This window comes from Bos taurus, chromosome 8 (assembly GCF_002263795.3).
Source record: "Bos taurus isolate L1 Dominette 01449 registration number 42190680 breed Hereford chromosome 8, ARS-UCD2.0, whole genome shotgun sequence".
In the NCBI taxonomy this organism is placed as follows: domain Eukaryota; kingdom Metazoa; phylum Chordata; class Mammalia; order Artiodactyla; family Bovidae; genus Bos; species Bos taurus.
This window is the reverse complement of record NC_037335.1, coordinates 97310464-97375487: the sequence shown is the minus strand read 5'-3', so window position 1 is coordinate 97375487 and position 65024 is coordinate 97310464. Positions and strand designations below refer to the sequence as shown.

General features: G+C 45.4%; 1 long non-coding RNA gene across 1 annotated transcript; it reads right to left on the bottom strand.

The window, feature by feature from the left end:
- Positions 1-20769: 20769 nt before the first annotated feature.
- On the bottom strand, positions 20770-64569 carry LOC132346002 (uncharacterized). The gene is made up of 3 exons (XR_009495674.1): positions 57473-64569; positions 23714-23926; positions 20770-20908 (listed from the first exon to the last, which is right to left on the bottom strand). It is a non-coding gene; the product is annotated as an uncharacterized lncRNA (long non-coding RNA).
- Positions 64570-65024: the final 455 nt, after the last annotated feature.

The following is a 65024-nucleotide window of genomic DNA, read 5'->3' as shown; positions in this document are numbered from 1 at the left end:
AACCTGCAAGTGGACAATGTCTGGCATTGTACTAGGTACTCGGGGAGAACGTGCAGACCAATCAACTGAAGGAATGATGAGATGTGGTCTAAAAACTCGGGAGTACAGTGCTCTGGTCTCCCTCAGGAAGGGTCATTCTTACTACATCTTATTGGGATCAACAGTCTTAACAAGTTCTAGTGTCTCCAGGAGGTGTAGTCACCATAGCTCCAAGAACTAATTTAACTTGTTGATATTCTTCTAAGCAAGAGAAGCTGGTGTTCAAAAACATGGCAGTTTTAACTGTTTCTGATTGGTCTTAAACAAGTAAGATCAAGTTCTTTTGCAATGAGACTATTAGAAAATTCAATTTACTGATATTCAATGGGCTATCAATTCCCATTCGTTTTAATGGCATAGAACTAAGTTGAATTCTATAGAGTCACGGTGGTATAACAGAAAGAGCACTGGATTAAACATTAGGAGATAGGGGTTCAAATCTTGGTCCTTATGAGCTCTAGACAAGTATCTTAGCCTCCTTTCCGGTTTCCTCGTCTATAAAATGGGAAGATAATACTTGCCTCTCTCCACTATAACAGTGAAGACTAAATGGGGATCATGTATGTTAAAGTGTTTGTTTTGGTGCTTAGCACATGTGTGTGCTTTGCATTCTAAGTTGCTTCAGTCATGTGCAACTCTTTATGATCCAATGGAATTATAGTCCAAGGGCTCCTCTCTCTGTAGGATTCTCCCGGCAAGAATACTGGAATGGGTTGCCATGCCCTTCTTCAGGGAATCTTCCCAACTCAGGGACTGAACCCACATCTCTTAAGTCTAGTGCATTGATAAGGCGGTTCTTTACCACTAGAGCCATCTGGGAAGCCCCCCTAGCACATAGAAAAAGCTTAATAAATATTTATCCATCCAATGCAATGCACATGAGGTATCTGTCACATTATATACTCATAATAAGAGGCTATCCAACCAGTTCAATCTTACCATTTAGACCAGAGTCCCTAAAAGGCACTTGTGTGCGTGTGTGCTCCGTCGCTCAAACATGTCTGACTCTTTGTGACGCCATGGACCATAACCTGCCAGGTTCCTCTGTCCGTGGGTTTTCTAGGCAAGAATACTGAAGTGGGTTGCCATTTCCTCCTCCAGGGGATCTTCCCAGTTGAGATTGAACCCGCGTCTCCTGTGTCTCCTGCATTGGCAGGCAGATTCTTTACCACTGAGCCACCTGAGGCCCAAAAGGCACTTAATAAATGCTTATTCACTCAGTGGAATACTTGTTCAGTGACAGGCATAGTAGTTGCTTAATGAATGTTCATTTAATCTGTGGAATCCCAGCACAGTGCCTAGCACTCAGTCGACACTCCATAAATGTTAGTCAAATTCAAGTAAGGACAATGTAGGTTCATTCATTTAATGAGATTTTCCAGTCTTATAAATATTGTATATTGTTGCCAGTACTTTACAAAGCAAATCAACCATTCCTGAAATGTTCTCAGCTTTTGCTGGTTAACAAACTGTTGTAAACTATTTTCCAAACAAGCAGCATTCCGTGAATGCTCCGTAATAACACTGGAAATGCTAAACACCCCCCAGATCCTACACAAGCGATGGGAGAGTGCAGCATACGAATTAACTCAGAAGTCAACAAAGGATCCCTCTCACAGAAACAAATGAAACTACACAATCTTTCCTAAGCTTGCCCAGAGATCAGCTTGACAACTGTTCTGGCAGATCCTAGAGACACTGAACTCCAAGAAAAAATTCCCAAGTGTAGGCAGAGTCTGTCAGGAATTAGAAATGCACATATGCAAATGTGTGTATTTGGCAGAGTGTGTGTATAGAGAAAATCTTGTAAAGGATTAGTCACTGAAAGTTTTGCTGTATTTAGGTACACTGCAACATTCAAGCATTTTTTTTCCTTGGGAAAAAGGGGAGTGGCTTTTAATCATGTAATTTCTCCTTTTAGTGGCCACTTTCTCTAGAATGACCATCCAGGAAAGACTTTCAAGAAAGGAGGGGCGCTTGGTTTTCCCAGTCAATCAGAAGTTCAAGAGGGAGGGACTTCCCTGGTTCCCCAACCCATACACCTCAGCTCTGAGCCTATGCACTCTGGATCCTTTGCTCCACCAGAGAAGTCCATCTGCTGCAACCAGAGAAAGCTGGAGCCACAACAGAGACCCAGGGCAGTCAAAAGTAAGAAAATAAATTTAAAAAAAATTTTTAAAAGAAGTTCAAGTTCAGTTCAGTTCAGTTCAGTCACTCAGCTGTGTCCGACTCTTTGCAACCCCATGAGTTGCAGCACGCCAGGCCTCCCTGTCCATCACCAACTCCCGGAGTTCACCCAAACTCACGTCCATTGAGTCGGTAATGCCATCTAGCCATCTCACCCTCTGTCGTCCCCTTCTCCTCCTGCCCCCAATCCCTCCCAGCATCAGAGTCTTTTCCAATGAGTCAACTCTTTGCATTTGGTGGCCAAAGTATTGGAGTTTCAGCTTTAGCATCAGTCCTTCCAATGAACACCCAGGGCTGATCTCCTTTAGAATGGACTGGTTGGATCTCCTTGCAGTCCAAGGGACTCTCAAGAGTCTTCTCCAACACCACAATTCAAAAGCATCAATTCTTTGGCATTCAGCTTTTCTTCACAGTCCAACTTTCACATCCATACATGACCATTGGAAAAACCATAGCCTTGACTAGACGGACCTTTGTTGGCAAAGTAATGTCTCTGGTTTTTAATATGCTGTCTAGGTTGGTCATAACTTTCCTTCCAAGGAGTAAGAGTCTTTTAATTTCATGGCTGCAGTCACCATCTGGAGCCCAAAAAAATAAAGTCCGACACTGTTTCCACTGTTTCCCCATCTATTTCCCATGAAATGATGGGACCAGATGCCATGATCTTAGTTTTCTGAATGTTGAGCTTTAAGCCCACTTTTTCACTCTCCTCTTTCACTTTCATCAAGAGGCTTTTTAGCTCCTCTTCACTTTCTGCATAAGGGTGGTGTCATCTGCATATCTGAGGTTATTGATATTTCTCCCCGCAATCTTGATTCCAGCTTGTGCTTCCAGCCCAGCATTTCTCATGATGTACTCTGCATATAAGTTAAATAAGCAGGGTGACAATATACAGCCTTGATGTACTCCTTTTCCTATTTGGAACCAGTCTGTTGTTCCATGTCCAGTTCTAACTGTTGCTTGCTGACCTGCATATAGGTTTCTCAAGAGGCAGGTCAGGTGGTCTGGTATCCCCATATCTTTCAGAATTTTCCACAGTTTATTGTGATCCACACAGTCAAAGGCTTTGGCATAGTCAAGAGGGAGAGACAAATTCAATATGATACCTGTGCAGAGTAAGTGAGTGACACCAAAGTTTAGTTCTAAAGAATGAGCATGGATTCTTTCAGCAGGAAAGGCAGAGCAAGAACATTCCAGGTCTGAAAGGGAAAGTGACATTTAAGGTATGGCAATGAGTTTGATGTGGCTGAGGATCAGGTGGAGCCCATTGCATAGTAGCAGCAAATGAAAGGTGGGTCAGACTGGGAGATCTTTAAGCCATGGTCCATGACCACTGAGGAATGCTGTGCTTGCCTCTCTTCCATAACACTCATCTCCATCTGTCTTATTTTGAACTTGGGTTTTTCCCCTCTACTTCCTTCTTCCAGTCTGGAACTCCTTGAGACCAAGATTGCATGCTTGTTACCTTCATATCTGCAAGTCTAGTTTAGCATACTGCCCCTAAGAAGTTCAAAACAAGTTTCGAAGTAAATAAAAATCAATAACACCCTTCCAGAAGTTAATAGCTGTTGCCTACTATCTTATCCTCCTTTGTATACAAGGCCAGCGTGTCAGTTAGGAGTTAATACAGAGAAAAGAAGTCTCTCCAGGTATTTTAAACAGAGGGCATTTAATACAGGAATGAGGTGCTTCTGTAACTATTTACTATAATTTTTTAAATTAATTTGAAGGATCATTGCTTTACAGAGTTGTGTTGGTTTCTGCCGAACATCAACATGCAACAGCCATAGGTATACATCCCCTCCATTTTGAACCTCTTGGAGGGCTAAAGGAGCCACTCTGAGGCAAGTGGCTCAAGTTCACAGCTCCAAAGCTGAGATTCAGAGGTCAGTGCTATTACTGCTGCTTCTGACTTCAACTGCCAACACCTCTCATTCTCAGAAAGCCAGTGACTGCATTACATGCCTTAACCCTGAGTCAGTCCACAGACACACATGTGAGTCAATGACCTCACTGGCCAGTAGCAATGACAACAAGGCTAGGGCTTCCAACTCTCTTTAAACTCCCAGGTCTCCTGGAATTTCATCCCATTGGTGAAATCTAATTTGCTGCCAGAACCCCCACAGCAAGGGAGTCAGGAAAATGTAGTTTCTAGCCCCCTGTGATAAAGAAAGATCCCTAAGAAGCAGAAGGGAATAGTTACCTGCTTCTAATCAAAGATATCCAGCACAGTCAAGAATAATTATAATAATTGCCTGCTGAATACATGAAGTATGGGCTCTTTAAAAAACAAACAAGCAAAAACCTTTTTCTAGCCTGGATAAAGTTTTCTCAGAAATGAACATTTTTTCTAGCAGTCTTATTTTTTAACTAAAATCAAAAGCACCTGAAGCCAGATTAAAGGACCCCCACTGGCCAAATCTGGGACCCTTTGAACATCAAAATAAATAATAACAGCAAAGGATGATAAGTCATTGAATAAAATAGGAAGCAACTGAGAAACAACTTTGTAAGGTGAACATCTGACCAAAAACAGGATATTAAAAAAATATTTAGTTTCAAAGTACATGCCCATAAAACTGCAGAGGGAAAAATGAGTGTCACGTAACAGCGAGAATTTCGCATAGCGTATCGGGATGCAACGAGCAGAACGGCATCGTTTGTGGAATCGTCCTGCCAGAGCGGCACATCTAAAATAATGTTGGAAGACATTATCAGAAAAATGCAATTGAACTGATGTTCTATGAAATAACTGGCCTGTAAGCTTCCAAAGGGTCAAGGTCATGAAAATAATGAAAGACTGAGAAACTGTCTCAAGCTGAAAGAGACAAAAGGGCATTAACAACTGAGGACAACGAGAAAAGTTGAGTCTTCCAGCAGCTCTAACAGGAAATTGTTAGTGGGTGAAATGTGCATGGGGTCAGAGAATTAGAGAATAGTATTGGCTAGATGTTAATTTCTTGAATTTGATGATTGCGTTGTGATTATATGGCTTCCCAGGTGGCTCAGTGGTAAAGAATCCATCTGCCAAGTGGGTTCAATATCTGGGTCAGGAAGATCCCCTAGAGAAGGAAATGGCAACCCACTCCAGTATTCTTGTCTGGGAAATCCCATGGACAGAGGACCCTGGCTGGCTACAGTCTATAGGGTCACAAAAGAATTGCACATGACTGAGCAACTAAAACAACAGCAGCAAAACTGTGGTTATATCAGAGAATCTCCTTATTTGAAGGAAATACCCACTTCACTATCTGAATGTTATAGAACATCAGATTGGTAACCCCTCAAACAATTCAGGAGATAAAATTCTTCACATAGTACTTATCACTCTTCTGTAAGTTTGTGCATATTTCCAAATAAAATTTATTTGTAAAAAATGAGAAATACCCATGCTCCAGGAGAAGGCATTTTTATGAAATCAAAAACCAAAAACCTCACCTGACTTACAGCTTCAAAAGAACTCCATTTCACCTTTCCAAACAAACCAGAGTCCTTCTTCTTTTCATATTAGATCTGGGAAATAGAAAATGAAATTGTATGAGGTGTAATAGAAAATGGAAATAGAAATTGAAATTGTATGAGGTGTCTGGAATAGGCAGTCTTCCTGGAGGCTCTGCTGGATATATGGCCACCTCCAGCTTTCCACTGGAGAAGGCAATGGCACCCCACTCCAGTACTCTTGCCTGGAAAATCCCATGGATGGAGGAGCCTGGTGGGCTATAGTCCATGGGGTCGCTAAGAGTCAGACAGGACTGAGTGACTTCACTTTCACTTTCCACTTTCATGCATTGGAGAAGGCAATGGCAACCCACTCCAGTGTTCTTACCTGGAGAATCTCAGGGACAGGGGAGCCTAGTGGACTGCCGTCTATGGGGTTGCACAGAGTCGGACACGACTGAAGCGACTTAGCAGCAGCAGCAGCCTTCCAGTGTCGATCACATACGGAAAGAAAACTTGGTGAGGAATAAGGAGATCCAGGGTCTGAATGTCTGAAAGTCTAAATATGCTACTTTGGGCAATTGCTTTATCCTCCCTAAGCCTGGGTTTCCTTAACTATAAAATGGCGATAATAATGACTCCATAATTACTTCACAGTATTGTTGGAAGAGTTCAATACAATAATGGGCGTGAACCTGCATAATGATTGGCATAGGAGCACAAGGGTTTTGTTTTTAATTGCACAACAACTTAATCTTATATAACCTAACAAGTTCCTTTGACCCTGACATATTTGCCACTTATTCACTCATTCTCACTCATTTATGCACTTAATGTCTGACAAATACTTACTGAGAATCTATTCTACAGAGTTCTATGGTACAAGTTGGAAACAATGAACTGCAAGTTATCCTTTTCATTTTCTTTTTCCTACAAAAGAAGATACAATGGAAAATAATGCTTTACATCCAGCTGTGAATTATGAATTTAAATCAGTTTAACAATCCAACTACGGGTGTGTTTGCATTTCATTCCCTCTCTCTTGTTGTAGCTGTTGAATCCACCCACGTCTCCATCACATACATATTTATTTTCCAATGAGTTCTGAAAGATTTCCAAGGTAGAGCAAGACACAGGGAATGCAGCTGACGTCTGCTTCCCCCTGGGAATTATGTCACTCCTTCATTTAATTCCTCCTGACATTTTCCCCATTGTACTTTCTGCTCTTCATCAAAATACATCCCTCTCAGAAAACAAATGTACTTACTTATTGACTACCCAAGACAATCTTGGAAACAGTTGCAATTCATCGTGTGTAGAGTTTAAAAAAAAAAAAAAAAAAATGGGAAAACCAAACGCACAAACATAAGATCTCCAGAGCAGTAACCAGTTGGTTGATTCCGACATCCAGAGTCAGGGATTTCTCAGTAAACCCCACTTAGGCGAGGCAGACAGATTTTTTTTCCATTTTTAGGCCATTGGCAATTTCGTTTGCTTAGGCTTAATTGTTCCCGGATATTGAGAGGGTACAGAAGGTATGTTTGATTTTAATGACTCTTTTGGCCTCGATTTAACATCCTTGCTGACAAAATTACCAACGAACCCACATGCACACAGGGTTTTCTGTTTGTTTTTCAGTTTTCTTCCTCAAGAAATTCGCCTGGGGGTGACATGCAAATAAAATCCAGCTCGGCAGCCTATTCTGAGTGGATGGTTTTCAGCTGCTCAGAGCGGACATCACAAGCACAGTCTAGAAAGGGCCCCCTTTCTGGGTCAGAACCAGGGAGACAGTAGCTGTGTCCTCAGCCAGCCAGGGGAGCCCACCCCACCCCCACTCTGGCATTTCCCCTTAGCCCGTAGGCACCCCGCTTCCTGCAATCCCAACTTCTAAAATTTCTCTGGCCAAGTGGCACCATTTTGGGGACACCCACCTCCCTGACTGCCCAAAGATGGAACCATTTTAACTGCCAGAAATGTGACAGAACTTTCAGAAGTGCATGAAATCAGCTTCCTAAATTGTGAAATAGCTGCTGTGCGACAGCATCAGAGCACACAGTCAAGGTCCCCTTGCTAAGAGGAGGTGACCTGACCACCATCCTCCTGGGCATTGCCTTGCCATCAGCCTAAGTGCCACATGCACCCAGAGCCAGCCATGCACGGGGCAGGCCTCACCCTGGTCCTCTGCAGTACCTGGCACCAGTGACCGCACCCTAGAAACCCCTCCTCCCTGCCTTTTCCCTCTAGTCCCCACCTCCCTTCCCCTTCTTCCTGTTTTTCTTTCAATCATCTTTCCCAGTCCTCTCTTTAAAAATTGGCATAACCCAGGCCTCGGGAGGATGAGGGAGAGCAAAATGCCAGCTGTATATGTCAGAATTGCTAAGATACGATAAATACATTTTGAAAAAGCATATTTAATAGTTAATATTTAATAAAGGAAAGAGATGTCTCAGTTTTTTTTTTTTAATGTATGGGTTTATATAACAGTTTAAGGTTCACATGGACAGGATTGCTTCAACTTCTGTGTACCCAACAGCAGTGTTGCTATTTAATCACTAAGTTGGGTATGACTCTGAGAGCCTATGGACTGTAGCCTGCCAGGATCCTCTGTCCATGGGATCTTCCAGGCAAGAACACTGGAGTGGGTTGCCATTTCCTTCTCCAGGGCATCTTCCCCACCCAGGGATTGAATTTGCATCTCTTGCATTGGCAGGTGGATTCTTTCCCACTGAGCAGTCTGGGAAGCCCATGTGACGGCATGCTCACCACCAAAAAGTGTGGTTTCCACCCCTCGCCCTATAGTTGACCCCCTTTCCCCGTTTCACCCCCACCCCACCCTTTCCCCTCAGGTAACCACTACTCTGTTCTCTGTATCCACCCGTTTGTTTTGAGACATCTGTTTTTTAATACAAACTTCTGAAACTTATACTCTGCAAAATCTCCTTGGTGATGAAAGATGCAGTGACTCAGCTGTACTCATGGAGTTCTATCAGTTTGTTTTTCAGGGTTTTTTTGGGAGCAGGGGGCTTATGTTTACCAAAACAGTACATGCCCTGCGTGTGAAGTTGAGAAACACTGCTCTCAGTAACCTCATCCACTCCCACAGCTTCGATTATACCTCGAAGCCGACAACTCCCAGCGCTCTATCTCTAGCCCAGATCTCTGCTTAGGATCCCACGGGGACTCCTTACTGGATGTTTCCAGTTGTGAGGCTCAAACCTAACAGGTCTGAAGGTGAGCTCACCGTCTGCCCCATGACCCAGGCCAGGCCCTGGGGATGCCTCCTCGCCCCGGCTCTTCCCATGTTAGAGTCAGCTCTAAACTATCTCATACACCCATCTTTTCCTCTCCTGCACTGAAGGCCGGCCTCTGCTCAGCCCTCCCTTCAGGGTCCCTTCAGAGATAACAGCCTCCAAACTACGTTCCTTGGCTTTGACTTCCCCTCCCTCCACGCTCTTGGGAAATAGTCCATCTAAAATACTCTAGTGCCTCCTTGTTGCTTGTAGAATAAATTTTAATGTTCTCAGATAGGATGCCATTCCATATTTCCTGTTTCTTTTCTTTCCAATATTCCTTTCAATTCTACTTCAGCCACCGGACTCCCCCAACCCTACAAACTCCTTCCTGCAGACTTTGATGCACAAGGTTTCTTCTGCCTAGAATTCCAGCTCCCTGCCTGACTACATAGAAAACTCCTATTCTTCCTGCAGAACCCAACCAAGAGTCGCCTTCTGTGTAGAGCCGTTCTGTTGCAGGAAGAGGGACTTCTTCCCGGGCCTGGGAGTGGACTCTTGTCTGACACTCAGAGAAGAATTGTCCGAGGAGACACACATGCTGACAAAGGAAGAGACTTTATTGGGAAGGGGCACCCGGGCAGAGAGCAGCAGGGTAAAGAAACCCAGGAGAATTGCTCTTCCCCCTGGTTCAGAATCTCAGGTTTTATGGTGAAGGGATTAGTTTCTGGGTTGTCTTTGGCTAATTGTTCTGACTCAGGGTCTTTCCTGGTGGTGCATGCATTGCTCAGCCAAGATAGATGCCAGCGAGAAGGATTCTGGGAGGTGGAAGGAGGCATGGCATCTCCTTGTGACCTTTCCTGAACTCTTCCGGTTGGTAGTGGCTTACCAGGACCTCCTGTCATAAAATAACACAGAGATAGTTACTGTAGTGCCTGGCCAGAGCAGGCAGTTTCAGTCCGTATGCTTCCCCTATCATTTCCACATTTCTCCAGGTAAAAACAATGGTTCTCTTCCTTGTTTCCTGCTGCTCTTCCTACAGTCTCTTTAAAGGCCTTATTAGTTTGCAAATTTAGTTATTGGATTAGAGTCTATCTTCTCCTGTATATGATGACTTATTCGAGTGTAGAAGCTGAAGTGACATCTACATCTATGTTTCCCTAGAATCTTACATGGAGCCTAGAAGAGAGTAGGTACTGAATGAATGAATGAATGAATGACGGTGCCCACCGCCTTTCCCCAACATTATCGTCCTTTCAAGTCCTCAGTGATGTAATAGGACCATCAGGGCAGTAAAGAATTGCTATATCTTTACATTAGTTCACTAATGCTGCATAATAAATTACCCCAAACTCAGCAGCTTAAAAAAAAAAAAAATCGGTCATCACTTATGATCTCTCTCTGGACAGGGCATTTGAAGGGGCCACTAATCCCTCCCTTGTGATGTCTGAGACCTCAGCTGGAAGACTCAACGGCCGGGGCCCAGAACTATCTGAAAGCTCATTTACCCACATGTTGACATTGACTATCAGCTGGGGTTTAGCTAAACTGTCACCAAAGCACTTCCACGTGGCTTCTCCGTGTATCCTGAGCTCCCTTACAACAGGGTGTATGGGTTTCAAGGACAAGGGTCCAAGGAGTGAGAAGAAAACCAGGTGGAAACCATACTGACTTTGATGAACTCCCCTTGGGGGTCGTACAGCCTCACTTCTGCCACATTCTATTGACCAGGCAGTCACAAAGCTCTTTCCAGTCAGGTCCAAAGGGAGGGAACATAAAGTCCACGTATTGGTGGAAAAGTGTCAATATCACATTGTCATAAGAACATGTGGGAAGGCATATACATTGGCGTGGCTGTATTTGGAAAATATCTGCTTTGATCTCAAGGAACACCACCCTCTGCTATTGTGTGGGCGCTAACCTTAATCCCATGAAGTATTGGGAGCACATTAGACAAATAACCCTACATGGCTTTCTAACTTGGTCATGAACAGTTGCTATGAATCTCAAATGGAAGCTTTCCATCTAAGTAGCAAAAGTCTCAAAATCTGAGGGATATACAACTGTGTAAAGAGAATTACACAGGGAATTATTTAAGATTTATTGAATTCTCTCACCAAAGACTGACTACCCTGTACCAGCTCTATAGATAAGCCAGACATATCCCTGGCCTTCCAGAAACAAATATACTCAAAATCACTTTTTCTTGTTACATTAATAAACATCCTTGTGCCAAGCTGGTACACTTTTACATTCCCTTGATACAGAACCTTGATTCCATGGGTAAAATGGACTCCAAGGATGTGCCCTGGGATACCTGGGTCCAGAGACAAACACAATTTAGGCTTCCAAGCTGAGGCTCTCTATTGCACAAGGAAGAATTAAATATCTACCATAAAAGTAAAACAGATAAAATATTCTTAGTGGCTAGAATATGTAGCTATTACAGGACTCAGTCTCTTTGTGTGGGAAAGCTACAAACCAAGAGCCAAATTCCACCAGCAGACTCTCTTTACAAATAAAGTTTTATTGGAACACAGCTCTGTTCATTGATTTAAGAATGGTCTCCGGCCACTTTCATATGGCAGAATTCATTCATTACAATAGTGACTAGTCCCACAAAACCTAATATTTAACACACAAAACCCAATATTTTAAATATTTATCATCTGGCCCTTTACAAAGTTTGCTGCATTTGCTCTAGGCTAAATTTGTTTACTTGCTTGCATCAACCATAGTGACTGCCTTCTGTCATGCCTCACCTACATGCCAGGCTCCGTGCTAGGAATCGCTGGAGGCATTATTTTCAAAGTTACATGGAACCGCCATCTTGCAGATGGAGAAAATCAAGATTTTTAAGAAGTAAAAGATTTGCACAAAGGCACAAACCCAGGTGGGTATAATTCGAAAGCCATGCTCTTTTCTTCATGTGCTAAGTCGCTTCAGTCGTGTCCGACTCTTTGAAACCCTATGGACTGTAGCCTGTCCATGGGGATTCTCCAGGAAAGAATACTGGAGTGGGCTGCCTTGCCCTCCTCCAGGGGATCTTCCTGACCCAGGGATCGAACCTGCACCTGCTGCGTCTCCTGCATTGGCAGGCAGGCTCTTTACCACTAGAGCCATCTGAGAAGCCCTTTTCTTCACACCGTTCAGTAAAAACATGGGGTATGGATACCTCTGCTGTCTGGCTAAGAAACAAATGAACTCCAGGAGCCACTGGACATGATTATTAGCACAAGGAATCTGTACTGAAGCAGAACCACTAACCCCAAATGACTGTAATGGAGATGATTCATCATCCAGAGAAGCCAGGATCATGGAGTTTGCCCCTTGAAGTGGCAGAAAGAACAGAGAGGAATAGGTCACCAAAACCCAGAGCACACACAGCAGAGACAGGGGACTTGGAGCTACAGATCAGAACCATGAAGTGAATTCATCACTTCCCGGAAATCTCCTCAATATGGAGGGTTGCACAGGCCATCTGGGGATTAGAAAGAGTTCAGCAGTGACAAGGAGCACTTATCTGGACAGCAGCCACTGCTACAGTGAAACTTAGCACTTGCCAGATTCTGTGCATCTCCATTGCAGCTGGAAGCTAGTACCCCTCAGTGTAAGTCTGCATTCGCTGGCTCCAGACCATTAGCTTCCTTAAGTGATGGGAGGCAGAGATGTTTGGGGGCACAGGGCACCCAGGACCACAAGGAATCTTCCCAGATGTTCCCTGAGAACTCACACGTCACACACATATTTGTTGGCACTGGAACCCAAGTTGAAGCTCTGCTAACAAAAAGGAAGACATTGCCTGAGTATACTAAGGTATTTTATGGTTGTTGTTTGGTTTTTAAATTCTCTCTCTTTCATTACATGTTTTTATTGAGCATCACCATGCTTGATAAATAAATGAAAGAAAATTCCCTACCATCAATAACAACTATTGAGTGCTTACTCTATACCAGACATTTTTCTAAAAGCTGTGCATGCAGAAAGACATTTAAAGCTCACAGAAACACTATGAGGTACTTAGCCTTGTCTCATTTCACAAAAGAAGAAACTGAGGCACAAGAATGATCATTCATTCAACAAATTCATCACACACACACATAGAACAAACTTTCTATGGTAATATTCCCAGTAACTAGCATGCATACTACTCAAGACCTGAAGTTAAAAAAAAAAAAAAAAAAATCCCTAATCCTACACATTTACATACATTTCTGTGATTGGACCATCCTTGCTAAAAAAGCCGTTTCACAAATGGGAAAATCTCAGAGAGGTTTAAGGACTTGCATGAGGTCACACAGCCAGGCACAGCCTGCCTATCAGGGCAATGCTTTTCACAGAAGGACCAGACTAAGAGATCCTCGAGGTACCTTTCAGCTTTAGAACCCAAGGGATCAACTGCAGGGGGCTTTTCTCTCCTACTCCACCCACGTCCCCTCACTGGGAGTCTCCCATCACTTGCAGATCCCTTCCAACAAAAATCAAGTGTTTCCAACAGTGTGAAGTAGATTTAGAAACCCCTTACCTCCAGGAGGTAAAGAGGCTGAGAACTAGCCACCTGCCTTCAGGGTCCCATAACCTGGCCTTAACCATCAGTGCAGAACTTCCTTGTGCAAAACAACCCAGTGGGGAGGCTGAGTGCTCCCCGGGGAGGGTCACAAAGGAAAAGCCACCACTAGAGCACATTTCCCTCCTCTGATGAGAGGCTAAGGGCATTTGACTGAGAACTACAGTGAGAGCAAGTCATCCCTTGCAGAGAGGAAGGAAAATGGCCTTCCAAGGAGCAGAAAGCCATTGGGAGTGAAGATGAACAGGGCAGGGAACTAGGGACATGACAGCTGCTGTTTACTCACTAAGTCTGACTCTCTGTGACCCATGGACTGTGGCCCACCAGGCTGCTCCATCCATGGGATTTCCAAGGCAAGGATACTGGTGTGTATGTTAATTGCGTGGTAGTGTCCGACTCTCTGCGATACCATGGACTATAACCCACCAGGCTCCTCTGTCCATGGGATTTCCTAGAAAGAACACTGGAATGGGTTTCCATTTCTTTCTCCAGGGGATCTTCCCAAACCAGGGATCGAACCCAGGTCTTCCACATTGCGGATGGATTCTTTACCAGCTGAACCCCCAGGGAAGCCCCTAGGGACAGGTTACTTGGTCCCAAAGCACCTGTGCCTGAGACCTGCAGGGCTGGCTTCTGATACTGCTTGGAAGTGCATTCTGGAAACTTCTGAGAAGTTCTCAGCATTGGTGAGGTCAGCTTTCCAGAGTGCCCAAGGACTGGCTGCCAATCCCAGACCCTCCAAGGGATTTTACTGTCCTGGGTTAAACAGTGGTGATCATTTTAGGGCAAAAAGAACATATGAATGCCAGGTACTGGCTGAGAGGATGTTCCAAGAGTTGAGTGAGGTATCCTGGTGTGAGACTCGACACACCCACCATGCTGAAACCGAATGGATTCAGCTTAAGATCTTCAGGAGGAGTTTGTTTCAGTTCAGTTCAGTCACTCAGTTGTGTTCGGCTCTTTGCGACCCCAAGGACTGCAACATGGCAGGCTTCCCTGTCCATTACCAATCCTGGAGCTTGTTCAAACTCATGTCCACTGAGTCAGTGATGCCATTCAACCATCTCATCCTCTGTCATCCCTTTCTCCTCCTGCCTTCAATTTTTCCCACCATCAAGGTCTTTTCACATGAGACAGTTCTTCACTTCAGGTGGCCAGAGTGTTGGAGCTTCAGCTTCAGCATCAGTCCTTCCAATGAATATTCAGGACAGATTTCCTTTAGGATGGACTGGTTTATCTCCTTGCTGTCCAAGGGACTGTCAAGAGTCTTCTCCAACACCACAGTTCAAAACATCAATTCTTCAGCACTCAACTTTCTTTATGGTCCAACTCTCACATCCACACCTGACTACTCAGGAAAAATTTCCTGAGTATCTACCAAGTGTCAAGCATCGTTCCTTGTTGCTGGGGTTACAAAGGGGAAAACGGCAGATCCCTGCTCAGACCTGTGGACGGATCAACAAGTGCACAGTGAACCACAGCACCAGGTGAGGGCTGGGGCCTAGCATGAGCAGGAGAAACACTGACTCTGTGGGACCAGGACTGGGATAAGAAGACTATCCTCACTACCAAAGCCTTGCTTGAGCCATGTGACCTTCAGGCAGTTACTTAAACTCTTTTTGCCCCAGCTCCTTGTCTGTAAAATGGAAAGAAAAGCCACGCTTTCATTGAAAGTGTATTGCAGGATTAAATGTTAATCTATGTAAAGTATTTAGAGTAGCCCCAGTCACATCCTGAGTTGTCATTATTGGAGAGCTGTCATTATTAACTGTTCACTATGAACTAGGTCCTGTTCTAAGTTTTACATGAACCAACAACTCTATGGTAGGGACTCTTGTCGACCCTATTTTATCAGTGTACAAGGAGGCATGAGAAGCCTGGGGAGAGGAGGTCGCAGAGATTATAAGGATTTGACCCAGGCAGTAAGGCTTCCAAGTCGATGCTCTTGACCTAATATTAATACAATTCTGCCTCAGGACCCCGCCATGCTGACCCAGCACAGAAAGGGCACAGGTAAGTGGGAAGTCATTCCAGAAGACAGAGCACTGGAGCTGGTCTTTGATGACAATTGATATTTGCAAGGAGTTAGTGCGGTAGAAGGGAGGTGTGTTGCCTGACAGAGGGTTCAAGGGCATTGATTTGGGAGTTAGAATCCTCACTATACAATTCACCAGAGGTATAACTTCCAGTGAGTTTCTAAGTATCTACGTGTCAGTTTTCTCATGTGTAAAATGGGAATCACCATTCCTAACTTAAGATGCTGTTGTGGCAGACGAAATGAACTCAAGCTCTCTGTGCTGTGCTGTGCTTAAAAAATGTGCAGGAAGTGGAGGCAAATATTTCTTCCCAGCTTCACTCATCTCCTGCTTCCTTACAACCTTCTTGCTTTCACCCTTTCTCTCTCCTGCTCCTGGCTATGACCCACCTCCATTCTCTTTAAGGGACATTGGAGGTTAGTTTTGCTTTGTCTGTCTTACTTTGTTCAGCTTTTCCTCATCCCCTCTGGAACTACTTTTAAGTAACTCTCTTCCATTTTCTTTCCAAGTGCCTATTCCTATGTCCATTCTTATGTATATATATTTTAATTTCATTTATTTATTTATTTTTGGTTGTGCTGGATCTTCATTGCTGCTTGAGGGCTTTCTCTCTAGTTGCGGCGAGCGGGGGCTACTCTTCGTTGCCATGCACCAGCTTCCCACTGCAGTGGCTTCTCCTACTGCGGAGCACAGGCTCTGGAGCACTCGGGCTTCAGTAGCTGTGATGCACGAGCTTAGCTGCTCTGCAGCAAGTGGAATCTTCCCAGACTAGGGATCAAACTTGTATCCCCTGCATTGGCTGGCAGATTCTTATCCACTGTACCACTGGGTAAGTCCCCTATGTTCATTCTTAAACACTGATGTTTCCATGGGTTCCACTATTAGTCATCTCATGTCTCCCCATTCTACATACCTGTGTAATCTGTGCATCAGTATACTGACAACTCCCAAATGTGTATGTCTGGAGTGGATCACTCTTTTGATCCTGACCCACATTTCCATCTACCATCTCTACCGGGATGTCCCAAAGCTATGTGTCCAAATAGGAACCATTCTTTTCATCCCTAAGCCTGCTCTTCCTCCTGGCATCCCAATCTTAGCAACTGGCACCAACACCCATTCAATTGCCCAAGCTAGAAACTGGGAGTTGTTCTAGAATGCTCTTACCATTCCACCTCCACATCTAATTAGTCACCGAGTCTTGTTGATTTCACCTCTTCTGACACCTTCCCCTTCTCTCTAGCTCCACTGTCTGCTTAGTCCAGACTATAGGCCATGACTTTAACAGTTTATGCAGGGTTTCCTAACAAGACTCCTTCTCACCAGATTTTACTGTCCTTTAATGCATCCTCTTACATCAGAAGTTGACAAACTTTTTCTGTAAAGGATCAGATAGCAACTATTCTAGGTTTTGTGGCTGTAAGGTCTCCATTAAAACTAGGGGATTCCACCATGGCATGCAAAAGCAGTGACTGACAATGCATAAATCAATGGAAGCGGCTATGTTCCAACCAAATTTTATTTAGAAAAACAGGAGCTGGATGGACTGGGCACATGAGCCATAATTTGCCCACACTTGTACTACATTATAGCCAAAGTGGGTCTAACAAAGCTAAGGGTCCCATTCATTCATCTGTTGCCAACCTTTCTGATCTCCCAATGCTGGCAAAATAAAGTCTAAACCCTTAATATGGTTATAAGTTCCTTTGTGATCTGTCCCCCCTTCTTCTCCTCCATCCCCCTTTCCTCATCATCCTTCTCCTCCTTCTTCTGTCCCTTCACCACATGCTCCCTGTGCTTCAACTTTTCCCAGCTACTACAGATCCTAGACAATATTGTGAATTTGTTCATCTCTGTGCTTGTACATGTACTGATTCTTCTGCCCCCCAGTGCTGCTTCTCCTCATTTATTTAGTGCACTGGCATTCTTTCCCAAAATTCAAATTAATTTGCATTGCCTATTTGAAGTCTCCCATACCACAACCTGGGGAAAATGGTATTTCTTGTGGAAATACTTGTCAGTATTTCAGTGACAAATTGAGAGGTCTTTGATGATAGAACTTACCTATCATTCATTTCAGTTTTTTGATGACTAAAGGAACTCTCATTTTTCACTGTACATAAGTGGAAACTGAGGCACAGGAAGACCATGTTATGAACTTGAGGTCACATAGCAAAGAAGGCTCTATGCTGGAACTGAAACCTGGAAAACACAAAGCCTGAATTCAGAACCTCTACTCTCTCTACCTCACTTTGAAAGTTAGGAAGAAAGATCTTTGTCCAGGGTCTACCTATTTGATAGCACGAAAAAAATATCACTAGGTTTTCTCCATATCCATGAAAGCCTTCAACAGAAGAACAGCAGAAATGGGATTCTGTGTGGATCCTTCAGGAGAAACTATGTGCTCTTTCTCTTTCCTCTTACCCTCGTTATTCAGGGCAAGCTGATGAATGCAACACATTAAGTTCCGAGTGTCACTGCCGCCTCAATACTCAAGAGATTTCTTGGAGTCCCCTAACTGGCTGAGTAAGTCTTCTTCTGATGCTGGCTCACTTTTCTGGTCCTTTCTGTGTGCACCCTTCACAGAGCAACTCATTCTGCAAGCAAATGAGTTTTCCTACCTTATCAGATGTGCTCACAACACAATGGACAATGAAGTCATGGTCTCCATGGCGATCCAGTTTCATGTTATGCACATTACTGTACAGGGAGTGCATACTGATACTGCACTCTATGGTAAAGGATGATGTGAAAAGACCAAAAATGGAAATGTAAAGCTCAAGTTTATCCCTTCTCCAGGGGATCTTCCTGACCCAGGGATCAAACCCAGGTCTCCTTCAGTGCAGCCAGGTTCTTTACCAACTGAGCCACCAGGGAAGCTCAATAATTCGAAGGCCCAACTCAACTGATTACCTTTCCATGATGCCCTCCTTTATTTTCTCAGTTAGTCTGCCACCTTCTCCATAATCCCATTACCCTTTGTTCACATCTTCATCAAAGTGTCTAGATGCTGTACTAAAATTATTGATCTGTGTGTCTCATGTCCCACCCAGCAGTCCCTTAAGGGTAAGGATAGGCTCTTAGACATCTTTGTATAGGTCACTCACTTCCCTAACACCCTTACCCCTTCCCTGGAATTATCACTGCTTGATATGTATTTTCTGCTCAAATAAACATAAAAATGAATGAATGAATCATGGATATAAAATATTAAAAACATGCAGACACAAAAAAGAAAAGATTCATCCTTACTAGGGATGTAAGAAAAGGCTATGTAGAGAAAATGGCATAAAAATTGAGCCTTGAGAAATTATTAGAAGTGTTCCTACAAGACAGGGGAGGACACTCCTAGGGAGGAAGAAGTATGGGCAAAGGTAAGGAGAAATGAGAGAATGTGATAATTTGGGGAATGATGACTACATTGATCTGGCTGGAGCTAAAAAGAAGAGAGCCAGTATGGCACTGGATAGGAAGGTGGGGGTGGGGTCAAGTAATGATGATCTTGATGCCCCCTCTGAGGAGTATAAATTTTATCATGGGATCAATGGAGAGTCACTGCAGGGAAGTTACATTCAGACATGCATTCTAGGAGGTTCAGATCAGATCAGATCAGTTGCTTAGTCATGTCTGACTCTTTGCGACCCCATGAATCGCAGCACGCCAGGCCTCCCTGTCCATCACCAGCTCCCAGAGTTCACTCAGACTCACGTCCATCGAGTCAGTGATGCCATCCAGCCATCTCATCCTCTGCCGTCCCCTTCTCCTCTTGCCCCCAATCCCTCCCATCATCAGAGTCTTTTCCAATGAGTCAACTCTTCACATGAGGTGGTCAAAGTACTGGAGTTTCAGCTTTAGCATCAGTCCTTCCAAAGAAATCCCAGGGCTGATCTCCTTCAGAATGGACTGGATGGATCTCCTTGCAGTCCAAGGCACTCTCAAGAGTCTTCTCCAGCACCACAGTTCAAAAGCATCAATTCTTCGGTGCTCAGCCTTCTTCACAGTCCAACTCTCACATCCATACATGACCACAGGAAAAACCATAGCCTTGACTAGATGAACCTTTGTTGGCAAAGTAATGTCTCTGCTTTTTAATATGCTATCTAGGTTGGTCATAACTTTCCTTCCAAGGAGTAAGCATCTTTTAATCTCATGGCTGCAGTCACCATCTGTAGTGATTTTGGAGCCCAGAAAAATAAAGTCTGACACTGTTTCCACTGTTTCCCCATCTATTTCCCATGAAGTGATGGGACCAGATGCCATGATCTTCATTTTCTGAATGTTGAGCTTTAAGCCAACTTTTTCACTCTCCACTTCCACTTTCATCAGGAGGCTTTTGAGTTCTTCTTCACTTTCTGCCATAAGGGTGGTGTCATCTGCATATCTGAGATTATTGATATTTCTCCTGGCAATCTTGATTCCAGCTTGTGTTTCTTCCAGTCCAGCGTTTCTCATTATGTACTTTGCATATAAGTTAAATAAACAGGGTGACAATATACAGCCTTGACGAACTCCTTTTCCTATTTGGAACCAGTCTGTTGTTCCATGTCCAGTTCTAACTGTTGCTTCCTGACATGCATACAAATTTCTCAGGAGGCAGATCAGGTGGTCTGGTATTCCCATCTCTTTCAGAATTTTCCACAGTTTATTGTGATCCACACAGTCAAAGGCTTTGGCATAGTCAATAAAGCAGAAATAGATGCTTTTCTAGGAGGTTAGGTGTGGACTAATCAGAGGGTGAGAGATTGGAAGCCAGGAGACCCTTCAGAAGTTGCTGCCTTCATCCCTGTCTAGAGGATGGATGAAGAAGATGCGGACTAAGACCATGAATGTGAAGGTGGGGAGGAAGGATGGTTTTATAGGTTTTTAGGAAATGACTCAATAGGAACTCTAATTTTGCAGGGAAAAAAAAAAAGAAGCCCAGACACAGAGAAAGGAACTGATGAGAAGGTGAACTAGGGGAGGCAGAATCAGATCAAGTGATTTGAAACGCTAAGGCAGAGGCCTTCTTGAAGGAAATGGTGCAAACTCAGAAGTCAAAGAAGTGTTCCTGTGAACAGGGAACCCACACTTCACATTTTGCAGGGCTTGAAAGACTGGTGAGGAAAGCTGGGTTGTTGGGTGAGGTTCGAATTGAAGCTGATCGCCAGGGGCAACACGTGCATGACTAACAACCCCATAACAGGCCCTTCCTTATGACTGTAATGGGAGCTACGCTGACGGATGTGACGGGTGTTCTCAGCAACACTTGGAGAGTGACAACTGTGGCACTCACTCACAAAAACAGGTGAGACTCTTGAAACATCCTAGCTGTTGGTGTGTGAGCATGCTGGGTTCTTCAAGCACCCTGAAAGTTTCCTTCACCCATTTGGAAGGGATATCCTCATGTCCCTGTTGGGGCTCACTTCCATTACCTGTAAAAGAGGGAAAACATACCAGCTCCTTTGAAAGGTAATTATGAGAAATTGATGAGTTTCTTGCCAATAAATTAAGAAGCATGAATAAATGTTCAGGGTTAGCAGGAGTATTTTACAAGTCAAAAACTGTACCTAGCTTTTATAATATTTCTCCATATTTCTGTGGCCCATTTCTGTATGATTTGTGCAAACCATACAGAGAGTTGGCATTTTTTTTACACTCATAAAGAAAAATTTTTTCTCTTAAAAAAGAAGTGATAATGAGACTTCCCTGGGGGTCCCATGGCTAAGGTGCCACGCTCCCAATGCAGGGGGTCAGAGTTTGATCCCTAGTCAGGGAACTAGATCTCATAGGCCGAAACTGAGAGTTTGCATGCCCCAATGAAGATTGAAGATCCCAAGTGCCGCAGCTAAGACCCAGTGAAGCCAAATATATATATAAGGGAAGTGATGAAATACATATAAGGGAAGTGATGCTTTGCTAACAGAAAACATATCAGAAATGTTGAGTGTGGTCTTCCCAATGCCACTCAGAGACAAAGGAACACCAACAGTATGAACCCATGGCTCTGGATCAGCAGAAGGCAAATGAGCAGACCACGAGGTGAGGAAAGAAGATTCTAGAGCTTGTCCCTTCTCAAAAGGCCCCAAAGGTAGCCACCAATGGCTTAACACATCTCTGCAAGAACTTGGAAACTAAGATGGGAAAGAATAGCTCAACGTCATAAGATGTGCCCTCTGATTAAAAATGGATACTTATGGGGAAGACTGGCAAAAACATAGACTAGGGAGGGCTGGAGACCTTGTTTTTAAATAACCTGTGTCCCCTGCATTGGGAGCTCGAAGTCTTAACCACTGGACCACCAGGGAAGTCCCAAGACTTTTTAAAATTTCTCACCCAGTTTTCTCTGGGACATATATTATGCTCACAGGTTTGTTTAGAAAACACCTTCACTCTTCTGTTCTCTGTAGCCCTCACTAAGCCATTAAGACAAGATTATTGTGATTGTGATTATTTCCATGTAAGAGCTGAAGGAACCAAAGCTCAGAGAGACAGGCAGTCACTAGAAGGACTGTGACGCCTGGCTCCCAGTTCACCTCCTCCCTGTATACAACCCAACAGCAAGCTCCCCAAGTGCAGAACCATGGCTTCTATTTCCCTTCATGCCTAATCCATGCTCCAAGTGAGTGCTTCCTGCTTCAGCTATCTTATTTGCTTGTACATGTATTCACTCCACACATAGGCACGTGTGTGCATGCTCAGTTGCTTCTGTCGTGCCCAACTCTTTGCGACTGTAGCTCACCTGGCTCCTCTGTCCAGGGGATTCTCCGGGCAAGAATATTGTGGAGTGGGTTGCCATGCCCTCCTTTAAGGGATCTTCCCAACCCAGGGATCAAATTCACATCTCCTGCATCTCCTGCATCGCAGGTAGATTCTTTTCCACTGAGCCACCTGGGAAGCCCCCACATATAGGCAGTGGGCACCAAATAATGCTGTTGTGGATAATGAATAACTTATATGCAAACTAAATTCTGCTTGAAACCTGGTAGGGGAGAGTGTGAGGGAAAGAAACAGAACGAGCATTTTGGATTGAGCTTATAGGAAGAAACACAAGCAGGAAACAGTATTTGAAGAGACTGGCATAATAGCTGTTGCCAGTGAAGGAAGAATGATATTGGGGAAATATGGGGGGCCTTAACCCACTTCCTCTAAGCCAGGGCTTCTCAAACTGGCATGTAGCAGAATCACCTGGAGAGCAATGGGAAAATGCAAAGGCCCAAGCTCCTTGAAGGAGGATCGGGTCTGGCCCTTGGTATTTTACCAGAGTTCCCCAGGTGGTTCTGACTTTGGCCAAAGTTTGAGGACATTCTAAGCAGACTTTTCTCAGGGGTGATACTCAATAACCAAGACTGAATTTTCTCTGGTTCTTCCCTGGCGTCATAAAGGGCATGAGGCTTCTGGTAGAGGTCAGTGGTTGACCTCTGCCTGATACAGGGTACTGCCTATGTACGAACCACAAGAATTAGTCAGAGCTGCCAGTCTCTCGTTAGGACTTGAGGAGAGGGAACTGGTGGTGGGGAAGCTCTCTAGGACCCCATCACCCCTGGGAGGGATATTATTTTAGCTGCATGCTCTTGATGCCTTCCCCAACACACATTTCTGCCCTTTAAACAAAGTTTCAGCCAATGAACACTGACGAACCCACGACCATGTCCCCAGGTCTGGAGCACTAAGTCAGTCTCAGAGGGCAAGCAGTCAAGTTTCTACCTGCAGAGGTCTCCCAGGCTGGTGGAAGAGACCAGAGCTCAGTGAAATAGCACCATAAATGCTGTAACAACAACGACAAAGATGAGAGCCAGTGGCTGGAAGGCTAACTCCGCAGGGGGCCAGGAGAAGTTCCCAGAGGAAGTGACATTTGGAAAGTACTTGCACATCAGGCGGGGAAGGGGAAGCAAGCTCTGGGTAGAGAAAGCAGCTGGTGGCGAGGCCAGAGGGTTGCCCAGGCAGAGCAGAACTAATATGCAGGGGGTGGCTGAGAGGCAGGATGCAGGGACCAGACTGGGGGAGCAGCAGGACCAGATGGGGAGGGCCTGGGAGGCCATGGAAAGCAGTGTAGTCTTCATCTCAACAATCAAGAGCCTTCCCCTCCGTGTTACCTTCCCTCCCACTGGTTCTTTCTGTTTTATGTCTCCCCTTTAGGAGACTTGAGAAGAGAGAAAAGAAAAGGAGGAAGGGAGAGAGTGCGAAGGGAGAAGGGAGAAAGGAAGAGAGACATTCCAGTTCCTTTTAGTTGGCCCCACCTTGACATGCTGTTGCTTGTGTCTTGTAAAGAACTAGAAATGTAACGATTTCTGGCTTCACAAGAGACATGAGTGCTGAACTTCAACCCAGGAGGGCTGGGCTCAGTTCTTGGGTCACAGTTTAGGTAGAACAAGTAGAGTCTAGAGGTTCCCAAACTCTCGACTTCAAAGGTCATCCTTCACCTGCCATGGTTTTATATAGGCTTGTAGCATCTATTGATGGAGAAAATATGAAAGAAAAAAAAAAATCCATTAATTCAGGAGCACTCTAGAGTAAATTTGTATTCATTCTATAGAATAGCATCCACACACTTGAAAGTTCATTAGTAAAACTAAAGGCAAATAATACATGTAGACAAATATCTGTAACATGTGATAAGCCAAAGGTTATTCATTGGAGGGACCGATGCTTAGGCTGAAGCTCCAATACTTTGGCCACCTGATGTGAAGAAATGACTCATTGGAAAAGACCCTGATGCTGAGAAGGATGGAAGGCAGGAGGAGAAGGGGGCACAGAGGATGAGATGGTTGGATGGCATCACCAACTCAATGAACATGAGTTTGAGCAAGCTCCAGGATATGGTGAAGGACAGGGAAGCCTTGCATGCTGCGGTCCATGGGGTCATAAAGAGTCGAACCAGATTGAGTGACTGAACAACAAAATGCCTTAATATGTAAAGAGTTCTTACAAATTAATAAGAAAAAGACCAACAAACCAATAGGATTTAAAAAATGGATAGCAAGGGACATTTGCAATGGTGTTCATAGAAAAAAAACATTATAACTACCTTAATGTTTCTCATAATGAAAATATTTTTATATATGAAATATCATTCTTCTTAACCTGTTACAGTTGCAAAGACTAAAATGTTTGAAACTTATAGAGTGGAAAGGATATGTGGGAAAGGAAAGTGGAAAAGAAAGTGGGAAAATGCCAATTTCATTCATCACTGGGAAAATGTAAATGGAACAAATTATGCGGAGGACAATTTGACTACATCTATCAAAATTTAAAATATATTCTTGCTTGCACAGAATCCCACTTGTAGAAATTTATGCTGCATATAAAATCACACTTGTTCACAAAGAATGCAGAATGAACCGGATTTGATAAGTGGCAGTTAGAATGCAACTTGGTTTTTCTCACCGTGTCCTGTACCTTATCCTTTCATGCATGGAAAGTCTCCATCATGTCAAAGCACACACCAGAGTATTTACCAGAACTCTGAATAATCTTCAGGATGAACCACATAAAGAGGAACTAGAGAAAGGGGCGGGATTTCACCTGGCCAGCAGCGCTGTGCCCTCTGGGCTGGATGGTTTATTTGAGTTTCCCAGAAATCCCACCCTTGGGAACTTTGCTAACAATTTCCTAGATACCGGAGGCCTCCTCCTGTGTTGCTATTATTCAGTTGCTAAGGCTTCCCTGTCCTTCACTGTCTCCTTGAGTTTGCTCAAACTCATGTCCATTGAGTCAGTTATGCCAGCCAACCATCTCATCCTCTGTGACCCCCTTCTCCTCCTGCCCTCAGTCTTTCCCAGCATCAGGGTCTTTTCCAGTGAGCTGGCTCTTCACATCAGGTGGCCAAAATATTGAAGCTTCAGCATCAGTTCATCTTCCTCCTGTGTGTTCCCTTTAATCTCTGCCTTAGGCCCTGGACAGTCAGTCCCCTTGTTTGTTCTTTCTGAAACCCCGCTGGGAAAAGTCTCTTCCAAATAGCCCTTGTCTCTCTCTCTCCCTCTCTCTCTCTCCTACTGGTCTTATTTCTTCCTTTCTATTACTATTTTATTTTCTTTATATTTTTTTGGCTGCACCTCATGGTATGTGGGATCTTAACTCCCTGTCCAGGAATTGAACCTGTGCCCTGCAGTAGAAGCACAGCATCAAAACCACTGGACTGCCAGGAATATCACCTGCTGATCCTTTTTAGATGTGCAGAACCCAGGTTCTTCTAGCCTTTGTTGGAGGAAGCATCCTTGTTCCCAGCAAAATGCTCTCTCTTCCACCTCAGCCCAGCCCGGCCGTTCCTCACTGATTTTAGGGTCCTGAGCTCAGGCCCCAGAATCTGATGCCATGCTCTCTGAGAGTCTTCGCTGAACCTTTCTCACTGGACTTAATCCAACCTACCTTTTGGAAGGAGGTGGGGAGTAGACTGAAGTCAGCTTGACCACACTCTCAAAAAGAGTTCTCCCTCCCCAGCCTTACCCCTTTCTGCCCTCTGAAGACCCACGTCAGGGGATGGTCCATGCTGGCTGTACATCTCAGCAGGACCTGCTTAGGTGGGTTAGGGCCTCATTTAGGATTGGGAAGGGAGATATTTACTACTGACTGTGTTGTTTCTAGGGATTTGGAGACTCAACTGAGGCTAAGCCTAAGAGGCTCAGTCTAAGGCTGAGAAACAGAGCCTAAAAGAGCCTCCATTTACCATCCTGTTATATGTACATACCTGGAAAAGGCAATGGCACCCCACTCCAGTACTCTTGCCTGGAAAATTCCATGGATGGAGGAGCCTGGTGGGCTGCAGTCCATGGGGTCGCTAAGAGTCAGACACGTCTGAGCGACTTCACTTTCACTTTTCACTTTCATGCATTGGAGAGGGAAATGGCAACCCATTCCAATGTTCTTGCCTGGAGAATCCCAGGGGCGGCGGAGCCTGGTGGTGGGCTGCAGTCTGTGGGGTCGCACAGAGTTGGACACGACTGAGGCGACTTAGCAGTAGCAGCATATGTACATACCACATACATCATTTACAGCACTGTTTAAAATAGGAAAACATAACCTAAATGTCTGATAAGTAAATCATGAAACAATCATATGATAATCTGCATATGTCATTATAGGAAAAAGTCTACGCAATATACTATTAAGCTAAAAAAGAAGTACAGTGCAGAACACGGTATCCTCCATGAGTGGTCTTTAAAGGACATTTTGTCACATACACAGTTGCGTCTGCATAGAAGTTTTGGAGAGGGGGTTGGTGAGAAGACCTACTATTCACTGTGTAACATTTTATGTGTGTTAAATTTTTACAAGGATGTATTAGCTTTGTAATTTTAAAACCTATTATTAACAGAAAAAAAATAAAGACCACCATCGATCCTTTTTAGAAAGCACTGGTTTTATTTACAAAAACAATACACTTTCATTCAAACAATTGTCAATTAAAAAAAGATGTACAACTTGAGAGTTGTGAGTTAAGTTTTAATTAGGGCAAAATGAGGACTGCAGAGCAGGATAGCTCTGAGAGACTGCTCCAAAGTGGCAGTGGGGCAAGGTCAAGGTTTTGGTGAAGGGGGAGTTCAATACCATGAAGCACTCATTTTACAAAAGGTTTTTTGTTAGTCACGAGGATCTGATGTCACCAGGAAGGGATTTAGTGCTTCTCTAGATATTGGGCTTCCCTGGTGGTTCAGACAGTAGAGAATCTGCCTGCAATGCGGGAGATCTGGGTTCAATCCCTGGGTTGGGAAGATCCCCTGGAGAAGGGAAAGGCTACCCACTCCAGTATTCTGGCCTGGAGAATTCCATGGACTTATATAGTCCATGGGGTCTCAAAGAGTCGGACACAACTGACTTTCACTTTCACTCACAGATATGAGTTGCAAGGATTGAGATCATAAAATCTGTTCCTAAAAACATCCAGCTATCTAAAGACCTGTCCCACCAGATTCCCTGGAGCACAGAGGGCCTAACTCCACCGTGAACTCCCCTCAGGGCTTGTTGAAGGTCAACAGCTGTAGCAGCATGGGGTTCAATCTCAGTAGATCAGATTAGATCAGATCAGTCACTCAGTCGTGTCCGGCTCTTTGTGACCCCATGAATCGCAGCACGCCAGGCCTCCGTGTCCATCACCAGCTCCCGGAGTTCACTCAGACTCACGTCCATCGAGTCAGTAATGCCATCCAGCCATCTCATCCTCTGTCGTCCCCTTCTCCTCTTGCCCCCAATCCCTCCCAGCATCAGAGTCTTTTCCAATGAGTCAACTCTTCACATGAGGTGGCCAAAGTACTGGAGTTTCAGCTTTAGCATCATTCCTTCCAAAGAAATCCCAGGGCTGATCTCCTTCAGAATGGACTGGTTGGATCTCCTTGCAGTTCAAGGCACTCTCAAGAGTCTTCTCCAACACCACAGTTCAAAAGCATCAATTCTTCGGCGCTCAGCCTTCTTCACAGTCCAACTCTCACATCCATACATGACCACAGGAAAAACCATAGCCTTGACTAGACGAACCTTTGTGGGCAAAGTAATGTCTCTACTTTTGAATATGCTATCTAGGTTGGTCATAACTTTCCTTCCAAGGAGTAAGCATCTTTTAATCTCATGGCTGCAATCACCATCTGTAGTGATTTTGGAGCCCAGAAAAATAAAGTCTGACACTGTTTCCACTGTTTTCCCATCTATTTCCCATGAAGTGATGGGACCGGATGCCATGATTTTCGTTTTCTGAATGTTGAGCTTTAAGCCAACTTTTTCACTCTCCACTTTCACTTTCATCAAGAGGCTTTTGAGTTCCTCTTCACTTTCTGCCATAAGGGTGGTGTCATCTGCATATCTGAGATTATTGATATTTCTCCCGGCAATCTTGATTCCAGTTTGTGTTTCTTCCAGTCCAGCGTTTCTCATGATGTACTCTGCATATAAGTTAAATAAACAGGGTGACAATATACAGCCTTGACAAACTCCTTTTCCTATTTGGAACCAGTCTGTTGTTCCATGTCCAGTTCTAACTGTTGCTTCCTGACCTGCATACAAATTTCTCAAGAGGCAGATCAGGTGGTCTGGTATTCCCATCTCTTTCAGAATTTTCCACAGTTTATTGTGATCCACACAGTCAAAGGCTTTGGCATAGTCAATAAAGCAGAAATAGATGTTTTTCTGGAACTCTCTTGCTTTTTCTATGATCTAGCAGATGTTGGCAATTTGATCTCTGGTTCCTCTGCCTTTTCTAAAACCAGCTTGAACATCAGGAAGTTCACAGTTCACATATTGCTGAAGCCTGGCTTGGAGAATTTTAGCATTACTTTACTAGCGTGTGAGATGAGTGCAATTGTGCGGTAGTTTGAGCATTCTTTGGCATTGCCTTTCTTTGGGATTGGAATGAAAACTGACCTTTTCCAGTCCTGTGGCCACTACTGAGTTTTCCAAATTTGCTGGCATATTGAGTGCAGCACTTTCACAGCATCATCTTTCAGGATTTGGAATAGCTCAATTGGAATTCCATCACCTCCACTAGCTTTGTTCCTAGTGATACTTTCTAAGGCCCACTGACTTCACATTCCAGGATGTCTGGCTCTACTGCCTCTCAGTAGAGGCAGATGGCAAATGCCTTTGTTATTCAGTCGTTGGCAAGGTTCTTGAGTTAGTGAGTGAGTGAGTGAAGTCGCTCAGTTGTGTCCGACTCTTTGCAACCCTATGGACTGTAGGCTACCAGGCTCCTCTGTCCATGGGATTTTCCAGGCAAGAGTACTGGAGTGGGTTTCCATTTCCTTCTCCATGGCAAGGTTCTTGGTAAGTGCCAATTTGTAGTTGACACAATATAGAAATACATCAAGAAAAAAAAAGAAGGAATCTACAGAAACTATCTAGAAAGAAAAAATGAAAAACATATACCCCATAAATTAAAAAAAAAAAAATCATCTCCCACCCTCTCTCTGTCCTGAGCAAAGTTACCACTGAATTGTTAAATTAAAAAAAAAAAAAAAAAGTCAAGTGTACATCTTCTTCTAGGTGTTTCTCTATGACTTTATAACGTGTATAATCTTTTACACCAAAAATGGAATTCCACTCTGCAGAATGCTCTTAAGCCTGAATTTTGTTTTCACTTTAAAGTAAACCTTGGACCACCTTCCAAGCCAGTGAACAGAGACTCACCCCACTCTCCCCAGCCTTTGAAACAATACAGCTTTGTGTGTCCCCAGCATGCACACAGCTACCTGACTTGAGACCGCTGCTCTTTTTGCCACCGTGGTAAGGACTTCCACAGGTCTTGCACTGTAACAGCATCCCCAGCCGTTAGATCCCTTAGGTAGGGTGGCTGGGACTACGGTGTTGACAGACATAGTCAAAATTCCACATAGCTACCCTCCCTCCTGAATATTCAACCCTGAATATTCACTGGAAGGACTGGTGCTAAAACTGAAGCTCCGATACTGTGGCCCACCTGATGTGAAGAACTGACTCATTGGAAAAGACCCTGATGCTGGGAAAGACTGAAGGCAGGAGGAGAAGGGGGCAACAGAGGATGAGATGGTTGGCTGGCATCATCGACTCAATGGACATGAGTTTGAGCAAACCTTTGGGAGATAGTGAAAGACAAAGAAGCCTGGTTTGCTGTGTAGTTCACGGGGTCGCAAAGAGTCAGACACAACTTAGTGGCTGAACAACTCTCCCTCCAGGCCTCCCACTACACCACACCCCACCATGACAACTGTCTGTGAGCAGCCTTATTAATACAGTTATAAACCATACTGAGAGACTCAAGACCCGGAGACTGGGACCCATGGACCTCATCAGAGCTTGGTCAGACCATGCAGGCCATCCCTACAGTTGGCAGAAGAAAATAGGAGAATGAAAAGGACTGTTGTATTTACCTTATACAACCATATAATGAGTGGCTGAGTGCACACACACAGTTGATTTACAGTATCGGGTTAGTTTCAGATGCACAGCAAAGTGATTCCTTTATACATATACATATGTCTATTTCTTTCAGATTCTTTTCCCATGTAAGTTGTAACAGAGTATTGAGTTCCCCAGACTATACAGGAGGTCCTTGTTGTTATCTATTTTGTATATAGTAGTGTGCATACGTTAATCCCAAATTCCTAATTTATCCCTCCCCGCTGCCCACAGGTTTGTTTACTAAGTCTGTGAGTCTGTTTCTGTTTTGTAACTAAGTTAATTTGTATTATTTTCTTTTATTCCACATGTGAGCAACATCACGTGACACTTGTCTTTCTCTAGCTTACTTAATATGATAATCTCTAGGGCCATCAGTATTGATGCAATCAGAAACCTGATTTAATTACAAAAGAAATAGTGTCTCATGGAAGATTCATATCAACCAAACACAGAGATGGATGTGAAAACCAGATTGTCAGTGCATTCATTTATAAGGAGAGAGAGTCATCAGGTCGACTAGAAATTCAAGTCATTCTCATCAGACATTCTTTTCCCCTTGGCAAATGGATTCAATGAGGATAGTTGTGTCCATGGAGTTGTAACTCTTTAGGTCTATCACCTGAAACTGGCTTGGATGACGCCAGGATGGGCTCTGCCCAGGTATCGCTGTGACTTCCCATAAAGCGTGGATGGTAAAATGGCCTTCATAGGCCTTCTAAAACGTAATTACCACAGTCCTGATATTGAGAAATCCCACTGTTCTGGGAGACTCTTTTTATGGATTTCCACTCTGGCTTAACATATTTGAATTTCATGTCTCAGCTCTCATAGACAGATTCTGTTCTGACAAGAGAACATGTATAAGGGGCCTCGAGAGCTTACCATGTCCTGTAGTGAGAGGCAGTGTGGAATCCTAGATAAGAACACAGACACCCCAGATGGAATCCCAGTTCGCTTACTACATGACCTTGGGCAAGTTACATAATCTCCCTCTGCTTCAGTTTCCTCTTCTGCAAAATGGAGATAATGATAGTGTCTGCTCATAGGGTTTGTGGTAAGGATAAAATGAGTTGATAAACAAAGTCTGCAGTACCAGGCTCTGATATAAACCTTGCCTCCTATTCCTCACCATAGACAAGTCATGATCTTGTCTCCGCTTCTCCAGGGAGAAAGCAGAAGCTTAGCAAGTTCAGACTGAGTGCTGGAATTGAAACCTGGGTCTCTCTGACTATGAAGGCAGGATTCACTCTGCCACCCACATCCCAGGGGATCCCTCCCACAGACTGAGCGGAACCACTTCTCTTCTCTTGCTTGGTTTGGGGTGGGCTGGGGGGAAAGCCTATTTTCATCACCACAGCTTATCCTTGAGCAAGAAAAGTGATGGTGTCCTCTGCCCACAGTCAGGCCAGAGCTAGCGGGTGGGAATCACAGTTGTGTAACATGTGCAGCTGCTTCGGCAGATGTGTCCACAGCTAAACACGGCAAAGTTTCATTTCCAGAGTTAAGAAAGAACACCTATCCCAAACATCCTCTACGATTTTATCAGTGGTGGAGGGGGGCATGACCAACGGGCAGGATGGGGCACTTCTATGGGCACACTTCATTCTCTTTTGGATGTAATCATTGTGAAAAGTACCACCCTGCCAGATCCCCATCCAGATACTGACTCTAATCACAGGGGTCCCTGGGCCCTCTGGTTTACTGGACATTTGAACATGGCCCATAGAACAGTCACATATGAAAGAGACAATACTAAGAGAAAGAGAGAGCCAATGGCCTTGACATTGAAGGCCACTCTGTAAGAGACTTCCATCCATTCTAAGTGCTTCCTACAAGGGAAGGCAGGGTAGATGGACAGGCCTGGGTTTCAAGCTCTCTGAGTAATTTTCTGATTTCAGTCTAGCCACTCCACCTCTCCAGCTTCAATTTGCTGTGTTTCAAAGTGGAATAATATTCTATCCTGGGGGTTTGTTGTCAGGAAGAGCGAAACGCTGGAAGTATCATTATAGAACTGGTCTTTTGGCTAAGATTAAGTATAGCATGGGGGCTTCCCTGGTGGCTTGGTGGTAAACAATCCACCGGCCAATGCAGGAGATGCAAGAGATACAGGTTCAGTCCCTGGGTTGGGAAGATCCCCTGCGGTAGGAAATGGCAATCCACTCTAGTATTCTTGTCTGAAAATTTTCATAGACAGAGGAGCCTGGTGGGCTACAGCCCACAGGGTCACAAAGAGCCAGAAACGACTGAGCCACTGATCGTGGCTAAGAACCACCATTAGCCTAAGACATAGGACAATCAAAGTCCAGGATGGATGGAAATATTTTTTTAAGAGACCAAGAAAGCAAAACAGTTACATTTCTATATAAGTAAATCAATTGCAAAGGAAAGAGAGAAAAGGAACAAATATTTTTAGTATTAATAGCTATCACAGGCCAGAGATCTGATCAGGTCCTTTCCCTTCATTGAATTTCACATATTCCATGCGATGAGTTTCATTACCTTTGTTTTACAGATAATGAAATGGATCATAGAGGGAGGGTTTATAGGACCATGCAGCTAGCCTTTGGCATGGGGAGGCCCAGAACCAATCTGGATTGAACTGTATTTATTCCAAAAGAATAATTGTTGAAATGTGGAAGGCATCGGGGCCTCACAAAGCCAGGATTTAGGGTGATCCAGATTGGATTTGCTCGATGTCAGGCATTGTTTATTTCTGTTGGATGCTCCAAGGGCCTGTTTATTTATAGTGAATCTGTTTTCCAGATCAGCTGAGAATGTGGAGAAAGCAGAGAAATTGGCCATAAGCCCTGTATATTTTAGGGCTTCCCTGGTAGCTCAGTCAGTAAAGGATCTGCCTGTAATGCAGGAGACCCTGGTTCAGTTCCTGGGTCAGGAAGATCCCCTGGAGAAGGGGTAGGCTATGCACTCCAGTATTCTTGCCTGGTGAATTCCATGGAAAGAGGAACTTGGCAGGCTACAGTCTATGGGGTCTCAAAGAGTACAGTCTATGGGGTCACATAGAGTCAGACACAACTGAGCGACATTGACTCACTTACTCTGTACGTTTTTAATTATCCTTGATGCTGCTACCCTGCAAGACTCTGCGGTCCAGTGGTGCACACTGGCCTCAGACGCCAAGTGAAAGCAAGAAAGTTATTGAGTTTAGGAGACCCCCTGAGCCTGTGGAGTTGACCTCCCTGCTATTAGTACCAGAGGAGGACTGGCAGGAGGGCTCTTGCTAAGCTTCCTGAGATTTTTACATGGTAACTGTGTTTTCTGAACCCCAAACTGGCAACAAGGGAAGCAGAATATAAGAAAGAACACAGCCACTGGTATCAGAAACACAGGGACTGGCATTCCACTCTTCCTTCCTAGCTGTATGACTGTAGCCTCGCTTCTTATCCTCTTCTGACTCTGCTGTCCTCCCTGTAGGATGGGGAGAATACTGGCAGTTGAGACTGCTGGCTGAATGAACTGATGTGAGTGGCTTCAACCTCCCCCATCTGCAGTCTGATGTCAGGAGGTTTTCAACAGGCATAAGCTGTTGTTAGATGAGCTGCTTTTCAGCCAGATTGGCTAAGTTGAAAATGTTTTTGAGTTCTTATTAACTGGGTTCTTTTTAAATTTATTTATTTTTTGGCTGTACTGCACAGCATGTGGAACTTACCCAACCAGGATAGAACCTGTGCCCTCGGCAGTGGAAGCTCAGAGTCTTAACCTCTGGCCACCAGGGAAGTCCCTTAACTGTGTTCTTGACAAGCTGGAGGTTATAGTCACTGCAGAGATGCTGGAGATTATCCCAGAGTTCAAGGACAACTCACAAAACTGAAGCCAGTTTTGAGATGTAGATACAGATATAAATATAGATGGGCTTCCCAGGTGGCGCTAGTGGTAAAGAACCTGCCTGCCAATGTAGGAAATACAAGAGACATGGGTTCCATCCCCGGGTCAGGAAGATCCCCTAAAGGAGGGCATGGCAAGCCACTCCAGTATTCTTGCCTGGAGAATTCCATGGACAGAGGAGCCTGGCGGGCTACAGTCCATGGGGTCGCAAAGAGTCTGATACAACTGAGTACACATGCACTCATAGATCAGTATGTACATATTCTGGAATATATACATTATATAACATATATATTCCACTTCCTTATTAAGCAAATAACACATGGTTGATGATGGTTTCATTGCTAAGTTGTGTCCAACTCTTTTTCGATTCCATGGACTGTAGCCCACCAGATTCCTCTGTCCATGGGATTTCCCAGACAAAAATACTGGAGTGGGTTGCCATTTCCTTCTCCAGGGGATCTTCATGATCCAGAGATCTAACCCGGGTCCACCTGCATTGCGGGCAGATTCTTTACTGACTGAGCCACCAGGGAAGCCCTAAGTAAAACGTAGTTATATATAAACTATGTGAGTAGATAGCTCAGCTTTTCTACCCTGTTTTATTAGATCAACTTGAAGATCACCTTTCCATATCAGTAGCCTCTCTTCTGTGACACAGAACTGCCATATACTATCAACACACCCTCTCTCCACATGGCCCCTTTGAAAGTGTTCAGGTGGAATCTTCCAAGCCTGGCTGGGCCCAAGGGGCACAAATACCCTGAGAAAGCACCCACCCAGCTGCACATCCACCCCTCAGCCTCAGCCCTCCCTCCGGCCGCATCCTGAACCTCCCAGCCGTATTTGGCCAAAGTTAGAGCTGCTCCCTGGGGATCCCTGAGGGAGAAGGAGGCTGCAGGGTGCTGTGAAATCAGGTTCTCAACTACAGAGAGTTTGGAGGGACAGGGTGGGCAGGGTGGGGGCAGGGAGATGGGCTGGTCAGGAAATGCCAGTTTAAAGTTAGCTCTGACCTATTAATCAGCAGCGGGGACAAAGATGCAGGAGGGGCGGGAAGGCCGGACATGTGCTCGCGCCAGATTTATGGGCCCAGAACAAAGGGTGGCCAGCTCGTTTAGAGAGTCTCTTTCCCTTTTCCTCTGGCAAAACGAGGACATTGTTTGAAAAGCCAAAAAGAACAAATATTCTACTGACTGAGGTCATTTCCAGAGATGCAACAGGTCCTGATGGGGACCCATAGGCAGGCAAGAGGGAGGAGGACTAAGCAACACGACTGGGAGTGCTGGGGGATGGGGTGGGGGAGGGGGAACCAGGCCATGAAGCAGAGACCACAGACCCCCTCCCTACGCGCTCGGAGGAGCTGGTCCCCCTGCCTGGTGCCACTGTGAAGGCATCTGACAAGCCCACCCGAAGCCCCTCTAGATAAACCCTGAAGGCTTTGGGAGGCCTTCCATGCAGGCTGGAAATGATCACTTTCTCTGCACTGCGGGATTTTCTGGAGAAGTCTTCTGGAGGGCAGACTGTCTAAAATGCCGCTCATCTCAGCTTCCTTCACACCCAGGAGAGATTCTTATTTCCACACCCTGTCCTGTTTTGTCAGACGGGGAGAGACAAGAGAAGAGAGTAGGAAAGGGAGAAAGGAGACAGTTCTTTTCCTCAAATAGCCAAGCTGCCCTGAGAAGAGAGACTGACTCTGACTCCCTCATTTCTCAGGGTTTGAGGACCAACCGGCTGTGTCTTTACAGCCTCTCCTTCTCCCACCTTTAGTCAGGTGTTGGTTGCCTCCTACCTGGAGCTTCTAGAAGGGTCTCCTTTCTTCCCTTCTCACCCCCTCCCAGATACTGGGAGGAACTTTCCAGACTATATATCTGGCCATCTCTTCCCTGGCTGAAAAGCATTTGCGTGACTCTGTATTTTCTGCAGAAAAGAGGTTCCGAAAGCTCAGCCTGGTGACAGGATCCTTCATGTTATGGCCCCACCTCCCCTTCCAGCTCATCTGCCATCTTTCACCAGCCACCACCATGTCCTTTAGTCTCACAGGATTATTTTCTCTCCTGTGAACACGGCACAGCCTCCTGGAAAAACGCTAGCCATTCTTTCAAACCTAACGCTTTTACCTCTATGAAAGAAATGTTTTCCCTTACGTTGAGCCTTTACACCATGGGCTGGCTGAATTAACCACTTTCTTGTCTGGGGTCCCATACACACGTTCATACTGCTGATAATTATCGTTATTAAATAGCATAGCACTTTTCATAAAGATTATGCTACTTAATTCGTGGGTCACTTGAAGGCATGAACGCTGTTGAATGACTGTTAGAATGAATGAACAATGACTTTCTAGAAAGGGTTACCCCTAGGGTATGTATGTGGAGGCCCATGCAAATATTTTTATGGGTCCTCTGTGCATACAAACAATTTGAGTCACCCCAAATCCCTGACTCAGCATCATTCTGAGAGCCCAATTTTGTGTAATCCTACAAAGGAAATGCTCTCTGACCAGCAGGCAAGATGCTCCTGGAACTGGGGCCTGGTCATGGGTCCTTGGGATGGTTACTTAGGTGCAAGGCCTGGGGCTCCTCTGGGACATCTATCAATGTATGCACCAGGTAGAAGTTTGGAATGCATGCCAAAGGGGAGAGATGGGGACCTTGGCAAAGTGGGTTCAAGGTGAGTCCAGAGCACTCTGGATAGCATTGCTAACTCTGGCTGATCCTGATCACTAAGGCTCTTAGACAGTGTTGGGGATGGCATTCCAAAGTTCAGGGGCCTCCAAGGCCAAGGACCCAGGCAGATTCCCTACTGGCCCAGGTGGTACTGCTCCGAGATATCCCTGTGCTTAGACATTTTGTCACTCAACAAACATTTACTGAGCACGTGCTATCCACTAGGTACTTCATTAGAAGCTGAAGTTACATATTCACTGGTATTTACTACTATGAGTCAGTAAGCAATCTCTCCCAAGGAGAGAATTTAACAGTAACACACCAAGACCTGCAGAATGTGAGAACAGGGGTATCATCTCACCCGTCAGGAAATTGGGCCAGAAGAGGCACTCATATGTTCCCTGAAGGTCCCACCATGACCTCTACATCTGGGTGTGGTTACAAATGCAGCAGAGAGGTTCCTGAAAGAAAGTGAATGGTATCACTTCCAAAAATAAACCAAAATGTGAGGAGAGGACAATGACAGAGAGCCTAATCTGAGGTTCAACAGATGATGGAAATAATGATGAAAACACATTCAAATAACTCCCTACTGTGCTTTCAGGAATTCAGCTGCTAAGCCAGCTTGACCAGCCCCTTGGAGCACAATGATGGCAAGTGAGGTGCCCTGAAACCCTGAGGGGTCCCCAGCGTCCACTTCTCTGAGCCTCAGTCTCCTCATTTGCAGATGGAGGTCATGACTCTCATGTGCTGTTGAAAGACTCAAATGAGACCCGAGGTCATGAACAACCCATGTGCCCTGGAAGCTCCACCCTTGAGATGCTCACTGTTAATTAAGAGGCAGAGAGGTGGTTCTGTGGCTTTCTCACCTCGCCAAACAAAAACACACAAAATTGGTGGGAGTTTCCATAATGTGGCTTTTATTCCACAATGAGATATTCAAGGAAAGAAACAGATCACTCCCCTGACAAACCCTGGAAAGCCCTCAAGTGTGTAACTCCATGCTGTGCTCACTACACACATACACACACTCACACACACATACATTCTTCAGGGAGGGTCACCTGAAGGCATGAACCTCATTGAATGACTGCTTGAATGAATGAGCGATGACCTTTTAGAGAGGGTTACCCCTAGAGTATGCGGTTTGCTGTTCAGTTGCTCAGTCATGTCTGACTCTTTGTGACCCCATGGACTGCAGCACACCAGGCTTCCCTGTCCATCACCATCTCCCGAAGTTTGCTCAAACTCATGTCCATTGAGCCAATGATACCATCCGACCATCTATTCTCTGGCCAGTAGGAAAGAACCTCCTGGAACTGAGGCCTGGTCATGGGTCCTTAGGATAACTTAGGTGCAATGCCTGGGGCTCCTGATCTTTGAAACATTCCTTCTTTCAAGTCTTTGCTCTCAATCTAGGGAAATTTCACCCCACATGGAACATTTGGCAAAGTCTGGAGACATTAGGTTGTCACTCCCTCAGGTTGGAGGAGGACAGCTTGTTACTGGCATCAGAGACCAGGGATGCTGCTAAACACCCTGCAACTCGCAGGACAGCCCCCACGACAAAGAAACAGCCAGCCAAAAATGTCAGTCATGCCGAGGTTAAGGAACAGCCCTGAACCTTTATTTACGCTGTTCTTTCCATTGTAAGTGTTCCTTTTCCCCTTCTCTCCTTCCTTAAATCTTACCTCTGCAGAGAGAGGACAGTTTCCATCACATGCTGCTGGAGGTTTTGAGCCAAAAAAAGTCTTCTGGTAAATTGGCCAGAACTAAGAGAATTGTAAACACTCATACCCTTAGAACAAGCCATTCGCTGTCACTCCCACAAAGTCCTGCGCACGAGGATGTTTATTACAGCGTTGTTTGTGATAAGGAAAGACTAAACACAACGTAATTGATCCCTTCAGGAGAGATCAGCAGCTTTAAATTTTAAATGATAAATTGCTTTCAGTACAAAGCAATCATCTGCAGCCCTTAAAAGGAGTAAGGTCATTTCCACAAAGGCTGATGGAAAAGGTCACTGAGATACATTAAGTAAAATCTCAACATCCAGGACAGCCTTTTTAATATGTCCCTTTTGGTAAATTACTAAAAGGGCACTCAATATATTGATGTATATCTACAGAAAATATCTATAAGTCTGTATTAAAAAATTGTTAATAGTGATTGCCTTTGGGGAGGAGGACTTGATCAGGACAATTAAAGATTTACTTGTTATTTCATTCTGCTTCAGGACTCTTTGGATATTTTCAACTATATGCAGGCTTTTTTTTTTTTTTTTTAGGAAAAACTAGTTCATTTAAAAAATCCTTAGTTGGTTAATCTAACTGAAGGGCATGTATGAATTATTTTACTATTCTTATAACTTTTCTGTTGGTTTGAATTTTTTTTCAAAATAAAAACTTACTAAAAACTTCTAGAAAAGAACAAGTTGGAGAATGTCTTCATCATGTTGGAGTAAAGATTTCTTAAATACTGCACACACAAAACACTAACCCTAAAAGAAAAAATGGCATACTTCTTTTTATTAAAATGAGAACTTCTTTTATTAAAAACGGTCATGAAGAGAAAAAGGGCAAGCCACAGACTGAGAAGAGATTTGCAGGAAATACAGCCCACAAAGGACTGGTATCCTTCATATATAAAGAACTCCCCCAAATTGATAAGAAAAAAACAGCCAACATTTTTTTTTAAATGAGCAAAAGACTTATACAGACACTACACAGAAAGGATATTTAAATGGTTAACGATCATATGAAAAGAAGCTCAAAATCATTAGAAAAGTGCAAAATTAGACTATGATGAAATAGCACTCCTCCCCCACCAGAGATGATGAAATTTAAAAGACTGGCAGTATCAAGCAAGGATGAGGGGTAACTGGATTTCTCATACGTCACTGGTGGGAGAATAAAGTGGAACAACCGCTTTGAAAGTTCTTTGGCAGTATCTACAAAAGTGGAACATTCCAAACTTACCTCTATAAATCCAACGTGATCTACACAAAATTTCCTAGATAAGCCTTCTGATCCGTATCATGTGTTTACTACTCTTTAAATTCTGCCCTGAGTTCTCAGACTTCCTTTGCTTCTTTTACCTAATATTCACTGAATACCTCCTCAATAAGGCATTTGGGAATCTTATCACCGGCAATGAGGAGAAGACCTATTTTATGGATCCTATTTTATATGCCCTGTAGGAGCTCATGGACCAGATGGAGGTGGAGACAGACAGACATTACAGAAGACAGACACCACTTTAGACTAGCCTTCTGTTCCTAACAAAATTCCAAGTTCAGATCTCTGCCTCATACTTGTTTCATCTTCCATAGTGCCTGAATTCACGTGACCCATGGTAGGAACTAGGAAAATAAAAACCTGCTGAATTCACCTAGTTGATATGTATCCACGGACAGCAAGAAAGACTGGGGCTAGGTAAAAGAAACAGATTTTGGTTGTCAACAGCTTTAAGAATAGGCTTTGCTGCTGCTGCTGCTACTAAGTCGCTTCAGTCATGTCCGACTTTGTGCAACCCAATAAACGGCAGCTCACCAGGCTCCGCCGTCCCTGGGATTCTCCAGGCAAGAACACTGGAGTGGGTTGCCATTTCCTTCTCCAAAGCATGAAAGTGAAAAGTGAAAGTGAAGTCGCTCAGTCGTGTCCAACTCTTCGCGACCCCATGGACTGCAGCCTACCAGGCTCCTCCATCCATGGGATTTTCCAGGCAAGAGTACTGGAGTGGGTTGATATTTAAAATCTAGCCCCGGAGTTCCCTGGTGGTCCAGTGGTTAAAAATCCGCCTGCCAGTGCAGGGGATATGGCTTCAATCCCTGGTCTGGGAAGATTGAGAGCAACTAAGCCCATGTGCCATAACTACTGAGCTCAAGTGCTGTAACTACTGAAGCCCAGGTGGCAAGAGCCCTGCTCCACGAGAGAAGCCACCAAAATGAGAAGCTCGTGCACTGAAATTAGGAGTGACCCCGCAACTGAAGAAGGCATGTGCACAGCAACAATGACCCAGCACAGCCAAAAATGAATAAATAGATTAATTTTTTAAATACTAAAATAAAATAAAACCTATCCTGATGCTGGCCAATTTTATATTAATTCATCCTCAGAATTATTCCCAGAATAATCCTGTGACATAGTAATAGGTATCATTATACCCATTTTGCAGATGAGAAAGTTGAGGTCAAGATAGATTAGTCCCTAAAATCACATGGCCAAGAACTAGTAGGGCTAAGAGCCAAACACCTGCCCCCTTATTTTAAACTTTCCACTACATCACATTCATCGGAAGCATCCCTATACAACTTAGAAGATGTGTAAATTTACATTTCTCTCTGGTTTTGGTCCCTTGTACAAGCTTCTCTTTTCCCTGAAACTTAGGTGGACACTCTTTTTTTCTCTCCTCTAATCTTTCCTTCTCTAGCCAACTCCTCCTTCAAGTCTCTACTTACTTTTAGTCTTTCCAGAAGGCCTTTCCTGATCCCCTGGACCAAATGTTGATGCCATGGCCATGAGTGACCAAACCACACTGTACATCAGTAATTTTACTACCCTATGTTGTCACTGGGCTTCTGTGGTGGCTCAGGTGGTAAAGAATCCACCTGCAATGCGGGAGACCTGGGTGCTATCCCTGGATTGTGAAGATCTCCTGGAGAAGGGCATAGCAACCCACTCCAATATTCTTGCCTGGAGAATCCCCATGGACAGAGGAGCCTGGTGGGCTACAGTCCATGGGGCTGCAGAGTCGGACAAGACTGAACCACTAAGCACACACATGTTGTCATTAATGGTTTATAGTTGTCTTCTCTAGGCTGTGAGCTGCCATCTTTTCTGTTTAGCACTGAATTCCCAATGCCTCGCACACAGTAGGGGTTCATTATATATTGTTTTTATTTATTTTTGGTTGCACTGGGTCTTTGTTGCTGTGCGGGCTTTCTCTGCTTGCAGCAAGCAGGGGCCACTCTTCACTGCTGCACGGGGGCCACGTACTTCTCACTGTGGCGGCTTCTCTTGTGCAGCACGGACTCTAGGCACACAGGCTTCAGTAGTTGTGTGCACAGGCTCAGCTGCCCCACGGCATTAGGAATCTTCCCAAACTAGGCATCAGATCGAACCCATGTCCCCTGCGTGGCAGGTGGATTCTTGACAACTGGACCACCAGGGAAGTCCCCAGATTGCTTCTTTAACCCTGTCCAGTACCACGTTAGCCTGGTGCTAATAACACAGGACTTAGCAAGGCCTGGACTTGACCTGTCCTAGGAAGTCAGCTCTGCCTAAACCCATCTGCATTCCCAGCTGTAGGAAATCAGCTCCTATGGGCTTCATATGGTTTCATGAATATTTCTGTGGCTACAAGGTGATGCATGGTGATGAAAGTAAAACTCATGAATGACAACCACATGACCCCTAACATTCTGCTGGTATGCTTTTCATAATAATCAGGGGTTCAGAACTATTCTGAGTATTGCCAGCTCTGCCATTCTGCCATTATCAACTGGTGTCCAGTTGCTCTTGGAAAGCCCAAATTTTAGATGGTGCTATAGCTTTGGAAAAAAAAAAAAATTCTCTGGGAAAAATGAGTAGAATTAAAATATTGTTATCCCATTTTTAAAAATCTGCCTTGTGCGTAATTAAGGACACTAGGAGCCATCTGGCCTCATCCTGTACAGCGTCACTGGAATTCTTGCCTAAAAGCCCCTAATCATGGGAGATCTCACTACCTTTGAGGAGCACATTCCACATTTGACAGTTCTCATTATAAGAAACTTGTTTACTATGTTTAGCTGAAGCCTGCCATGCTGCAACTTTTCTCCCATTAGACTGGTTCTGTCTTCTGCATACATGGAGTAAATGTCTAATCCTCTTCCATATGACAGCCATTAAAAATATTCAAGGATGGAAGAAATAAATAGAATTGGCTACATAAAAATTGAAAACTTCAGTAAGCAAAAAAAAAAAAAATCAACCAAAACAAACAGGCCACCATAAAGTAGTTTAATTGGCACATTCAAGGGAAACACGTGTGTGCAACATGTATGAAAGACAAAGTATTATCATATCTACCAAGAACTCATACAAATTTATTCCCCAAAATAAGCAAAAGATATTAATTGGCAATCCATAAAGTAAGAAATGTAAGGGGACTAAATCTATGAAAGAATATTCAAATTTGCAAAAGTAACCTAAGGAATGTAAATAAAAACAAGATCAGACTTCCCTGGTGGTCCAGGGATCAAGAATCTGACTGCCAATGCACGGGACATGGGCTGGGAGGATCTCACATGCCTCAGGGCAACTAAGCCGGCCAGCCACAAGTACTGAGCCTGCACATTCTAGACCCTGTACTCTGCAACGAGAGAAGCCACTGCAATGAAAAAACCACGCACCACAACTAGAGAAAACCCACATGCTCCAATAAAGATCTAGCACAGCCAAAGTTAATTAATTAATTATTTTTTTAAAATGCAAGATCATCATGGAGTATAAATTGGTTCAGTCTTTCTGGAAGACAGTTTAATGGCATCAAAACGTTAAGTGTGCAAATATTATGACCCAAAAGTTTCGCTTCTAGGAATTTATTCTAAGAAGATAACTAGCCAAGTGGATAATAAGTCAAGAATATTGATCAAAATGTGTGCTTGTAACAGCAAAAATATGTAACAACTAAAATCCTATCAATAAGAAGTTGGTTATATAAATTTTTATGGTAGATACATACAATGAAATTCTAAACAGCGATTAAATATGATGACCTAGCTGACATGATACATGTGTATTATGTAGTGTTCAGGGAGAAAAAATTAATTTTATATCTTTCATATAAAACTGTATATATACTGTATGTGTACAGATTTGCAAGCTGCTGTCTAGAAGCAAGTTCATCAAGATGCTAATGGCATTTCTTGGATGATACAATTCAGGGTGATTTCCCTTTCTTCTTTACTCTTGTTGGTTGTGTTCTTTTTTTTTTCTTTTTTGCATTGAGAATATATGATTGTATATTTAAATAAATAAAGGTAGGCCTTCCTAACTCTCTTCTTTTCTATGCTAAGCTTTCCCAACTCTTTCAAAATTTCTTCATATGAAATGAACTAAAATCCCTTGCCATCCTGGCTTCCATTTTCAAAAGTCCCTAACCAGAGGTGACCTAGATCCCTAGAAGGTCCAGGAACCAGAATGGAATACAGTGCTATGAATATGGTCTCTCCTGCCCAGAGTAGAATCACACCCACCTCCAAATGCCATGCGGCAAACGTGAGATAAGCTTTGACTACCACACCTCACTGCCAATGTACAATTGATGTGCTAATAACAGCAAAAATATTTAACAACTGAAGTCCTATCTGGTCTCTTTCACACATTTTGCAAAGTCACTGAGTCCCCACTACCTATTAATACTGTTGCTTACTTGAGCCCAGATGAGGGACTTGACAGGGCTTCCAACATGGCTCAGAGGTAAAGAATCCTCCTACCAATGCAGGAGACACAGGTTCAGTCCCTGGGTCAAGAAGATCCACTGGAGAAGGGCATGCAAGCCACTCCAGTATTCTTGCCTGGAGACATCCATGAACAGAGGAGCCTGGTGGGCTGCAATCCATGGGATGGCAAAGAGTCGGACACAACTGTGAGAGTGAGCATGCGCACACGTGGGACTTGAGATCTATCTCTATTGACATTTCATCAGCCTAGACTAAGCGCATTATTTTAGCCTGTAGAAAGCTTTTTTGGGCCCAAGTGAACCAAAGAGCATCTTTGCTATCCCACTGCACAATTAACAACTTTGAAAGACATAGTCATTTTCTCCCAAAATTATCCCAGTTCCTCCTTGTAGGACAAATGTAGGTAGATTCCTCTAGCTCCTTCCTCCGTGCTCTGGGAAATGAAATGGTCTACCTCGCAAGTGAAAAGCATGTATTTTCTTTAGTCCATTATTGGCAAGGATGTAAGTTGATTTAGATTTTCTGGAAGGCAGATGAAGGATGTTTATGTAAAATTAAATGTGGATAATCTTTGACACCAAAATTACACTTCTGTAAAAGTTTCTTTATACTGCCTCAGGGATGACTTCCTAGAAGTGTGTTAAATGTATGTGTATATATATGTGTGTATATATATATATATATATATATTCATCTTTAATCACAGCAGGATTTAAAACGCTGAAAAATTGGAGACAAATAAATCTTAAAGCAATGAGGAATCGGGTATCAGTATGTGATGTGCTCAGTCATTTCAATCATGTCCAACTCTTTGCAACCCCATGGACTGTAGCCCACCAGGCTCCTCTGTCCACTGGATTTTCCAGGATACTGGAGTGCATTGCCAGCTCTCCTCCAGGGGATCTTCCTGACCCAAGGATTGAACCCAGGTCTCCTAAATCTCCTGCATTGCAGGTTAATTCCCTACTGTGAGCCACTGGGAAGCCCATAAACATATGATAGACTATGAAACTGATTGCAGTGTAGACATTAACAATAAAGATGTAGCGCCTTAAGTATTATCATATAATTATGATATTAACATATGTGTTATTAATATGCTGTACAATATAATATTAAAAACATACTAAGTGGGAAAAGTATGATTAGTTCAATTTCTTTTTAAGAAATAAAAAATATATAGGAAGAGAGAAGTGTTTGGAAGGATGTGTTCTAAAGTTGCAAGAAGGTTATCTCTAAATAATAAATGTACATGTGACTTTCCATCTTTTCTATTGTGTCTTTTTTTTTTAATAATGAGCATGTGTTGTTTTTTAATATTATTGAAAATAAATAATATTCTTTTGGAAATTCTTAAAATATATACTTATCTGCTTCTTTTTGGATAAAGTTTTATACTTGAAGTCCAATTTAATATTACATCCTATATTAAATTTTTCTATAAAGGGCCAGATAGTAAATATCTTAGGCTTTACTGGCCAGACAGTCTCTGTTACAGCTACTTAACTCTGCGATTATAGAACAAAAGCAGCTATAGACATTATGTAAACAAATGAGTTTGACCATGTTCTATTAAAACTTAATTTACAAAAACAGGCGGGGTAGGGGGAGCTGAGTCTGGTTCATGGGCAATAGCTTGTTCTACACCAGCATCAACAGTGCATTTTTATCTTCCCACTTGATGTTTGCAATCTGTTGCATTATACCATGTATAAGTTAGTTTTTGCTGCATAACAAATCATTCCAAAACTTAGCAGCTTAAAACAGCAACCATCTATTTGCTTATGAATCTAAGGGTCAAAAGTTTGAGCCGAGACCAACTGGGACGACTCATCTCAGCTCCATCTGGGATCAGCTAGGCCCACTCCTTTTTCTGAGGTCCACTAGCCGTCAACAGCTTCACACATGTCTGGCTGGCTGTAGGTCAGGAGAGGTGATGGGAGTAACTAGACCACGTGTCTCTCATCATCCAGCAGGTGGCCTAGGCTTATTCATATCATGGTAGTCACAGTGTAACAAAGAACAGTAAGAAAGGCTCTCCCCATCTGAAGAATTTCTCCAGCTTCGGTCTGCATCACATTTGTTAGTATCTCACTGACCAAACAAGCACATGGTCAAGTCCAGATTCCAGGGTTAGAGATCCCACCTCCTGATGAGAGAAATTGCAGCCACATGCAAAGGGATATGTATTTAGGGTGGAGGATAATTTGTGACCATTTTTCACCATCTGACAAACATCCTCAAAAATCTCACCTCCCATCCTGTCTCCTTCCAGAAGCTCTTTCACTTCTCCTTGGGCAGAGCCATCACTGTATCTTTCAGCCAAGAAGCCCCATCTCAATGCATCTTTTCCAGACACAGGATGATAATTCTTCTCACCTGTAGTCAATTGCTACTCATCCTGGAAAAGTGAGTTGAGCAGCTATTTATAATTTTGCTCAAAATATTTCTCCACACTCTGTTTTCCCTCTTCCAAATTTGTGCTTGAATCATTAGCCTGTATCACTTCCCATTCACTGCATCTTCCCTGCTTTCCATGTGTTCATATGTTTAGGCCTTTGAAAAAATGATTATAAAACTGGGACAGTTCCCATGGTGACACATTGGTCTCTTTGATCCTCTTTACTCTCACATGGTGAGTGAACCACCCAGACAGCTGAAGTTCATTATAATCCTTTCTGTGAAGGATCACGCCTTCTTCATTCAGTCTCCTTCCCCCAAAAGCATATACAGCGCTGCTGGCAGCCTTTAAAAGAAAAACCTTTTAAATCTTGCTCAACAATCATCATTGAGGGAGACTTTGAGTGACAGCTGAGATATAGAGGAAGGAGTACCAGATATGGAGTCAGAAGTCCAACTGGGTTCAGAGCCAGCCTCCACCACTGTTGGTGTGATCTGGGACAAGGAGTTTTCATTTTTCTCATGAAAGCATCTAGCATAATACAGAGAAGAGTCCTCAATAAATGTTTGATCATTGTGTTTGCTCACTGTTGTGTGCAAAGCACTATGGGAAGGGGCCACCAAGGGTCCAGAGGTCAGTAAGACCCAGCCTGCCAGCAGGGAGCTCACGATAAGGTGGTACGTGATAGCTCACCGCTCAAAGTTTCTATTTTTTTAATTCTCAATAAAAGGATGTTGAGGAAGAAAACACTTTTAAACTTCTGTCACCTTCTGAGCTTAATAAGGAGAAAATGCACAATAACAATAATGACCTTCAGACTCACTTCATCATCCTGGGCATCCCATCTTCAGTCCCAAGTCCTGAACTGTTTCCTATGGAAGAACCCCCTCTGGTGTCAGCCCACCCCTGGTGCGGCTTCCAGCAGCCCATCCTTGTGAGATGAAATCTCAGAAAAACCTTGGAAAGCTCAGTTCATCCAGGGCACTAGATAATGAAGTGATGGAGCCACAAATGACAACTGATTAGGCAGGAGAACCTCCAGATAGAGAAGAATAAGAGGGAAGACCAAAGGCAGCTATCTTTTTACAAGAAATAAAAGCTATTTCATTTTGGTTTATATAACTGGGTTGTTTATTTTCACTCTTAAAAAATGGCAAGAGAAAATCGAAAATAATGAGTCAGTTTAAATTAGAGCTATTTGCAAATCCAATCTGTTCTTTGGGTGACCGTGAGAAAAGTACTTTAAACTCTCTGAAACCTAGACCATTCATCTATAAAATGAGGATAATTATCCTTATAATCTCTGATAACATGTCCACATCAAATAGAGAGCACTTTGAAAATAAACAAGTGACAAATATATTTTACACTATTCACTGGTACCCCCAAAGTGGTCTTTAGGAGAGCAGGGAGGGAGAGGTGGGAGAGAGAGAGAAAAAATGTGCACCTAAGATGTGCCAGGCACTTTCAATCAACAGCTTTATCTATCTTTATTTTTACAGATCAGGAACCTGAGGCTCAGAGAAGTTAGGCAACTGAGCCAAGATCACAGAGCTATTAAGTGGCAGATGACGCTGACTCCAAAACTAATACTCCTCCTAAGCCAGTCCAAATCATGCTAACCACAGCCACAAACTATGACAGAGTGCGGCCTTGATACGCCCCTCGAAATGTTTCTCCTGCAGTGACTTTTGGGTTAGCGCTTGGTGGGGGGTCCCCAGGGAAGGTGATCTGGCCTTGGCTGGTGGCAAAGTCTGGCAGGCACCCTGGGGAGCTGTGTTGGGGCTGGCCTCATGCACAGTCTGCCACAATGAGCAGGAAGAGGGTGTAGCTCTGGCTCTAATGGAGTTCGCAGATGCTGGAGACATGTTGTAAACACCAATGGGTGTGGGTGACTAGGAGGGTGGAGAAGCAGGCAGGGGCTGCTCCAGCAGCTCAGAGCGGGTAGAAATATGGGCGAGAGGTGATGAAGGAAACTCTGTCCACTGGGGCTTGTTTGGGAACAGAGAGAGGCCTGGGGACACTCCCTGAACAAGAGGCAAGGGGCTATGGAGGCAAGAGGGGCCCTAATGCCAGAGAGAGAAGTGCCGGGAAAAATGACACAGAAACCTAGGAAGTGCCGGCCTCGTCCCCTGGCAAGTGCTGACCCAGCGGCTCCTAGTACAAGCCTCCGTAGCGAGGGTCTGACTCTAAGAGTTGGTCCCCAGTCACCAAATAATGGGGCTTCCTAGGTGGCTCAGTGGTAAAGAACCCGCCTCCCAATGCAGGAGATTCAGGTTCGATCCCTGGGTCAGGAAGATCTCCTGGAGGAGGAAATGGCAATCCACTCCAGTATTCTTGCCTGGAAAATCCCACGGACAGAGGAGCCTGGTGGGCTGGAGTCCACAGGGTCGCAAAAGACTTAGACACGGCTTAGCAACTGAATAACAACAACAACAACAAATAATAGCACAATTGACATTAACTAACTTGAAACTTGACTCATTGGAAAAGACTCTGATGCTGGGAGGGGTTGGGGGCAGGAGGAAAAGGGGACGACAGAGGATGAGATGGCTGGATGGCATCATTGACTTGATGGACGTGAGTTTGAGTGAACTCCGGGAGTTGGTGATGGACAGGGAGGCCTGGTGTACTGCGATTCATGGGGTCGCAAAGAGTTGGACACGACTGAGCGACTGAACTGAACTGAACTGAACTTGAAACTTGACTCCCCCACTCACTAGCTGGTGCCTTGGCAAATCACTAACTTTAAACTCTACTTTTTCAATCGCAAAATGGGTAGAATAATTAGTACCTTCCACATAAAGTCATTTTGAGGATTAAATGATACAATGCATGTGAAAAAAAAGAAAAAGAAACACTTGGCATAGTGCTTAGCTCAAGTTAAGCCCATAATAAAGGGTGGCTGCTAATGGTACTATTAAGTGCCTCTTACGTGCCCGGGCACCAGGTTTGTCATTGTGCAGGAACTTGCAGGAAACAGATGACAGACTCATTTGGGACACTTAAAATACATTTTATCCAAGGGACTATTTGTTGACGTCTGGGTGAGAGTAAGGGGAAGAGTAATAGATCTTGAGACACCCAGGAACTAACGACATTTGTGACTTATCCTCTGTCCCTCAGCCTCAGCTGAAAGCCAGAGCCCAAGGACATCAGCCACCAACCACGACAGCTGGAGTTAGAGTGTGATGAGAGGGATGCAGCCATTGGCCAAGAACCAAGCAAAAGCAGGAGGAGTGATTAGGAGGCCCTCTCTCTCTCCCCGAGTGCCCCTCAGTCTTCTGTCACTGCCTCCCCTTGGCTAAACGCCAAGAAGAAGGTGGAAAGCAAGGAATGCCATTCAGGTCCACCTCCCAGGCACCAGTGAAGCAGGGCAGAGGCTGGTGAAGCACAAATCCGAGCACAGGGAGCCAACAGAACAACAGCCCAGACTCCCAAATTCATTTATTCGTCTCATTAAACCCTAAGAACATCGGGGTCATTATCTTTCTTTTTCAGATGAGAGAATTTGACTCAGGAAGGTGCAGCAACTCATTCAGAAACCCAGCTTGAAAACTGGTGGAGCCCCCACTGGAATCCGAATTCATCTCCTCAGTGTGGCCTCCATGGACTCCATCATGCCAATCACTAATAGAACAGATTTGAAAGCCCCTCCTTATCCAGAAGGATTGAGTGGGAGGGTATTCCCACATAAAACCAAAAGGTTGCATAGAATTTTAAATGAGTGTGGGTTAAGGAATGGTGGTACAAACAAGCAGAATAAGAAAAGTGGATGCTGTGTGCCCACGTGGGCTAGGAGTTCATCGTCCTTCAAGAGACATGTCCTTGAGCGCCATCAGCACTTCCTGCGGGACCGGAAGTGGCACGTCAGCTGGTAGACACAGCCTTTAAGTACACGGCATTTCCAAGGGCCACAGCTCTTCCAAGTACATTCTGTGCATTTACACATTTTAATAGTAGATTTAATGCACTTAGCCCATCATTGTCTCATGTAATCAGACATGAGTACGGCTCTTGAAACACTGACAGGGTCTCATGTAGGTGAATTCTGCTTCACAATGATAGGAAGAGCTGACATTGAAGGATCAAAAGTGATGTCACTATGAACACTTGGCCACCACAAGCCAGTTATCCCTGTGGTGACTTTTCTGACACCTCCTGCTTAAAACCCCAAAGATCAGAAGGATCGGGAGGCCCCACTTTCATGGTCTGTATTCATACTGAAAGTCAAGATCAAGCACGCTTTTGCCCTTCTGCTCCACGGGAGGTCTCTGTCCTCCCTGAGCTCACCTTAGGACACCTACATTACCACTTGACAGGTGTACCTGTACCTCGTGTAGGAGTCTTATGTACAAATGATTTCAACGATGTGACCAGGGACACGGCTGCTAAGTCAGAAGAGCAAGTAGATGTTTAAGAGCAGACCGAAAAGTTAGTGACCCAGGAGTGGGCTGGAGGCAGCTCTTAGGGGCGCTTTAACCAAAAATTCAGTGATCACACGCTAACTTGAAAATGGCCATGGTGGGAGTGAGTGGTCATCACTATAAAGGAAGGTTGGCTTTGCTTTTGTTTGTTTGAAGGATTGTTGTTAAATGTTTACCAGCACACCACTGCCTGGAGGACTTCCCCGAGGAGGAATATTTAATACAGATAATTTATAAGGAGATGGAAAGGTGCCCCAATTCCTCCTTCCTCCTTCCTTTCCACACCCTTTCCTCCAGCTTCATTGAACCAAATCAGGCCCCACCCTCCCTCTGTACACTTCTCTGCCCTCTGCCCTCTGCCCTCTGCCAGGAAGGTCCCTTTCCTCTTATCTCCCAGAGACGCTCTCACTCTTGGTGAATCTCTTTACAGACTGTGAATGCAAACACCTGCCCAGGACCCAATGCCAGCTGGACAAACTTGGGCACCCTTGTCAATTCAGAGCCTTGTTTTCTAGGCTGTAAAGTGGGGGAAACACGAGCTGCCCTGTCTGCTCCACAGAGTCTTGGGAGTGGAATAAGATGATCGAAGGGCCACCAAGGAGAGGTGAGAGCCAACAAAGGCATGCAATGAAATGCTGGCCAGCATAGCTGGGAGCTGGGTCAGAAACCATCGAAACCAATCATCTCAACTTACAGATGGGGAAACCAAAGTGCCATGGGCTAGCATGTTCCTTGGCTAGATTGTTGAGGTCAGTGGGAGAACATGATCTCGTGAGTGTCCCAGATTTCTCCTTGTGCCCACCATGGATGTGTGGGTGCTCCCAGGCCAGACCTCCCAGGAACCAGATTCTGGCATCAGTACAGAAGCAACAGCTGCCCCCAACTTCCCAGGCAGGAGGCCAAGGAGAGGAGGGCTGCCTCTCGAGGGAGGAGACAGCGAGGCATGCCAGTGCTATGCAGAAACCTGGTGGGGTAGGATGGGTCTTATTGCCTCACCTCAACCCCCCACCCCACAGAAGAAGGGAAGGAGGGAAGGCAAAGAGAAATGGGGCCTCACCAGGCGCCTCATCAGGCAGTAAGAGCTGGTCTACCGGGAGAGCTGGAACCTAGAAGCTCTCTCTGAGACCTCAGTGAGATGAGCATCATGACCATAAAGAGAGCTGTCAGGTGAGGTCAGGTCAATCCCACGTTAAATTTTGGGAAGCAGCCAAAAGGAGTTGACCTCGTACAACCCATGGTCATCAGCAAGGGCCCAGGCAGGAGGTGGATACCAAGAGCCTAAAAAGCAGGAGGGTGTGCCTGAGACCCCGCAGAAAAGGCTGCTGCCCTCATCTCACGCTTGCCAAAGAGTTCAGAGTAAGGATTTGATTGTCTTTCTAACGATGTTTCAACTACACAAGCTCTATGTCAATATATTCCCAATGCAAACCATCCGAACATGACATGCGAAGCAGAAACCTCCTGGATATCATTCCACCATGCTCCGCAGAAGATCACTTTTCTAAATTAATTTTTTGGGAGCACAGTTGGTTTACAGGGCTTCCTGGATGGCACTGCAATAAAGAATCCTCCTGCAATGCTGGTTTGATCCTTAGGTCAGGAAGATGCCTTGGAGGAAGGCATGGCCACCCATTCCAGTATTCCTGCCTGGAGAATCCCATGAACAGAGGAGCCTGATGGGCTACCGTCCATGGGTTTCAAAGAGTTGGACGTGACTGAAGCGACTGAGCACATAGGCATGGTTGATTTCCAGTGTTGTGTTAGCTTCAGGTGTACAGCAGAGTGAATCAGTTATACAGAAACACGTATCCATTCTTTTTCAGATTCTTTTCCCACATAGGTCACTGCAGAATGTTGGGTAGAGTTCCCTGTGCTACACGTGTAGGTTCCCCACCTACACATGTAGGTCCTTATTAGTTATCTATTCCATGAGGCTCATTTTAATGTGCATCCTTCCCAGCCCTTGTCTATGAGTTTATAATTTTTTTATTTACTGGGTCTTCATTGCTGCGTGGGCTTTTTCTCTAGTTGCGGCAAGAGGGGGCTACTCTATGTTGCAGTGTGAGGCATCTCACTGACATGGCTTATCTTGTTGCTGCTTAAGGACTGGCGAGCACAGGCTCAATAGTTGTGGCTCACAGGCTTAGTTGCTCTGCAGCATACGGGAATCTTCCCAGATCAAGGATTGAACTCAAGTCTTTTGCATCGGCAGGCCAATTCTTTACCACTGAGCCACCAGAAATGCCCCATCTGTGAGTTTATACCCATATATGTTCATGGGGAAATATGCGGCTGTGTGTGCAGTTTTGTATTCATGAAATCAACCTTACACACTATCCTGAATCTCACTATTTGCACTGAGATCACTGTGCACACACACATGTGCACACACACACACACATACACGGCAGAGCCATCACATTCCTTGTAAACCACCACATCTATCCACACAGTCTGGAGGAGTGTCAAAATTATCTGCTCCAACCCCCCCGTTAATGCACACATTAGACTGTTCCTAGTTTCCATTATTGAGCAACGTGCTAATGAACATCCTTTCACAAGCTTGTCACCAGGAAGCAAAGGAAATTGCATTTCACATATAGTATTTTTTATTTCATATTTTCTATTGCATATAATCAGATATATAAGGGTAAAACTTATTTTCAGTGCTGAGTGAGAAAATATGCACCTCAACCCACCCATCCCCCTCCCCCCCCCCCCCACACACACACACTCCCTGATTTTAAATCATTCTAGACAAATAAGTCAAAAAGCTCCTCCACCATCAGGAGCTGTGGCTGCGTGAACCCAAGACAGCACCGAGAATCATAATAAGTCGTTTCCGTCTCCACTTGCAAGGGCTCTGTACATTTTGTGTCCCCTTAGTCATCATTTGGGTGAGTTCTACATATTTATGCCTGTTCTTTTTTTCATCTGTCCTCATAAATCAATCCCTGCAGTCTCCTAATGAAAGCCAGCTTTTCAAACGAAACCATAGCCGGGTGTTTAACTAACTAAATATTGTTTTTCCCCCAGCACTGACAGAGAGGGGTGGGATGCGGCCTTGATAATTGTCCTCCCTTCCTCCAGCGACTCCAGGAAGCCACGTGCCGCCCCGGCACTGACTGATGGGGGCCCCAGGTGGGCGGCAGCTGTGGGTTTGGAGGGAGCGGCCATTGGGAGGTTTTCCCTTGCTCGCTGGACTTCGCCCTCTGCATCCCTGGGGATCCCCAGGATGTCCGTAAGTCACCCTTCCCTGGGCTACCCTTAATAAAAGAAGAAAAAGTGTGAAGCTGCCCCGGAGTGGCACCTAGCTGGCCACACACCCTCGAGGCAGCCTGCTCAGCTCTCCTTCCCTGGAGCCTGTCAACCTCCAGGCCCAGCTGTCACTGGAGAACAGAGGATGTCAGCTCTTGCCACTCTGCTTCCAGCAGCCTCCCACGGTGCCCTCAGGTGGCTACCCGTGTGGCCTCAAGGTAACAAGACTGACCTTGAACCTCATCTTGAACTGCCCTCAATCCTTCAACTGCCCTCACCATCTGCAGCGGGGCTTCTCAAACTGTGGTCCCTGGAAACTTGTCAGAATTTGCAAATTCGCAGCCCCCACCTCAGAATAAAGATCAGAATAAATAGATCAGCCTCTCTGGGGGTGGGGCCCAGCCCCTAAGTGTTTGGAGGAATCCTCCAGACAATTCTGATGAACACTCAGGTTTGAGAAGCGCTGACCTGCATGATGATTTCCAAGCTCCTAACTCAGACTCCCCAGCCCTCCATGCCCTGGCCCTGCCAGCGTCCCCAGCCCCCATCACTTTCTACTTTCCAGACAGAACTCAACGTTGTACGGGACAAACACACCCAGGTGGGTCTCTTCGTATCCCTAGGCTTGCTGTTCCTTCCACCTTCCATGCTCTCGCCCATCTGCCTCCACAAAGCAAATCCCAACACTAATTCTTTACATCCCAGTTCTGTGCTCTAGAAAGCCTTCCTTGACCTCTCCAAGAAGAGAAGAAAACACCTAACATTTATAGGGTGCTCATTATATACTGGGTACTGGTCCAAGAACTTGACTTTCACTTCTTTTTATTTTTTAGAACTTGACTTTCAAAAAAAGTTAAGTTTCTGGACTTCCCTGGTTGTCCACTGGTTAAGAATCCTCCCACCAGTGCAGGGGACACAGGTTCAACCCCTGGTCTGGGAAGATGCTACACGCCATGGGGCAACTAAGCCTGAGAGAGGCAACTACTGAAGCCCAAGGCTAGAGGCCGTGCTCCGCAACGAGCAGCCACTGCAGTGAGCAAGCCCCTGCTCCCCGCAACTAGAGAGCGCCTGTGAGCAGCAATGAAGACCCAGCACAGCAGAAAAAAAAGAAAAGAGTTAAGCATCTCAACAAATCTACCAGGAAGATATTATGACTCCCATTTTACAGATGAAGAAACAGAGGCCCAGAAAGCTTAAATAATTAGCTCAAGTTAGTTAAGTGGTGAAATAGGCATTTGAACCCTCAGCCCTGTGGCTTTGAACCTTTTGCTCTAGTGCCTCCTGTGATATACCTAGCCTGGTAGTTTCCATGGGTCACCCCAGGCCCCCCAGAACACGCCTGTCACCCTGCCTCAAAACAGCCCTTCAGGTGTGTGGAGAAAACTCTCAGGTCCCACCCAGAACTGCTCTTCCCCAGGCCAACACCCGCCGTTCCCTCCACTGGCCTCCACGTGACTGGGCTCTGTAATCACAGCTGCCAGTCAGATCGCACAGCTGGCTCCGGGACCGAGGAAGCTTCCACACTCTCCTCTCACTGGCTGCCTTTGATTTCTCTGATTTCCTGTTTCAAATCACAGGACCCAAGCCTTTGCATCAAGAATGATGACATGACATGCATGCTTTCTGAAAAATCTCATTTTCTAAAGGCATTTCCTATTGATTTCCTTCCTTATTGAGGTCCCTCCCAGCCTGACTCGTGTTTAAAAAGGAAAAAAAAAAAGGAAGAAAGAGGGGAAAAAAAAAGAAATCTATGTTTTTCCAAGCTCAGAACTGGCTGCCTGGGTCACCCTATGGATGAGCTGCTCAACCAGTGTTTCCCAAAACCACACGCCTTGGAACCATCTATGCAAATCCAACTACCAAAACTCCCTTTAAAAACTCCTCCCTTCAGCATCTGAGTGGGCTTTGTGGCAGTCATGTCTCTTGGGGAATTCTCTGGATTGAAAGATCAGCCTTGAGACCGAAAGGACCAATTCTCACCTTTCCTCCACTTAGGAAGCCTAGTTTTCTCATCTTAGGGACCCATTGCCGCATCTTTCAAACACCCCCATGTTTCACTTGAAGGGAGTCTTGGCTTTGGGGTCTGATAAGCCTGAGCTTGAACAGCAGTTCCTTGTTATCTGGGCAGCTTAGAAGAAGGCATGCAACCTCTCTGATCCAGTTTTATCGTTTGTAAAATGGGGGTAAAGATAATGTTGTAGTAGTGTCCTAAAGTGAAGTGAAGTGAAAGTTGCTCAGTCATGTCCGACTCTGCGACCCCATGGACTAGTCCATGGCATTCTCCAGGCCAGCATACTGGACGGAGTAGGTAGCCTTTCCCTTTTCCAGGGGATCTTCCCAACCCAGGGATCGAACCCAGGTCTCCCACATTGCAGGCAGATTCTTTACCCACTGAGCTACAAGCGAAGCCTAATAATGTCCTGCTGCTGCTAAGTCACTTCAGTTGTGTGACCTCATAGACGGCAGCCCACCAGGCTCCCCCGTCCCTGGGATTCTCCAGGCAAGAACATTGGAATGGGTTGCCATTTCCTTCTCCAATGCATGAAAGTGAAAAGTGAAAGTGAAGTCGCTAAGCCGTGTCCGATTCTTAGCAACCCCATCGACTGCAGCCTACTAGGCTCCTCTGTCCATGGGATTTTCCAGGCAAGAGTACTGCAGTGGGGTGCCATTGCCTTCTCCGAATAATGTCCTAGGGCTGTGGTAATAAATGAGCACAGATGGGGTGGCTGAAAACAACAGAAATGTACTCTCACGGTTCTGGAGGCCAAGAGTCCAAAAGCAAGGCGTTAGCAGGGCTGCACTCCCTCTGAAGTCCCCCGGAGGAGGACCCTTGCTTGCCTCTTCCAGCTTCTGGTGATCCAGGTGTTCCCTGGTTTATAGTGGCATCACCCCAACCTCTGCCTCCATCTTCACGTGGTCTTCTCCTTCCCTTCTCCTCTGCCTTTATCCCACCTACCCACTCCCTGTCCTGGGAAGCTGGTCTCCTGAGCTGACTGCTTGCAGCTGGCCCAAGGCCACTAACGGTCATATTAACAAACTATATGTAGTCATGCTTTAGGAAGCCCTCTTAACATAGACAGACCCATTCAACTCACATCAAGAGTCTGGTTGGTATTTCAAGGCAGGTACTCCATTTATCCCCACATTACAGATGGGTCCATGGAGGCTGGGAGAGGTTATATCACTTGCTAGGCCCACTCAGCTGCTGTTAGTGTGTTAGTTGCTTAGTTGTGTCCGCCCTCTTTGTGACCTCATGGACTGTAGCCCACCAGGCTCCTCTGTCCATGGGATTTCCCAGGCAAGAATACTGGAGAGTGTTGCCATTTCCTCCTCCAGGGGATCTTCCCAACCCAGTGATCGAACTCAGGTCTCCTACATGGCAGGCGGATTACCGTCTGAGCCACTCAGCTGGTAACCGATACCAAGTGAAGCTCTCAAATTTCCCTGAACTCTAATGTATAAGCAAAGGGTGATGCTGAGGATGATGCCCAGCTCTGAGTTGTCTGGAGGTGCCAAGAATGCAGGGAGATGACTGCCCAAGAGATGCCATCCCTGCCAAAGGTCAATATCAGCTTCTGCCTTTGCTGCTTGCCAGAACTTAAGTGTAGACAATGCAGCCATCCGCCCAGGCTGCATTAAGGCACCAGGCCACCTGAACCTTCCATTCATATCTGAATAACTTCATAGTTGAAGTTCTTGTTTCAGAGTCTTGCCATGGTCTAAGGAGTCAGGTGGGAAATAATCTCAAAACCACAAGTGCCTGGCCTAGGATAGGTGTCCTGATAAAGTTTTGCAGGAGGAAAGGAAGAAGGAAGGTCTGCCTGGGTGGTAAGCAGTCCAGTTCAGATGCTCATTCACAAGCTGTGTGGTATTAGGCATGTACCAAGCCCTCTCTGTGCCTCAACCTGGCAACATGTGGGCAGAGTAGGGTTTGGATAAGATGATTGCTCAGCCTTTCAATCTCATCCATTCTAGGAATCCCAGATTCTAACTCCTCTGTACCATCTGGCTTGTCTGAAGAAGACAAATGGACACGAAATAAAGCTGAGTCATGGAATCTCAAACCTCTTGGTTTCTTCTGCTTTCTAAGCTGAGTTTTGTTGCTTTGGGCTTCCCAGGTGACTCAGTGGTAAAGAATCTGCCTGCCAAGCAGGAGACATGGGTTCTATCCCTGGGTCGGGAAGATTCCCCTGGGGAAAGAAATGACAACCCACTCCTGTATTCTTGCCTGGGAAATCCCATGGACAGAGGAGCCTGGCAGGCTACAGTCCACGGGGTTGCAAAGTGTCAGACTTAACTAAGTAACTAAACAACAACAACAGTATGTTGCTTCCCATATCGATAAGATGGAAGTAAGGATGTATATTTCCTAGTTAGCTTTCCCTGCTTAGCTGCGTGATCTTGATCAAGTTATCTAACCTCTTCAAGCCTCAGTTTCCTCATCTACGCATGGGAAAAACAGCAATATCTATGTTATTGGGTTCAGCTTCCCAGGTGGATCAGTGGTAAAGAATCCACCTGCCAATGCAGAAGATTCAGGAGATGCAAGTTCAATCCCTGGGTCAGGAAGATCCCCTAGAGGAGGAAATGGCAACCCATTCCAGTATTCTTTCCAGGATAATCCCATGAACAGAGGAGCCTGGCAGGAGGGTTACTGTCCATGGGGTCGCAGAGTCAGACACAACTGAAAGACTGAGCATGCACACAGGTTATTGTGTTACTGTGAGTGTTACATATGCAGAGTCATTGATACAGCGTCAGGTACATGGGAAACACCCAAACCATATCATATCACCGGGCCACATAGATTGCAACTCAAATGTAGTTCAGCCACGAAATCTTTCTGCAGACCATGTTGGTCGATTTGATCCCCTTCCTCAGTCTCTAAAGCTGGCCTGGGAGCATCCCTCCTGCTACCTTCCTGGGCCTCCCAGTTTGCAGCTGAGGCCAGGAAGATTCTCGAGGAGCTTGAAGCCCAGAGAAGGAGGTGGACAGGGAGGGCCCTGCACGAACCGACTGCCACAAGGGGATATGCCAGCAAGTTCCTTCTAGAAGTGGCTTTGGGCGTTAACCTCGATAATGAGGTAATCGCTAGATCACTTGTGTGTGCATCCACGGGTGCATGTGTGTGTACGTGTGTGCATGTGTGTGTTGTGTGGAATTTGTGGGGAGCTGTGTGTCCAAGTTGACCCGAGCCTGGCGCTTCCTCTTCTGGGCTACATAACCTCTGCTAGTCACTTCCTCTCCCACAGCCTCAACCATCCTCTCATAAGCAGGGAAATGTTAGGATGATTCAGTGATATAAAGGGAAAGGGAGCTTAGAGTTCAATGAATAAGTGCTTTCTGTCCTTAAATCTGGAGAAGGCAATGGCACCCCACTCCAGTACTCTTGCCTGGAAAATCCCATGGATGGAGGAGCCTGGTAGGCTGCAGACCATGGGGTCGCTAAGAGTCAGACATGACTGAGCGACTTCACTTTCACTTTTCTCTTTCATGCACTGGAGAAGGAAATGGCAACCCACTCCAGTGTTCTTGCCTGGAGAATCCCAGGGACGGTGGAGCCTGGTGGGCTGCCGTCTATGGGGTCACACAGAGTCGGACACGACTGAAATGACTTAGCAGTAGCTCCTTAAATCAGGGCAGACTGCGAATCTTTCAGATTGGGGCTGTGGTGGAGGGCGGGGGCGGGGGGCGTGTCCCAAGCTCCAGAGCACCCCCACAATCCTATCAGCTAGGCCGATTTCCCTAGAGGGTACGCTTGCTGGTTCATTCATTCTCTTATTCATTCAACAGTTACCGAATCCCTCCTTGAACTGGAGGCTCTACATACCGTTGTGATTCAGAGACAAACAAGACCTGACCCTCCCTGGAGGAGCCCACTGGCCAGTGGGGAGACGGGCCCATCCATAGATAATGGTTTGGCATCCAGTGACAACCGCCATGGAATCTGAGTGGAGGGCAAAGCATGCAGGAGGGAGAGGCTGGCTCTTGTGGTTGGGGGGAGTAGGAAAGCCTTTGGAGAAGAGGAAGCCTTGCGTCTGGGCCTCCAGGTTGGGGGAGCTCACCAAGCAGTGGAGGGAGGGAGAGGATATTCCCAGCAGAGAGGCAGCTCTACCAGCATGGCAGCCTGGAGGGCTGTGGGGTGTCAATTGAGTGATGGGGAATATTAGCAAGCAAGTGAGGTGAGTTGGGTCAGGAGCAAAAGGGGCCACATGGCCATTGCCAAGGAATCTAGACAAAGAAAATCAGAGGCATACAAGATCTGACTTTGTCCACAGTGCCGTCTGCAGACCTACAGATCAGCATCACCAGGAGCTAGTTAGAAATGCACCTCTGTCAAATCCTCAGGTCGTATACCTGAAACTTCCACAGTGCTGCGTGTCAATTGTATCAGTGGACTGAATCAGGAGCTATGGGGGGTAGTACCAAGAAGTCTGGATTTTACCAAGGCCTCCAGGTGATCCTGAGGCAAAGTATAGCCTAAGAACACTAATATCGAGCGTAATAAAGATCTGCCTCTGTTTACAGAGCCCCTACTTCGTGGTAGACACTAGGCTAAGTCCTTTATGCGTTTATCTGATTTAATCCTCGCAACAAGCCTATGAGGTGGGTCTATCATTATCCCCATTTTATAGGAGATAAAACTGAGGCTCACAGAAGTAACTTGCTTGAGGTCATGAAGCCACTAAGTAGCAAATCTGGGATTTTTAACTCAAACTGTGAAGATTCTTAGGCACCACCCAGAAAAAGGTGGTTCACCTTAGGAGTTTCTGATGCTAGGAGGTGAGAAGGAGCATCAGAGAACCTGAGATTTTGGGGGACTAAACAACAGGATCCATTGACCTTGATAGATATGGGGAGAGAGCAAGAATAGACAAGGAAGACCCTTAGCTCCCTAGGCTGAGAAATTGAGGGAGGGGAGATACAGGAGCATCAGGGAAGAGAGGAGGCGTACCACTGATTGTGCAGAGCATAAAGGGAACATCAAAGATGCAAAATGTTCCCATGAAAACTGGAAAACAGGGTTGCTATCTACCTCTTGGTGGGTGGTATCACCATAGGTATATTGGATCAGACTGAGAAGAATACTCGGCTCAACTTACTACAGTTTAGGAGTGTCAAATTTTAGGGGGGCTAAGTTACCGCAAGATTTATGAGTGTATAGGGAAGGGATAGGGACATTGTTCCCACCATGAGCAGCAGTGAGGGAACCCCCCAAGTCTTTGAGACTCGTCCAGTTCCCCAAGGACATACGGACCTCGATGTGACCTTTCACTGGGTCTTGAAAAGAGAGGGTGAAAAGCCTACGCTGCCAGGAGAGGGTGACAGAGCAATTAATAAGGCAGATTCTAAAGCTTCTGAAATGCGAGGATCCAGGTGCTAAATTCATCTGTTCTAAAGATGAGAAAACAGAAACCCCTCTTTTGGTTCCTATTTGGGTAAAGCTGGACATAAATCATTCTTTGAAAAGGTGTCGTTGGTGCCTTTGGTCGGAGGGGCTCAGGCCCTTTCCAAACAGCGCCTCATTAATCCTGGCAAACACCAGGAGAGAAAGTCCGACCGGCGGCATCTTTTGTGTAACTGAACAGATGAGACCTGGCCTCCAACTTAAAGACCCGGCCAGGTTCCAGGTGGATCTGGCACAAGACCTTCCTCAATGATGTTAGTTTAGCTACCCTGCCCTGTGGGGTTGGGGGAGGGGGAGCTGTCAAGGAGTGAATGTATGTTGTGTGTGTGTGTGTGCGCGCGTGTACTCTCTGTGTGCTTTTAGCCTTCTTAATTATCTCAGTCCAGGAAAAGTAAGTGAGGCCACAGCAGCTGAAGGCTGGGTGACATGTTACTGGGAAGTTCATATTCTCTTTTGAAAATGCCGGATTTTTACCAAAAAATACATATACATATATAATCCCATTTTCTTGGGGAGCTTGTCCTTGATAAATGCCTCTTGTTTATTTTCAGGCCTTCCACATGTGTGGGCTTTATTGCAACGTGTAGTTCTAACCCCTGAAAAGGGGGGAGAGGGAGACAGGGACAGGGAATGAGAGGAAAAGTGCAAGCCCCAACGACAGACACCCAAGGGCAGAGTGTGCGCCGCGGGGTCTGTGTGGGGGCTGAGTACGGTTTGTTGTTTCAAAGTCAGAGAAAATCTAAAAGTACCAGGTGTCTTAGAAACGGAAACATTTGATGTGATCTGTCCTTTTCTTTTTAATGCAGAAGGAAAAGGAAATAAAAGAGAAAGAGAATGCAAATAAAGAGAAAGGGAGACACAGAAAGCGAGAAGGAAGGAAAAAAACAAAGAAAAAGAGAGAAAGAGAAAACAGGAGAGAGGAAAGGCCGGCAGAGAGGCGATGGCGAGCGAGCGCCAGCCGCGCGGCGATCCAGGGCTCCCTACCCGGGATCGCCGAGCGCTTTCCGCCGCGGCCGCGGGCTCGGAGCTTTTAAGGGTTTCTAATCCTGGAAGGCTGTCTGACATCACCCCGTTTCTTGTCGGCTGATGTTTCGTACAAGCCTCTCATTTCCTCAGTGTTTTCAGAGCACCAATTACTGCAACAATCTCGTGTTTATGTTTGCCCTCTCTCCTGCCTCGCTGGCCCTCCGCCTGGAGCCTCGGCTGCTCTCCGACGCGGGGAGCCCAAGGGGGCTGAGGGTGGGGGGAGCGGGTGAGGGGGGAGACCTGGATCGGGCATTGCAGAAAAAGGGAGGGGTCCCCCTTAATTTTTTTTCATTGACTTCAGCACCATGTGATCAGGAAGTCTGGCCTCCCTCCATTTCCCCTCCCGACTAAAGGGAAACATTGTGTAGCAGCCGCCGCGGCCACTGGTGGGATGGCCTTCGCCGCCTGACGTAGGGAGATAAAAATAACCGGCATATTTAAGGCAGGAGCAGGAATCCCGGCGCTCACACGCGGCCTGGTCAGTTCCCGAGGCCGGCCGGGCGCCGGGCCTGCGGGGAGGTCCGCGCGCGCTCCTCGCGCAGGGGAGCCACCGCGAGTGCCATCGCCGGTGACCTGCGGGCCCGGGCCCGTCACCCGGGCCCGCCGAGCCTCGCAGGGTCCCCGAGAGAGGCCGGCAAGGCTGGCTGGTCGCCGGCAGCCTGGCTTGGGCCGCTGGCCTGGCTTCTGTGTCCTATGGCCTGCTTTCCTGCAGATGGGAAGATGCTGTGGCAGACGGAGGGGGACGCGGAGCCTGACGCTGAGCCGGAAGGCACAGACTGAGCTGCCACTAAAACAGCCCCAGTCATACACCCAATGGTCCACACACCCGCGAGGCCTCCTCTGCAGTCTCTTAAACGCTGGAACTGCTTGTTGCAAAGCAGGACTGGAAACAAACAAGAACCAGCTCAGCAAAGAAAATGGGGCGGATCCTTGCAGAGTTCAGCAATTTCAGAGGAGAATACAGGCTTCCCAGGAGAGTGCTACCTAGCCACCCACCCACCTGAGGCCCCTACAGGTTTCCCCAGAACTCCTCACCACTGCCCTCGTTCTGACCTGTCCAGGGACCTAGAAAATGAAAAAGGAGGAAGTGTTGCTGCCCCCAGATGAGTCCACATCCTGGGTCTCCCCAGGAAAAGCCGCGGGGAACAGGGCTCTACCCTGTATGGCACCTACCACAAACGACCCCGTATGGGAGGTTCCATTATCCCTATTTTACATGAAAGGAAACTGAGACTCGGAGGTGAGATGATTGTCCATGTCCGCTCGTGGGGAACACGCCACCTCAGTCACCTCCCTCAACTGCATGTACATGGCCACATCGATGTATCATTCTGGAAACCACCTTCCATCTTCCTCCTACTCCCTAAAGAAAATTAATACCAAGCAAAACAGTGTTGCTGAGTTTTCCACTGACCTGTGAAATCACAGTTTTGCCCTTGTGCTGGGCCACAAAGAAGTTTTTATTTCTAATTAATAATGGGAAATCTCCCAGCCTTCTGATGTCTAAAGGAGCAAGATATTTCAAATTTTCTGGCAGCTTTTCACCTAACCAACGATTCTGATGAAAAATGAAATGATACTCACCCTTATTTTTTTTTTTTTTTGGCATTACAGAGATAACAAATAGCTATTTTCTGGAAGAGGCAAACAAGTTTCATTTAGGGAACTTGAGGAATTTGGCCACCCATGAGGCAAGAAACCCCACCGTCTGCATGGTCATTGCCAGACCGAATGCCCAGCACACTCCCTGACAAAGTATTCAACCAGAATCCTTGGACCAAGTGAAAAGTGGGTTGTGCAGAAGTGAGGGGAAGCTCCCAGAGACATGTTCGGGTGATATGTGTTGGTGTTACTTGTGGCGACTGTAGAAGCGTGACCACATTTAGTCCTTGCAGTAAACCTAGGAGGAAGACAGGGTTATTTATCCTTGCTTGGCTGTAGAGAAACTAGCACAGAGAGAAATTACCCAAAGTAACACCGTTAGAAAGTACCAGTGCTGAAATTCGAACCTAAGGAGTCTGACTGCAGAAGCCAAGCCCTTAACCACAAGGCTAAAGCCAAAGAGATGCCATGAGACGTCGGAGAAAGGGGCCCACCAGTTACTAAACAACCCTCTGGCTCAAGTTCCATGCTTGCTCCTGGGTTTATGGGGCTCATACCACATGTTCCAGGCCCTCAGACAGGTGAGTCCGGAAGCAAGGCTTCCATGTAGA